Source organism: Magnolia sinica, chromosome 15, assembly GCF_029962835.1.
Source record: "Magnolia sinica isolate HGM2019 chromosome 15, MsV1, whole genome shotgun sequence".
NCBI classification, from domain to species: Eukaryota; Viridiplantae; Streptophyta; class Magnoliopsida; order Magnoliales; family Magnoliaceae; genus Magnolia; species Magnolia sinica.
This window is the reverse complement of record NC_080587.1, coordinates 75,974,516-76,046,604: the sequence shown is the minus strand read 5'-3', so window position 1 is coordinate 76,046,604 and position 72,089 is coordinate 75,974,516. Positions and strand designations below refer to the sequence as shown.

The window sequence follows — 72,089 nt, the reverse complement described above, 5'->3', positions numbered from 1 at the left end:
TGTACACATGATTCGTGTCACAGAAAGCTCATCGTTACTACTCATTTATTCATGCAATATCCACTGATGTGGAAATCATAATTACATCAAAAGATTCAGGCACCATTCTCAAAAGTTCTACTTTGATATCATTCTCATTGCCTTCATTATCTTGATTGTTGATTGCCAGATTGAGCTTGCAAAAATGTTGTTGGCGGAGGGACAAGGTCATCTTTTTGCACATTGGCCTGAACAAGGTGTTGATGACGAAGAAAAGAAAAATTTCTTTGATCAGGTTCATTTTCATGGCAGTTTTTATTTATTTATTATTTTGGTTCTTATGAGTACAAGAACCTTGTATTCCATGCTTTCTCAGTATATTTTTACAACTCAGCTGCTGTATCTTGGGAAAATTATATGGTCTCTGTCGATTTCCAAGTCCAAGCAGCAAAAGTTTAACATCAGTTTCAACTTTTAACTTCCCATTTTCCTCACCCAAACAGTTATTATTATTATTGAAATTTATCTTTGGAAGCCTTGCTGACCACAAAGTTCTGGTAGATGGCCAAACTGATGTTGATGGGTTTCCGGAAACCTCCATAGCTTTGTACCTGTCAGCAAGATTGTTAATACTCTTCACATATCTGCTTGTTGATGTCTAGTAGCTCTTTTCTCTAGGTAACTCGGCTTAATTCAAGCTATCCAGGTGGTTTGGCATTATATATTCGAAATGCTAGGAATCTATTAGCAGATTCAAAAGCAGGGAAAAATCCATTCGACGGCTTTACTCCTTCAGTAAGTGAATCCATTATTTTTGTTTTGAAATCTGTGTTTATTGTACATTTCTGCCAGATTTTTTTTTTTCTTCAATTTCACTTTGTTACTCTGAAGCTTTCTTCCTGCATCTGAATATATATTAATTCCACCAGACAATACCAAATGCTGTGGTTATACTCGTGATTATGTGTTGTTGTACAATGATTTCATCTGAATGTAGGGTGCACCATTTTTGCACTGCACTAAATTTTCCTACAATGCTTTGGAGATAATAGAACTGCTATTTGGGGATCATCGGTTTTCTGTTGATGATTATGCAGCCATGTGATGGAAACAAAAAAAAAAAATGACCTTCTATTTTCACAACATGCATGCAAGTGCCAGCAACATTAGACACATACACACAGACCTACATCACATGCATCCATCAGATACTGTGGTCATTGACTCCCCCCCCCCAAACCAAAAAAAAAAAAAAAAAAGAAAAAGAAAAAAAAAGAAAAAGAAGAAAAAAAAAAGGAGACTGCAATTCATGTATTTCACCAAGTTCATGGGATTTGTGTTGGTAAAGACAGTGACTTCAGCTCAAACTGTTCCACCTCTTAAAAAGTTAGAAAGAAAAAAGAAACAAAAGTGTAGAATTGAGAATGTTGTTTGTTTTTTCTGCCTGAATTTTCACTGAGAACATGAGTAAATTGCTCTTTGTATGGGTAAGAACTCAACGCGTTTCATTGAGAAATTTTTTTTTTTTTCCCCTGGGGTTTTTAAGGTCTGAGTAGTACTGAAAACTTGACCTGAAACTGGGTCCAGTCTGGTGGCCAAGCCTTTGACCGCTTGATTGGTCCTCTCCTCCTGTAAAGTCAGGTACAAAGTCCAAACTAAAACACTCATCCATCTTCTCCCTTTGCTCATGAACCATGTCACAGCAGTTGAATACAATCATTTGCTACTTTTCATGGATATATGTAATACCCAATATTCAAATTCAGGTAAAGGCATGCTTAAATCTTAACATATTCATGTTTATTTTGGGAGGCAATGATGCATGAACTTGGATTTTGTGATGCAGAAATATTTATCTTGCAGGTCCCATCAGGAGAGGTTCTGACCTTCGGTGATGATAACTTCATTAAGTTTGAAGAGGCTGGCATTAGAGAAGCACGGAATGCTGCATTTGTTCTTGTTGCAGGTGGGCTTGGTGAACGTCTTGGGTACAATGGAATTAAGGTAGAACCTAACAGCATAGATGTGTATTTACCTGCCTGATTCTTATATGGGTCACATTTTCAGGCATTGGAGTTTTTTCCTTTTCTTTTTTTTGAACCGTCTTTTTTATGAGTCCAATTGATTAATTGCACACCTACCCATGTGCATGAATGCGTACATGCATAAAACATCAAAAAATGTGAACATGCACAAGGCTTATGGATTAGAGCAATTGTGACATCTGTAACTGTGCTTGTTGTGTGTTGCAGTTGGCTCTTCCTAAAGAAACAACTACTGGAACAGGTTTCTTACAACACTATATAGAGGCCATTCTAGCTCTACAAGATGCCAGCTGTAAATTAGTACAAGGTTGGTTAATAAAATTGATTTGTCTGTAGTTTATACTGGAAGAAGTTGTTTACCTGTGGGAATGTGCGAATTTATGCCATTCATCAGCATCTCTATGAAGGATGCTTATTGTGAGCCATTCACTTTGAGAGGCATCTTCATTGTCAAATAAATATAGAAGCATTTCTTTGCTCCACCTTTGTCAATTGATGATGCTTCCCTTCAATTTGTAGGCCCATGTGAGGCACAGATTCCTTTGGTGATAATGACATCTGATGACACACATGCACGTACTTTAGAGCTTCTAGAGTCGAATTCATATTTTGGAATGAAGCCAACACAAGTGAAACTTCTTAAGCAGGTATTGATATGACAAATATGATTTCCAATCTATGAATTTCATCTTGAAATTGTAATTGATGGTTGATGCAATTGACTTTGTTTGCTAACACCCATTTCAGGAAAAGGTAGCATGCTTAGATGATAATGATGCTAGGCTTGCAATTGAACCTCAAAACAAATATAAAATTCAGGTCTAGCTCTTATATTGTTGTCTTTCTGGGTTTTGGTTTTGGCTTTGTAGCAAGGCCTCTAAATGTGGGTGATATATATATATATATATATATATATATATATATATATATATATATATATATATATATATATATATATATATCTATCTTTTTCTTTCTTTCTCATATTTACTTATGTATTGAATAGACCAAACCTCATGGCCATGGAGATGTGCACTCACTACTCTATTCTAGTGGCCTCCTAAACTCATGGTATGCTTTTGTACTTCAGTATGTTAAATGCAATCAATTTCTTAGTTCAATTTCTTCGTAAGATGTTATGGCTACCAGTCATGACATTCTGGTGATCTCTTGCTGTATGATTTGCAGTAATCATTTCCTTGAATTTTCTCTCTTAGATATGAATGTTGGTTTCAAACATGCTTTTGATGTCTTGATTTTTTACATTTTTCATGCTCCTCTCAGGCACGATGCAGGTGTGAGATGGGTCTTATTTTTCCAAGATACTAACGGATTACTCTTTAAGGTCTAATAATGTACACATTGTGTGTCTTTTTATTCATATTGGTGGAGGCTGTCGTTGCTTTTGATGTCAAAATTCTGATAAAGTTATTTGCTTCTCTCTCATTTTTTTTTCTTTGTGGGTTTAGGCAATTCCCGCTTCACTGGGTGTTAGCTCCGCCAAAAGCTACCATGTAAATTCTCTTGCTGTTCCTCGCAAAGCAAAAGAAGCTATTGGGGGAATAACCAAGCTTACACATTCAGATGGTAAGTGGTCTAGCAACATTCTTCTTTCTTTGAAGATAGATCCTTGGTTTAAGGATGTGTGCTGTCCTCATGCCTTTTAGTCCAAGTGCCACCCGTAGTTCGATAATCCAGATTCCAGACCCTTGATGTGATGTGCCCCCCAAAAATCTCCCTTTTGGGATAATTCTAACTTCCTGTATTTGGCTGGAAAATGGACTCTTAAGAGAACAAAATATGCAGCAGAACATTCGCATTTTGGTCTAAAAGACCAAAGACCGGAGGCTGGGATCGTCCAACCTGGAAGATTTTGAAGCATTGTCCTTTGACAGTGGAGGATGTCCATCTTAGAACACCGATCATATAAATTCATTGCTTTCGTCATTTTAATACTTTGCTATCTGTGTCAACTTTCTGATAATGTAAACCCTGTTAGATTTAGGGAAAATAATTATTGATGGACTTTGGTTCTGTTTTCTAGTCAGTTCTATTTTACTCCTCTATGCCTCTACAGACTAGTCAATGGTTGAAAATATAGCATGCTTGTCAGCATTTATTAAATAAGGCTAAACATTCTTAGTGGAAGATCAAATGGTCAACGATATTATGGTCTGGAAGATTGATAAAAACTTTGAAGGTTGAACCTTTTTAGATCTATCAAGTGACACTATGCCTAGTTATCTGCAAAGGGACTTGATTTGCTAAGATTATTATTCCATGGGTTCTTGAGCACTTCTAGGGTTGTTCAGGGGATCCATCCGTTGCTGATGCGAATCTTGATACACTATAGTCCAGACTAGAGATATTTTCTTATATTTTATATTGACCAATTTTAGTAATTTTTAGCTGGCCCCAATTAGTTCGGGTTAGGCATAGATGATAATGAGTTTCAGCGATTTCTTGTTAATACAGGCAACTAAGTAGCATGAACTGAAGCATGTGCAATTTTTGTTACTTCCAATTGCATATAGACTAGGCTTTAAAGAGATTGCTTTTAGGTATCTGATGCCCTGAGTTGTATCATTGTAGCCAGTCATCTTGTTTACAAGTCTGGCAACATGAATTGCTTCTTATCTCATAGGATTCTTGCTACCAGTCCCAGATTACATGTATAATACATGAGAGTTGTTTCATTCGAAAACAGAGAGGCTTTAAAACAGTCAGTTGCTTCTTTCTCACGTGCCATTTAAGCAATTTGGTTTGTACCTTTTTCATATTACTGCATACAAATGTTGGCTTCAGGGAGGACGATGGTGATTAATGTAGAGTACAACCAGCTTGATCCTCTACTTAGAGCAACTGGACATCCTGATGGAGATGTGAATTGTGAAACTGGCTATTCTCCTTACCCTGGAAATATAAACCAGGTAAGTTTCTAAACTGGTTCGTGCTTCCTTTGAAATGAAAAAGTAAGTAAGAGTGAAAATTTGGTTCAATTGGGAGAATTCTTGGTTTCAACTTTGCGAAACACGATTCACAAACCCGACCTCAAATTTCTGGGAGAAGGCTATGGTAATGATGAATTCATTCTTAAATCTTAACTAACAAGTTATCTGCTTCCAAAGTATTGAAAACCATATTAACAGTGACTCTGCTTATTTTAACAATGACATTGTCTTTGTGAGGGAGGATAGCCTTTATCATAGCCATAGGCCTTGGTCTTCGACCTCATATAATGATATTTCCTTAAGGAGACCCTTCAATAAGTATTTTCATGTTTCACTTTTCTTTTACATAATATTCATCGTGACCTTGAAATAGGGCTGGCAATGGGCCGGGCCTGGGGTTGCCTTGGCCCGGATTTTGAACTGTTTCGGGCCGGGCCTATTCAAAATTCTGATTTTGCAGGCCCGAACCTGTCCCATTGACATCCCTACCTTGAAACCATTGTTTCTGAAAAAAAAATAATAATAAATAAAAAATTGTGACCTTGAAACAGGTGGAACTTACTTGTAATGTTTACATTTTTTTGCGCAGTTGATTTTGGAACTCGACTCATACATCAAAGAGCTCACAAAAACACATGGTGCCATTACAGAGTTTGTTAATCCTAAGTATGGCCTCCTATCTATATGGTTTGGTCATTATGCATTAGATTCATTTCCCTTTCGATCATAAATATGGTCATGAAGTGTACTGAGGCATGCTCCTATTTTATAATCTAATTTCTTAATCATGCTTACTGTTGGCAAATATTTTGTCATAGTATATCTTTTCATACTCATAGTTCAAACGATGATATCATGTTAACATATGGAAAAAAAAAAAAAAGAAAAAAAGAAAAGAAAAGAAAAGAGAGCAATTGCCGAAATGGTTATAAACTATGAGTTTAGGTAGAGTTTTGATGCTTAGTTGCAAGAACCTTTTGCCTAGGTGCCAACTAGTTCGTGCTTGTGATCCCGCAACCACTCTTGCATTGTAGTTGTTTATACTTGATAACAATTTGAAACAGATGCTTCCTTGTGCCCACTTTTGAATTTGTTGCCGCTTCTCACTCCTTTGGGCTTTTGGATTTGGGCAACCATAGTTTGTCAACTCCTTATGCATGAGAGCCAATGCACTTTTGAACAAGTAGTCATATGGATATATGACCGTTAGACCATGGATTGATGTCTTTAGTAGAGAGGTGGAAATTCTTGTCAATGACACTTTACAGTCTTGGTGCATATGAGGTTTATATTTATCCTTGCACATGTGTGACATTTTTCAATGTGCCACGTGTGCAACTGTCCAAGTTCAAGCATCCCACTTGCATATGTGCCACCATCAATCTTCAAGTACAAGGCTCCTGGAAGGGGAGAAAGGTGAACATATTTCAATAGCTAGGGGCATGAAGTGGATTAAAGACATGAAGGGACACGTTGGAATGATGATTGGGGTGGCGTTTGGGGATGCGGCGAGGACTGCTATGCACTATTCAAGCTTATGGAAGAAAGTGCTGCTTGGAAGAAATTAGCCAAGCTTCAGAAGAAGGCTCTTCGAACCCTTGAAGGGCGTAGAGAGCTAGCAAGACTTGAATGTTTGATTAATTACGAGGTTGGGGTCTACTCATGCAACAACAAGAAGGGCAAAAAGCGGAGGTTGGTGTCCCAATGAAGATCCTCAGTTGGAATGTTAGAGAGCTGGGTTGCGGGGAGAAGTGTAGGAAGTGAAGGATGTATGTTTCAAATTGAAGGCTCAAATCGTCACCCTCCAGGAAACTAAGCTCCAGGTATTTGACTAGCTGGTGTTGGATTCAGTGTAGGGAGTCGGTAGTAAAGATTGGGTTACGTTAGACGCGCCGAGGGAACTACTAGCTTGCCCCTAGGGGCTAATATTTTATTTGTGACATGCTTTTCTTATTGTTAGGGTGGTTATTGGATGCCTCTATGTCTTGGTACTTTTTCACTTGGTAATAGGGAGAGGATCCGTTGTTGGGAGGATGTGTGGATCTAAGAAAGCTCGCTTAGGTCAGAATTCCCCAATCTAGTTAGCTTGTCCCTAGAGGGTAATATTTTGTTTGTGAGATGTTTCTCTTATTGTGTGGGGTGGTTATTTGGATGCCTCTATGTTGGAGGAATTTGCGGGACAAGGAAGTGGAGGAGTCAGCGAGGCTTCCAAGAATCGCTTCAAGGCTGTCTTCTAGTCTCAAGGGAAAAGGATTTGGCGCGAAAAAAATGACGGGTTAGGAAGGTTTTCAATGCTTCTACATCATGATTCAAAAGTGTCCTAGGGATGACTAGAAAGTTCTCACGACCAAGGTGTAGCCCTATGTGGCCCCTCCTAGAGTGGCGACATTTGTGAGGCTTGTGGTGACGAAAAGGTTCCCACCGTTGATAGTTTGCAAAAGTGGTCAATGGTGCTTCCTATAATATGCGTTATGTGTATGGGGAACGAAGAATCAATTAACCATTGTTCATTCATTTCCCCTTTGCTTGGAAGGCCTGGGAGGGTTTCCTTGGTTTCTTTAAAATGGAGTTGGTTTTCTCTAGGTCCATTGAAGACTACCTTCCGGCTTGGCATGCCGAAGGTGTAGGAAAGGTTGAGAGAGTGGTTTGGCGGATGGTTTGCTTGGCTGTCCTTCGGGGCTTATGGAGGGAAAGAAATAGCCAATGTTTTCAACACAAAAGTGGGTCAATAGGGGATGTGTTTAAGAGGGAGAAGATTGAAGTGTTGGGAAGGGCATTATGTATGAAATTTTGTGATCATATTTCTTTGAATAGGATGTTTTGCTGCATAGCTTTTTGTCGTTTTGGCTTTTCAATAAAATTTAGTTATCTTTCCAAAAATTTTAAAAAAACTGGCACGTGTCAATTTGCATGTGTTAGATGTGCAAATTTCCCCGCGTGTACCACAATCTATTCTGTCCATGATCTAGGATGTTTGACAAACAAGAGATGATCAACTAGTCAGCGACAACATATCCATGACCAGCTAGCGTTGACAGCATGCCATGGATTGCTAGTCGTGCCACAACTTTGCCCAAATCCAAACAGGCCCTTTGTGCATCTAAGTTCACATATGTATCACCAAATGGCGTTGGGTGTGACTGCCGTACCTGTAACGTGTGATTTGCATTTCAGGCTTTGCAGGTATGGGATTAAGTTGCTTTTTTCTGCCACAAGTATATATTTTTGGCAATTTTTAGTCCTAGCCTATAATTACAGGATTGTGCACTAGGAGCTTCCAAACGCACTCTTGAATATTAGATCAACATAGATTGCCCAAACGCATTAATTCAAGCAGGATGGCAATAGGAGCTATGTCAACTTTGATCATTATTGACATTGTACTGACTAGTGTGTTCCCCCCCCTCTCCCTCGCTGCAGGTACAAAGATTCTACAAAGACATCCTTTAAGTCCTCAACCCGATTGGAATGTATGATGCAAGATTATCCAAAAACACTGCCTCCATCGGCTAGAGTTGGATTTACAGTAAGAAAAATCTGCTCAATATTGTCTTCTGTCATTTGCACTAATCCCTTCTCTCTCTTATCAACTGAAATGATAACTTTGATGTCTTATAGGGTTGCCGTTTGGGTCAGAGTGGCAAATGGAACCAACATTCAGCGTGCTTCCATTTTCCCACGTTTTCCATCCCAAATTGCAAGTGATGTATGTAGAGTCCCGAACATATTTCAGTTGCAATTTGGCACCAGTTGCATGTTGGTGTTGGGAAATAAGAACTTCCAAGCATAGCCTAAAGTTAATTTGCAATTTTTCTTGCACACAAATTTTCTCCCTTAGGTGATGGATACTTGGCTTGCATATGCCCCTGTGAAGAACAACCCTGAAGATGCTGCTAAGGTACATATTTCTCCTTTAAAATTTACAAGTTTCAATTAGTTTCAAGACATGAATGGAATAGGTCTATTGTCAAAGTTCAAAATTTCTCAGAGTGCTACATAAGTGTGGATTTAGTAGCTAGTTTAGATGTTGCTTTTTTCAAGTTCCTAGGGAAGCTAGTGTGATCACCTATTCGCTAGCCAAAGTCGTGATCTTTTCTTTGTAATAGATCTGTATGTCCGCTATCTTGATGGATTGTTGATGATTCCTGGTTCTTTGTATCCTTTCTGTCCATTTGATAAAATGTTCTGTTCGGCATCCCCTCTCCAACCAGTGTTATCAGAATCGTATGATTCACGATACGATTCTTATTGTATTGTATGGGTGTACAATTTGAATCATACACCCAAATTGTAAATACTAAATAATCATATTGAATCGTATGAATCATACGATAATCGTAGATTGCATAAATGGGCCCGAAAATTACTTAAAAAATCAAAATTTTCTTCTTTCTTTGTAACCTTTTACTCATAAAACATGAAAAAAGCACTCCCCTATTAAATATATCCTTTTTTTTCTTTTCTTTTTTCTTTTTGAGAGGATTTGGGGATTTTGACAATCAAATACCCAAAACAAAGAAGTCAAGATACTAGTCATGATGGACTCAAATGCCATCTTTTCTAACATTTATTTTTAATTTTTAATTTTATTTTTAACACATGCACACCCCCCCGCGCCCCCCCCCCCCCCCCCCAACACACACACACGCTAGTGGGATTTCACCACCTATGGGTACTCGAACCCTTGACCAGGTGTTGAAACTCTTGAGAGTCTACCACCGGAGCAAGAGTAAGGACCCATCCATTTTTTCTAACATGATTATGCACTCAAGAAAGGTACAAAAGAAAAAAAATAAAAATTAATGGACTAGTATGTTTTTTAAGGTAAATTTTTTGAAAGACAACAAAAAAAAAAACAAAACAAAGGAAAAAGATGTGCATACTATATACATTGTCTTAATTGATAATATCATGATATGTATTGCTTCTTTGGTACATGATGATGGGAAATGGATGGTTAATGATTTTTTAATCTTTTCTAATTTACTTATATTTTTTCATAAACGATTTGTGATTCGATACAATTCAAACCCTTTTACGATTTGCGATAAGATAACGATTTTGACAACATTGTCTCCAACTAATTAATCTCGAAACTTTTTATTTCTCTTTTCTCATTCAGCTTAAGGTTTGTGTAGTCAGTTCAATGGCCATCATGGGTCCAACCATTTGCTTTCATTCAATTGCAGGTACCAAAGGGGAATCCATACCATAGCGCAACTTCTGGAGAAATGGCTATCTACAGGGCAAACAGCCTCATTCTTAGAAAGGTATTTCTTTTAGTCTTATTAGAAAGTATGGAATGAAAGTCTTATATGATGCTTTTTTGTAGTCTCGAAGTAGAGGATATTCGTTCAACTAAAGTTTTAGGGTAAAATAAATCCCTAATAAATAGTAAAGGATTTTTGGATTGTGAAATCAACATCGTCCTATGCCTTTGTTAATCATTTTTCATTATATTACTCTTGTTGTTTAGTTGCATGTCTCTTATTTGTAGAAAGAGGTATAATAACCTACAACTACGTGTAGGTTATCGTCACCTATAATGCAGTTCTACAAGCATTTTCCTGTTGAAATATATGACATGTTGAAGGACAAATTGGAAATAAAAAAAATCCGAAAGGCTTGAAAAACAGATGTTGTAGTCACAACAGGCTGTAGGTAATCAGTTCTCTTGTAAAAATTGCCTGTAACACTTATAAAAAGGTGATGTTCTTTACTTTAAGATATCATTCAGTCAAGCTATCACGTCTTCTACACTCAAGATTTTCTAATGCAGTGTGGTGCCCAAGCTCTTTTAACGATACATTTTTCATGTCTTCTTGTCTCTAGTTTGTTTTAAGAGAGGAAGTATTCAACCATCTTCATCTGAATTATTACATGGCTTCAGCTGCTCACATCTGATATGAATTGAAAAGCTCTCTAATGCCTAGTTTTCTTGTGCTTTCTTCTACTGTTTGTGTTGGTGGAATCCTTTTTTCTACCCTAGAAATGGAATTGTTTTCCTTAGATGTGATGTTCTGCACCGTTTGTGAAAACAATGTCAGCTTTGGAAGTCAATTTCAATTTCCACGGTTTTCCTCGGAAAAGGGCATATCCATTTCCTTAGAAAAAAAAAAAAAAAAAAACTAGGAAATGGAGATTCCACGTTTTCTGAGAGAACTCTCACTTTTGAACAATAACCTTTCCACATTTGCAGGGAGATCATGTGTGCCAAGACAAACCGGATTAGTTGGATTCTTTTCCACAGATTTCTATTTCCACATATTTCCTTGGATATGTCATTTTCCTTCCAAATCTAATGCATATTTGGATTGAGGGTAAACTGGGGGACTCATTCAGTTCATGTCGACATGACATTTGCACTTACTTGGGAAGTGGAGGATGCCGGAACAAACTGTTTGCCTTTGTCTTTGCCACCTCAACAATGGTGTAAAACCGTTTCTCGAATAAGTCAAACTTTTCTTCCGTTGTGATGTTTAGATGGTAAATTTAGAGGGAAAAGAGGTTTCCCTTTGTGGGATTGCGATCCAAACAATGGAAAATGTAAAGGGAAATTATCCTAAACTTTTCTTTAGCAAAACAAACAAGTGCAAATGGTTTCCTTCCTCAAGTGCTAAAGTCAGTTCACAATCTGCTTGAGTCACAATTTGCTTTCCCTTGCCTTCCCCTAGTTTATCCCCAATCTGAACCTGTATTGTTTGGATCCCACCATTGAAACAGGAATATAAGGCATGTTTTGACGTATTTATCTTTCTTAGATGTCTTTAAGCATTTCGTTTTAAAAAAAATCATTAATAGCCATGCTCCGCTTGGATTTTGAATACTTATTTTAATGAAGAAGAATGATAGAAAATAACATTGTTTCCTCGCATTCAGAATTAGGAAATAGCCCCTGAATTGCACCCACACTTCTTTTCAAGTCCAGCTTGAAAGTAAATTAACTGCAATTTGGAGCCCGGGCTCTCAATATGCATACTATGACACTTGCGATTGGTTGCTTTCCACTTCAGTATAATTGTATTTGCAATTCAATTTGACGGTGCTACAAAAATGCACCAACCCTGTAGTATGAATTATAAATATTTAACGAGGTCCTTTGCTTCCGCATATGGATGATATGGGAGACTTCTTTACCAAATCCTGTTTATGAAGAAATGATTTAGTAAAGCTCTTAAGGTTCTGCAATGGAGACTCAATCCTGACTCCTGACTCCTTTGGGTTTCGTATCCAAAAAAGAAATGAAGTCCTGAGAAGGTGGGCATGTTGTTTCAAACAAAGCATTCCTGATCAAGATTTAAAGTATCGTCCAAAACCAGTAGATATTGCCCGATACATACCGATATTGCCCATGAATGATACAGCTGTATTTGGTCCATATCAGCTCGAAACAGCTCAATACAGGGGTGATGCAGGGCAATACAGGGCCGTGTCCGTGGTGAACGATATGATACCCAATACACTGATTTAAAACTTTGTCCTTGTTGGAAGCCGAAATGCCTTGAAAGGCTGACTTTTCTTATAGGCTCCATTTCATAAAACTGTCAACAGGCAGAACCTGGGGTTGGTTTCAGCCTGGATTTTGAAACTGGCCCTATTCAAAATTATTGATTATGCTTGGCCCAGATCCGTTCCATTGATATCCCTGTTTCCGTCTCCCAGAGGAAATGAAATGGTTAGGGATATCCTATCCAGTTTCGGTGCCGCCCAACATCCAAACAGGCCCTAAACTATACGGGGACTGGAATGTTCTATCTTCCCACTTTAATCCGCCGCTTCTCCATTTGCTTTCAAGAGAAGCTTAGAATGTCTAACTCATTCTCCATGTTTCTTTACCAGTCTGGGGTCAACGTGGCCGATCCAGTGCTCCAGGTGTTCAATGGACAAGAAGTGGAAGTGTGGCCTCGTATCGCGTGGAAGCCAAAATGGGGATTGACGTTCACAGACGTGAGGAAAAAAGTAAGTGGTGGCTGCTCTATCTCCCAGAGGTCTACCATGGTCATCAAGGGCCAAAATGTGTTTCTCGAGGATCTCGCATTGGATGGCGCGCTTGTAATCAATGCGGCTGAAGCATCGGAGGTATTCATCATGACTAACACTCCAAAAATCATTTCTGATTATAAAATGGCATCGGATTGTAAGTGCTATGGCTCTGTTTGGTTGACACTTAAAAATGGGTTCGTCTCATTTTTCTTAACAGTCTTAATGTATTAGAGATTTTGGTAAGGATTAACAATAATCTTGGTAACCCATAATTTATATTGTTAACTAGAATGAGATGAAATCATTTTTTAAGTGGCAACCAAACAGGGCCTAAAGTTTTTCTTTCTTTTTCATCTAAGAAAATGTGAATATAAAAGTTCTGGAATATATACACACACACACACAGAGGAAATGGAGGAATAAGATTTACTGAAGAGTAAAAGCTTACTTGCAAGACATTCATCTAGTGGGGCCCCTCAATATATGCACCATGATCTAAAATCAGGGTAGTCCGGCCATCAATGCAGCCACACATGTACGTTGTTTGCAGAACATTGGTCAATTTTTCTAGACGTCAATTTCTTCATGAACGTGTCGCTCTCCTGATTTCTGGTCCAGTCTAATTTTCGATCCACAGCACATTCTTGTGCATGTATTCCACATTGAGTAGTCATCCCATTTCAGATTGCCAGTTGAACCATATTCTGACATCCCACTAATAAGGCTTGGTCATTTAAAGCTTTTTTTTTTCTTATCATCGTCCTTCAAGCCATAAGATCAGCCCTAACTTTAAAAATATCGACTAAATCATTGGATTGTTGTCCATCCTGCAATTTTCTTTTTACAGGTGAAAGTTGGTGGTTCAGTTCAAAATAAGGGGTGGATCATTGAGCCTGTCAATTACAAAGACACCTCTTTGCCAGATGAAATCCGGACGAGGGGTTTCAGAATCGAAAAGGTGGACCAGTTGGAGATGAACTATACTGAACCAGGTAAGTTCTGCTTCAAGTCCTGAACTTGAGTGTTTTCTAAGAGAGGCCGTTTTGATCAGTCCCATGTCTCCGGCGTTTCAATTTGATTCAATGTTGATAGGTTAGTTTCTCCAGCGAGCGGTCTATTCATCACTAGAAAATAAAAATGTTGTCTACTTGACTATAGTGTCTAATAAAAGGTCTCTCTCTCTCTCTCTCTCTCTCTCTCTCTAATAAAAGGTCTCTCTCTCTCTCTCTCTCTCTCTACCACTACTTTGAGGGATTTTTTCCTTGAATCAGCACAACGAACCCACCTTTGGTGATCCAATTGTTCATATGGTGGGTCCCATGGTGGATGGACCATATCCCCCATCAGATTATCCTAACCATCCCACTTGTACCTATTCAGTGTAGGTAGATATGATTGTCAATTTCCTTCTGATGATGGCTAGGTCACCTGATAATGGAGATGTGAAGGATGTCCCACCCCATGATGGGGGCCCCATGGGGCCGACAAGATTATTTGTTAGATCATGAAGGGGTGGATCTTACCTGCACTAGGGGTAATGTTCCTAATCCATCCATTGACCAGGTGACTGCACATTCAGGAAGAAATAGACATGGTGAAGAATCAAAACGCATGGTCGATATACAAGATGCATATGTTGCCTAACCGATGATTGAAATAACATAATTGTAGAATGTAGGGGCCAAGCTAGGCCGAGCTCAGTCGAACGAAAATGGACTGAGCTCTAGATGGGCCCAAAAGTTGATTGGGCCTGACATGCACGCCCAAGATAGCCCATGGGATTGAAATCTTGAATTTGTTATCCTTGATTTAGTTCTGTTTGGCAGCATCGATTTTCAAAATTCTGGATTTCAGATGGTGTTTGGGAGCTTGGATTTTGACTTTGGGATTTCTGATATTATTTTATAATATATTGATATGATAATGTGATGGATTAATTGCTTTCAAATAATTTAAAAATGATATATGTGTGCAGTGTATGACGTCCATTGCATTCTGCCCATTGTAAGATAGCCTTGGCTAAAAAATAAGTTAATTCAAAGCTTTTTGTGGCCGACAAAAGTGGGCACATTGATTTCATAAATGAAATAAAATTTTGTTTCTTTTGGGTGGTGGTTAATTTTTTCCATGGTGTGACCTAGATAATAATTACATAGGTTTGATTTTTGTCGCATTCCATGATCATCAATGAATGAATTGGAATATTTTAAAGGAAGAGGAGATGGTAGTAATGACAATTGGAGATGATCCCAAAATCCTTTACCATGCAAGCTAAGGGCCGCCACTGGAACTGAAAAAAGGGTAAAAATCTGAATTTCGAACCACCCTAAAATTGAAAATTGCAAAAATTACTGTAATTTAAAATTTTTTGAATTTCAATTCTTCCCCAAAATCCTGGATTTATGGGTGCCAAACAGCCTCCATTTATGTTGACTGAGCGAATGACACCACTGGCTTCTAGAAATAGTAGGTGCTTCCATTGGCTACTGAATACTCTACAAGCTATGGGGCCCATCAGTTGTACATTTAAAATCCACTCCATTCATCAGGTCTTATCCACAGTTCTAGTTCCTTGGAATAAAAATCAGCGAGATGGCAACTCAAGTGGGCCACACCAAGGAGAACAAAGGGGTTAGGTTACCAGCTGTTGGTTGGGTGAGCTGAACATGGTGTATATCTTTCATCAAAACCCTTAATGAGGTGTAACTCTCCGAGATGAACCAACTGAAGATACAAAAATCAGCCTCATTCAACGCTTAAGCTAGCCACACGTGTGAAGTTAAATGTTTTGTGAGCAAGTTTACATTGTTTCGATTGGTGTGTCCCACTGGAATTATTTTAATCAGGTTGATTTAATGCATGTTCGGTTCAAATAATGATTCCCACAAGATTGATGGAGTGGATTTATACACAGAACATGACAGCACCAGATTTATGCAGACCCTGAGGCCCTGTGAGGAGGGAACTACACTACTAAAAAACAGAAGCTATGTTGGACCTAACTTGTAATGTTTTGCGTGATCTAATCCAGAATAAGGCTGGTGGTTTTTTTTTTTTTTTTTTTAAATTTTTTTAAATTTTTTAAATTTTTTTAAAGGGGAAAAGGATTGGCTACTCCCCCTGCAACTAGCCAATGGCTAGTGGTCGGTGCTATGTGCACCCAACATGATATATTTGTCTCATCCATGCCGTCCATTCATATTTTTATATAATTTGATGATATGAAACCAAAAATGAGATAGATTAAAATGTTAAGTGGGCCACACTGTGGATTGAACTCTCACCATTAAAACCTTCTTGAGGCTACGAAAGTTTTGGATCATGCTGATATTTGTTTTTTGCCTTCATCCAGTCTTTTATGACCTAATCTACAGGTTGGATGTCAAATAAACATTACAGTGGGCCATAGGAGGTTTTTAACCGTAGAAGTTCAATCACTACTGTTTTCCCATAGTGTGGTCGCCTGAGATTTTGATCTTCCTCATTTACTGTATAAATGATTAACTTGATGTATAAAAATGGATGGACGGTGTGGATAAAAACATAAATCATGGTGGGGCCCACTTAGCACTGACCACTAGCCAAACCGAGTCCTTTTTTAGGGTGGGCAACCGTGTACTCTATTTCCAACTGTATGGTCTAACTAAATTAACGGATGAGGTTTTTTTTTTTTTTCAAACCCATGTCTAAAATTAGGTGATGCAACTAGTGATCGGGTTGGATTTTAAAAACACATGGTGGGTCCCACCACATGCGACTGGCCTCTTCGCTGTGATGGACCTTTGGGATGGGAGCGGATTCGGTCAGGCCTGGTGTTGCTGTGTTCGGTCAGACGTTGACGTGGTCCCACCTTGATGTATGTATCGTATATACATTCCATCCATGGGTTTTTCCATCTCATTTTAGGGCATGATCTAAAAACTGAAGCAGCCATGATCCCAAAAATGAAGCAGATCCAAATTTCCACATGGTGATTGAACGCTGGCCATTAAAAAATTTCATAAATATAAATTTGATCCAAAACTATTGTAGCCCACAAGAAGCTTTTAAAGGTAGATCACAACTACTATGGTATGGTCCACGTAATATTTGAATATATTTCATTTTTAGGCTCCTAACCTAAAATGAGCTTGAAAACGGACAGACTGTTGATATATAACACATAAATCAAGGTGGGCCCCACAGGTAAAATGCAATGCTAAGATATTTAAAAAAATATGAATTTTAAAATATTCATTTATTCCCTCCAACACCTTTAATCTTGCCGTTTAATCTTGAGAAATATTTACATGGGATTATTTATTTATTTTAACCCCAGCAAAGTGCTTTTATACCAGTTGCGTGCTATGGGCCAGTAAATAGCCGATGAAACACACTGTTCAGAACATACAGTGATAGCTTTCGTTCAGGCGATCCTAGCCCTTCAACAGGTGGAATACAAATAGACATAGAAAATGAAAAATAATGGTTATATTCGGTTTTGATCGTTAGGTGAGGCCCACTTAATGAAAGTTTGGATCACCATACACATGAACTATCAATGCTCGAGATGGGCTTTGGGTCTCTTCTCCATGAAAGGCCTCCCACTATCCGAATATTGCAGTTGTACGTGAATTTCACATACGCTCATTTATTGGAGTGAAGAAAGGTGGGCCACACCATGATGATCATCTAGTGTGAAAGTCAGGCTGATCAGCTCATCAAATGGGACACTATCAAAATTCATGGACATGAAGTGGTATGGCCCACCTAATGAGTGGATGAGAACTCTTTTCATAACAAACGATGATCATCGTGGTGTGGCTAATCTTCCGTGCGGATCGGATATCCAAAGTGTATCACATGTTGGCATGAATTGGTAATAGATTTATGTGCAAGGATAGATGATCACATGAAACGTTTCATTTTCCACTTGTGTCTGCACAGTGGAACATCCACACCGTAAAAAAGGTGGACCATACCACCAAGATCTCATGGGCCTGAAATTGGAACCATCCACCCATCCAATGAGTCACACACACATCGTGAGTTAAGAACATTACATTGGTTTCACCGGTGTAGCCTCACCAATGAATACTATATGACAGCAATATCTTAATGAAAATATTTATGGCAGTTAAAATGATAAAATTAATTGTTAAAATGACCAATGACCAATGGTCACAATGGCTGACAATGCCTATAACGTTGATTTTCGGCCGATAACACCTATAATGCCCGATTATATAATGCCCTACAATAGTCCATTAGCCGTGGTATGGGACGTGTAATGCAACTGAAGCTGATTGACAATAATCATCATATATGCATGGTGAAATATGAGAGGTCATGACTGCTTAGTGGCTTATACAGCTATGTGATTATGACGCTATACCAAAATTTACATGGCTATGCTTCTATGTTGCCACATCAAATTCTGTGCTACTACGTTGCCATGTTGTTAAGTCGTTATGATGTTGCGCTGCTACGTGGAGTCGGCATGCTTCAAAGTTGGGTTGCCATCATATGCCAGACGAATCACCATCTTTTTATGGAGATGACCATCATCTTCTGCGGAATGACTATCTTGCTATGAAGTTTAGTCTCCACCAAGAGACAAACGGATTACCGTTCTTAGTAGCTAATTGTAAGTATGATTATTATATATCATTAATAAAATTATTTTTAGCTTTAGGCCAATTATCTTTTCTTTCTTTGTTGTTTTATTGCTGAACTATGGTTTAAATCATGTGAATATTGAAGTCTTTTTCAGTTGAAAGGCAAAAAGAACCCATTAGAAGTACGAATTCTCTTTTTTGCAAATCACCTAATTTTCATTAGGCGTGTTTGATTTTCCAAGCATCTGGTAAATACATTGCAAGTGAGTAATAGTTATTTCACTGGGTAATTACAACAACATTGTTATCAATGCTTGATTTGACACTTACTTTTTTGACCTCTAAACCGGAGGAGACCGTGAAATATATGTGGGGCCCACCATGATGTTTGTGTCTTATCCACACCGTCCATCTATTATGCAAGTTGAATTTAGGTTTTGACCAAAAAAATGAGGTTGATACAAAGCTAAAGTGGGCCACACCATAAGATTTAGGGAATCAAATATCTACCGTTAAAAACATATCAGTGCAACTATTTCCTTTAGAGTGGGCCACCTGAGTGTTGGATCAAGCTCATGTGTTGGCTCATGCCTTAAAATGTTACGCTAAAACTGATGGACGGCTCAGATATATCATATATATCATGGTGGGGCCTAGAAATTTAGACCAGTCTTTTTTACTCGATTTTAGAGACAAAAATGCAAGTGCATTTTTCAAACACGTGAAGTAGTAATAATTACTATTTCCCATTGCATTTACATGCTATTTGGAAAATCAAAGATGCCCTAAGGGTGCCCGAATAGATGACTAATCTGCAAGGTTTGTCTCTCGATGTATCTCGGCGCTTGGGGTCAAAGGCGTTGATTTAAATTGAGTCACAACTAGCTCTAACACACCCGCACATCAACAATCAAATTTTGAGCCAAACATCATTTTGGCATGTCTAATGGGATATATATATATATATATATATATATATATATATATATATATATATATATATATATATATATATATATATATATATATATATATATATATATGTATATATGTGACTTTTAGTTCAACCATAAAACAATATGGTTTGCAAACCTAAAATGGCCAAAATTTGCCACTTCATATCAACAGAAGGTTAAATGGTTGAGATGGCTGACTTTATTATCAATATTTGACCCTGTTATTAGTATAATTATTGGGTCCGTCGTTTTGGGGCCGTGGGGGGTGGCAACTAACTTGGGGCAATCTCTTGTGCCTTCGGTTCCTCCATTAGTGAGCTCCACGACTCAAGAACCGCAAGTCAAGCAATCGTGTAGAGTTTTCATGTAGAATCCTTAACATGATTTCCTATAAAATATATCGTCTCTTCACATTCTCTGGATGCAAATAGACGTGGAGGCATTGTTGATGCCTAATCTGACTTTATCACATCAAACGGCTCAAAAAACACTATGTGGCAACAATATCTTAATAAAAATCTATGTAGCCGTCAAAATGATAAATTGGCCATTAAAACGGTTGATGGCCAACTAATGACCAATGGTTGAATTTTGGCTGACAACGTATATAACGGTTATTACAGTCAATAGCGATCAACGATGGTTGATTAGCCATGTTCACGGGAAACGCGTCACATGGCTGAAGCCAATCAATAATAACTACGATGTACATGTGATGTAATATGAAAGGCCATAATCATTTAGTAGTCTAACCATTCCAATAATCACCCATAACTAAGAATATGGTAGATAGGTTACATAATCACCCGTAAGTGAGAATGTAATGGAGTAGTTACATAACCAGCAATAACCAAGAAAGGTGGGTGAGTGATTACATAATTGTTTCATATTGTTTATAAATGAAGCAATATGAAACAGTTATGTAATCACTCAGTCAGTTGATGAATGGATTATTGTTCATAACAACTGATTGTAAGTTATTATTGTAAATTATCAATAAAATTACTTACACTTCTTAGCCAATTATCTCAGTTTTTAAAATTATTGAACTACAGTGTAACACCCAATACTTTTAGTCATCGGGTGTAACTAACAATCAATGTTCGGATTGGGATCAATTTGACCGTTGGATTGATCAAAATCCGCAAATAAGACAATATTCACTTAGTATGGCCCACATAAGCATCAGATCTGCTTGAATATTAGACTGATGTCCCTTTAGGAGCAATAGAGCAGGATGGTCAGTGCGAATCTCGCATGATATCATGGTGGACCCCACTTTCGTTACTATGTGTACATCAGTAGTCGTGCACCTGTTGTGCAAGAAATTTTTTTTCTTTCTTTCAGTTTTTCCGCTTGCAAGTGTTTGAACAGACAATTTCCATTTGGGTTGGATGTGGCCCACCATAATGGCCCACTACAATGATCCAAACCATCCAAAATGTACGATAGGAAAATTTGACCATAGCCCTTAGGCTATCATACATTGGAGCATGTGTGTGTGGCGAAATTGGGCTCGAAAACATCCTACTGCGCGAGTTTTTCCAATAACAGAAACTGTTTAACTGCCATAGTGGCAATCCAAGTGAGGGTTGCCTCATTAAATCCCAGTCATTCCAAAGAGAAAATCTCCACCATTCGATACACATAAGATGGATTAAGGTTTTCGTAAAAAACTGATGCCACATATAAATAGGAAGTTAAGATTTATTCTCTCTTCTTGGATGTTAAAATAGAAATCATGTAATTCATCCAAACCATTCAGATTTAATCAAGACAATGATAGGTTGTCAAAAACAGTGTCCGATTTCATCTCTTTCTTGGCTACCTGCGATAGCTTAGGAAAATTGTCTGGATTGAAGAAACAGCGGACCCACCAACTAAAACTTCACCGAGCTTCGATTTGTTATGCCATGAAGCTTCCTAAGGTTGATTACGGTTGTCCAAAACTAACGGATTGAAGAAGGAAGATATCAAGCAGATCCACCATTAAATGTCAACTCATCTTCTCCGATCACAATTATCATTTGGTTTTGATAAAGCTCATATTTAAGATCCAAGTTAGTCGTTCGGTGGGCCTTAGAATATAGAATCATTTAACAGAGACTAAACCGGAGTTGTTTCTGTGGACAGATTCCAAATCACAGTCTAGATCGGCCTTGAAAGATAATGGTGAAAATCATTATGCGTTTAATCAAGTGCTGTTGAGTCGAATCGAGTCAACTCAACAACCTACCAAGTTGTTCTGATGAGTCAGGTAGTTTTCCAAACATGCCGAAATTAAAAAGAAAGAAATGAAGAAAAAGAAAGAGAAAGTAGAACAATCGAAGGTAGAATCATTTATTGCGTTGCAGTCGGGCCTACAGGCGAGTTGACTAAGTTAGTGTCGCTTAGTGTCGGTTCTGTTAAGTCTTTCGAGAAATTTTGGAGGTGAGTTCAATCGTGTTAGTCTGAATCTTGTTCAGCCACTTGAGAAGAACAAGTTAGATTAACTTGAGATCCAGTGAGCCAGGGGGTTCTTTGGCTGAACCAAATCATTTTCTTTGTTTTTCTGAGTTGCTGCATTAATTCAGTGAGTTTCACCTGAAGTAAGTTTGATTCTAAACAGGCCTGGATCCTTTTCCTATTCAACAACACTTGGAGATTTTGGGGAGTAAATGAGTTCGAGTTTTCCCTAGAGGGTTGTTCTGAGTTGACGCTATGAGTTCGAGATCGAAATCAAGTTAGTTCGATTTGCTCCATTTCACTACAGGGTCGGCTTAGTTCATGTCCTTGAGTTTAGTGGGATTATCATTCATTGATGTGCTAGCTGGTGAGATTTTCCAGATCGTCTTGTCATTATTTAAATAGTAACATCTTCAGTTATTCGGTGTGCAACTGGGTTTATACAAATCAAGTCAAGTCTAACATATTATCAACTCCTTATAGGTGCCAGCTCAATTTGTTTCATTAAGTGCGTTAGCAAGTTAGATCTCATTTTGGGTTAGGTGTTGATCTAACTGCTGCAATTAGATATTCAAATCTTAAATAAATAAATAAATAAATAAACTCAAAACCTTCTACCGAGTTACTTCCAAGTTGGACTCAGTCATTGAGTAGGGTTGGATTTGATTTAAAGCAAGTTCACACCTTCAAAACCATAGTTGAGAGGAATTCAACGTAAAGGTGAGGATTCACCCTTCAAACTTTCCTCCATTATAATAGTTAGAATATTAGTTTACTTTTATTTGTCTTTTGAGCTTGTAACTTTGTATATGTTTTAGGATGTGACTTGAATTATTGTATATATACATTGTAGAATTGATATGCTTTACATTGGAAAATTATTTATCTACTCTAATTAAGTAAAATATCTTATTTGCATCTTGTTGATACAGTTATAAGTTAATGGAAGTTATGTTTATTTATAGTTTGAAGGTTGAATTGATTGTGGTTTAGTTTTTCACTTATTTGTGCTAATGAGTTGTATTGGAAATCTAATGTTATATGTTGATAGGTATGTACATCGGAGATTCCTCTAAAAAGTGGTCGCTTTGTGAATGGATTAAATATTATTTGGTCATATACTTACCATTTAGTGGGTTATTATGCCCTTACGGCTTGTGGCTTGTTGGGAGGATACTTTTTTTGATGGTGTTCTTGGATGGACTTGGTGCCAATGTGGCTTATTGAGAGGATACTTTTTTATTGAAAATATACGCGAAATTGTGATGATAATGTCTACTTGTTGAATCATGAGTGGTCACTAATTACAGAGGTTTGTGCAAATGGAATATCATGAATATATTGTATTACAACCACTACTTATAATTTTTTGAGTGTATCTTAACTCTATGCATTAATGTCTCATGAGATCGGGATGATGATATGGGACACGATGCCTGAGCTGTCGGTCTATATTGGGTGATGACTCTCACGGTGACATTTGAGCTTGTATGATGTACTGATTTTAAATTGGACTAATAAATAATGGTTTGATCATGCATACATGACACGTGAGCATTAATGGGTGTTTGGTTTACTATTTGAGAGATCAGTGTAGTATTTGAATAACTCTTATTGCATTTTGAATGAGTCTGACTATTTGAAAAACACATTCTCTTACATGAATGTGCCAACTGTTTAAAAGGTCCATTCATTTGTTCAGTTGAATGTGCATCCCTAGGCTGATTGTATTTCATGCATCATGCATTAATAAAGACTAAATTGACAAATGAATGTTGTAGTCATTTGTGAGATATGGAATGTGTTTCCTTATGTTATACTTTGAATTGTGGTTTAGATGTATAATTGGTATTGAACTTGTGAGTTGTAAAGAGTAATTTAGATATTATAGTTTCTTAAATTGTATATGTAAAATGTGGATCGTGACTTCTTGTGATTCGTAGATGATATCCTCTTATATTTTACTTATGAAGTGTAAATTGTACATTCTTTTATTTTATTTGTATATTATACATTGAATATTGTACTTTTATGAGTTTATTTAAATTTTATTTTTAACCATTGTAATGCCTTGAAAATCTTAGGGATATACCTCACTGAATAGCCATTGATGCTATCAAAACATATTCAATTGGTGTAGGATATGTATATTGGTACTCACAGGAAGCACAAGGAGAGTGGTCTGATCTTGTGACTTAAATTTATTATGTTTTAATATTTCTTTCGCAATTACTTTAGTATATTTTTATGAATTTGTATATTTGAATCCTTGGTTTGTATAAACCTTTTTGGACAACCATTTGTATACCTCATGTATTGAATGTATATTTAGATTTTCACTTTATTTGTGATATTCTTTCTTATGTTGTGGTGCTCATTAAAAAGAAAAAAGAAAAAATGTGGTCTATATTTTTTATAAATTAATATTCAAAATTTCATAAAATGAGTAATAAAATTGCACTACGATATGTGATATTACGTAACATCATATCTAAGAATATTGAAATATCTTTTACGTAAAATAAAAAACACTTAATAGGAGAGCGGGCATCTGTGAAAAATAAAAACGTTACGCGAAAGTTCGCATACGGCGGGGAAGTGAGTTGGTGAGTGTACCTCACACCAGCTATATAGCTGCTATATTGATATCAGCAAGCTCAATGGGTCGGATAATGAGGTATGTGTTATATCCAAACCGTTCATCCATTTGGTGAGCTTGTCTTAAGGGTTGAAAAGAAAAATAAGACAGACTAACTATTAGTGGAGCACACTGAAAAAAGCAGTGGGGGATTGAACGTCTACCATTGAAACCTTTTTTGGGGTCATTGAAGTTTTAGATCAATATGAAATTTGCTTTTCCTTTTAATTCAGGTCTTTGTGACCTTATGGCTAGATTAGATGCAAAATAAATGTTATGGTGGGCCCTACGAATTTTTTAATGGTGAAAATCATTATCTCTACTGCTATTTGTGGTGTGGTCCAGGGGTGACCTTTGGATATGATTCATTTTTTGGATAATGCACTAAAATGATCTCTAAAAATAGATAAACTGTATAGATATAATAAATACATCACTGTGGGGCCCATGTAACTTTGATCTCCTTTGAACCGATCCTACAACTCGGAGCTCGAGGAGAGTCAGTGCTCGTCTTCGCCCGACACGTACCTACAGCAGCTATATAGCTGGTGTGTGGTACACCAGCCAATCCGCTTCCATACAGCGGATGTATGTGGGGAAGCGGATTGTGTAAACTCTGTGGGCCCCGCCGTCATTTATGCATTGTATCAATTCTGTCCATCCGTTTTATCATGTAATTTTAGGCCTTTAAACCAAAAAAATAATCATATAAAAAGCTCAAGTGTACAACACCACCTGAAACAGTGTGAATTAAAGTCTACCGTTGAAAAGTTCTTGGGGCCCACACAAGTTTTAGATCAAGATGATATTTGTGTTTTCCCTTCATCCATGTCCGTGTGATCTTATGAACAGTTTGGATGACAAATAAACATCACTGTGGGCCTTAGAAAGGTTTCAACGGTGGAAATCAATACTTCCAATGTTTCCTTTGGTATGGTGTACTTGTGCTTTTGATATACTTAAGTTTTGGGATCAACCCCTAAAATGATCTGTGAAAACGGATGGACGGCGTCGATAAACTACATGAATTTATAGTGGGCCCAACAGAGTTTACTCAGTGTGATCCGATTTCTATACGGGGTCCTTCCTCTCATCCGAAATGTTCAATACTGCGCTTCGCTATAATGCGCCGGTACGTAGGAGTACTCCACAATGATCCAGGTGGGCCGCATATTTCGCATCCTATAACATAAGATGGTCTTTTTCGAGGAAAGAGGATTCTCTCCGCCTGTTGGAACCAACCAGCCTGAGCCTGACACGTGTCCATGCAGAACCCGCCTTCACCCACCTAACGATTTCATAAATGGCTGAAAATCAAGCTCCTCTCTCCGCATCCCAGACCAGGCCCACCAGCCCCACCCAGCATCCTTGCGCCCGCGCCCACCTAATCTGACATCTGCATGCGTACGATATCCAATATTCCGGCAGAATACTAATCAATTCTTCAATGATTGTTACGCATTTTATACCGCATCTTCCCATCTCGATTCCCGGCATCTTCCAATCAGATCCTCTCGCGCCGAAATATTCGGCGGCCCAGATGATCCCACTCCCTCCATAAATAAACTTCCGATTTTCCCATAATCACTGCCAAATCTCTCTCAGAAAACCATGGATGTGTTGGGATTCCCGCTCGAAGCGCTCCTCCTCGGCCACTACTACCTAACCACGGCTAGGAGCTTCTGGACTTGGATCGCTGTACTGACCGCCGCATTCAGCTTCTGGCGAATCACAGCCGTCAGTTCTCGAAGCCGGCAAAATTCCGACAATCCTCGGTCATTTCAAGATCCGACACCGCCAGCCGCAGCATCCAGCGAACCTGAAGAACCCCAAAAGACGCCGTTAGATTTGACGCCGTCCGTGCCCCTGAAACCCGACGCGGAGTATCCTGCCGTTTGCTCCGTCAGCGATAACGTCGTACGGAAGGCCGGGAAGTTCGCGGCGTATTACTGCGAGGAGGATGACGGCGCGTCAGATGAAGAGGAAGGCGAATACGAACGGTGTGACGGCGTTTCTGGCGAAGATGAGGGCGTCGACGAACGGTATGACGGCGTTTCTGGTGAAGAGGTGGGCGTTGTTGGAGAATGTAACGGCGTTAGCGGAGTATTTGACGGCGTTTGGCCTTTTGGGGTTAGAGCTGGATTGCCCGTTGTGAGAACAGGGGATTTTGGGTGGTACCAGTGCCAAGATTTAACGGCGATTAACGGCAGCGTGGTGAGGCTATGGGCCGGAGGGAGACGGAGGAGGTCGTCGTTAAGACGGGCTTCTCTGGGGGCATGATGGGAATTTTTGTAATTGTAAGTGTATATAATCGTCCGGCGTCTGGTCAGGATTTTCAAATATAATATTCCAGGAATATTCTCTCTCTATGATACCACGGCTGTACCAGAAGTTCTCATACAGCCACTTTTTTCTACCAACATATCATATGCATAAAAAATCTAATCCATCTAAAAGGTGGATCACACTATGATGATCGATTGAAATGAAAATCAGTGAGATCCACATATTGGGTGGGCCTTACCAATACACTACTCATACCATTGGCTGTTCATTGATTTTGATGTTGTGTCCCGTTCGGTGAGCCAATCTGCCAAATTTTCGTACCAGGTAATCATGATGGTAGGCCCAGCTTACATTGATGGTGGGCGTTCAATGCCCACTCTTTTTCATGTGATGGCCTAAAATAGGCTGGCAAAACGGATGGACGGCGTGGATTTACACATATACATCACGGTGGGCCCTCACAGGGATCCACCAACCTCAGTGGTCTCAGATCCACTGAATCTGCGGCCTATATATATAAGCTACGTATAAAGCACTCAATCCAGTGACAGGTGGTATGCATGTATAAATCTGGAGCGTTCATCTGCTGGGGTCTACTGGAATAGGCTATCACATTGGTCAAATAATCCTAGACAGCCGTTGATAGAACTTTCCCCTTGAATCTGGCCGTTGGCTCGACTTTCGCCTAAAAACTCAATTGTAATCTTTGAAAGTTTTGACAAGCAGTGGCTAGGATTCACCGATTAATGTGGTCCATCCATCCATGTTATGGATCCCAAATGAACGGTCTGTGTCTCTTCAGGCTGGTCCATTCTCTAAGTTTGCTGCCACGTAGTATTACTAAACTACAGCCATTTTTAGCACTCGAGCACTTAATTCTGTAAACATGGCCCAGATGGGCCCTGCCTGATGAATGGCCCAGATCTTGCATGTGTAAACTGCTGCGTTTTGAACGTGGATTCTTGGAAGCTCCTCAAATGAACGGTTGATAATAATCATCTCTTAGTCTCACTCACAGAATTGCATGTTGGCCCATAGTTCAGTGATCCAAACCGTTGATTAGATGGACCACGCCATGGATAAGAAGGATAACTGAGAAAATTCCCAGATAGGAAGAGCTAGGCCCTCAATATTCTATCTTCTAAGGGCTGGGATCTCCCGATCTAGAAGATTTGGAAAGCATCACCTATCCATGATGGGCGCACCAGATCAACTATTTGATCCTTTACCAGTGGGCCCATATGTATCAGAACACGTAAGAAGAGCGTCCGTACACCTGCCACCATATACCTGAAAATATCGTTCTGCGTCTGTCGCGATCCATAATCCGGTGTATCGACACCACTGCGGCCCACGTGATGAAATGGTCGGACGATTTGAACCGTCCATACTATCATTAATATTTTTTATTATGTGATGATCATGTTAAATCGATGATCGTAACCGTTGATTTTTAGAGTTGAGTGATATCCATTGGTTGGTTATATAATCATCAATGGATCTAAATACCTGGTGGTGGTTTGTTGTCACTTGCATGGGTATGTACTAGCGCCACACGCACCACACGTGCCAAGATGGCAAAAACGTGTGGACATCAGAGGAGTGAATAAGATGGCCCCCATCACGAGGATGTCAATATACAAAAGTTAAACCGCCACCCTTCTCATCAGGTGGCGTACAGGTGTTTGTTGAATCTGGGCCGTTGGAAAGATTTTTTAAACCATCTGTTTATTTTATTTTATTTTATTGCTTTACAGGGGCAGTCCCTGTGATGGCATCTTCCGCACGCTCGCCAACCTGCCGGGCGTTTAAAGGTATGTGTGGAGAGTGGGTGCGGGCTTTACCAGAAAACATCATCTCACGTCACAACATAAAAATAAAAAATAAAAATATTATTATTATTTTTAGGATATACCCTGAGTCCACTATAGTATATAGTGCTCCTAGTTGGATTGGTTTACTTTGATAGTCCAATCGTCAATCTGAACCGTCCATTGAGTTCACAACACAATTTTTGGGGGACCACACAAAAATAAAACCAATCGAATTATCCAATCCATCTGAAATTTTGCCTTCTTTTTCCGTAGTTATTATTTTTCCAAGCCATGGATGGAATAGTTACAATTACCTAACCAAAGTGTTTCTTTGGAATCATAACCAATCTATGATGAGTCATAAAAAAATAAAAAATAGATGGATCGAAATTTTGATGAACCTAACTTTGGGTAAATGATCTTCACCGTCCACATTAAATTCCATTGATCAAATTGCTAATACTTATCTGATCGGTGTGATGTTTGTAAACTAGCTCATGAAATTCTCTTTCGACTTAATGAACAGTCTAGATCAATGCATTGGACCATCTAAGTGTCCTAATGCGCCTCAGAGTACTATAACTTACACTAATCCCGGAGCACACAGGGAAGCTCCCTGTTGTACACCTAGATTTTACATGTGGAGTCCACTGTTGGCTAATCCAAGCCATTGATCTGATGGCTCCGATCATGAATGGAACACCCCCAAAAAATATACCAAAAATTTCAACTCCAACCTTTCCATTGTTTGTATTCAACAGTTAGGATCTACCAATTTTGGGGATTTTTTAAAGTACAATCAGTACCATCTAATCAATGTCGTCAATAAAACAAACATGGTCCCCAAATATATAAAACATATATAAACTGATGCAGAATAGGGAAGTTCCCTGCCTTTATTTTATATTATTTGAAATATAATAATCTCTGTTATACATGAGTATAGAACAAGGACGTATTTTCCAATGCAATTAGTTTAAGGAGAATCATGGTTGTTTAGATTTCATGGAATATTAAATGAAATTTTCAATATAGATTAATGATTTCTCAGAAAATTTAAAAATTTACATGTTTATAAATATGAATGGCTTTGGTTTTAGCTATGTCTCAGAATCTTATTATTATTATTATTAATTTTCTATATTCGTCTAATTCACTTTTGTCTCTTTTCTTTTCTTTGTGTGTGGCCCTAACATACGCGAGTCAATCGAAAAACAGCCACGTTGGAACGCTATGATGACCGTGTAATGCCAATCAATGCATCTATTGGGTTGTTGGGCCACAAAACATGTGGATGGATCATATGCTACTAAAGACAATCTCTTTATCTTTGTGCATGTATCTGTACTCTTTTACTCATCACATGAACTATATGTGCCAACTCTCCTTTTAGAAAACTAAAAAATAATTTTCTATTAAAAAGAAGGAATTAAAATCCAGAAGATTCCTAATTCCAAACATGTGTAGCCATGCCATCCATAGGCAGACATATTTAAGATCCACCATTAAAGGCCAGTTCATCTTCTCCGATCGCAATTATCATTTGATTTTGATAAAATTTATATTTAAGATCCAAGTTAGTCGTTCAGTAGGCCTTAGAATATAGAATCGTTTAACAAAGACTAGACCAAATTTGTTTGTGTGGACAAATTCCAAATCACAGTTCAGATCGACATCGAAAGATAATGGTGAAAATCATTATGCCTTTGATCGAGTGTTGTTGAGTTGAATTGAGTCAACTCAACAACCTGCTAAGTTGTTATGATGAGTCGGATAGTTTTTCCAAACATGCCGAAATGAAAAAAGAAAGAAATGAAGAAAAAGAAAGAGAAAGTAGAAGAATCGAAGGTAGAATTATTTATTGTGTTGCAGTCGGGTCTACAAGCGAGTCGACTAAGTTAGCGTCGCTTAGTGTCGGTTCTGTTAAGTCTTATGGGCGATTTTGGAGGTGAGTTCAATCATGTTAGTCTGAATCTTGTTCAGCCACTTGAGAAGAACAAGTTAGATTAACTTGAGATCCAGCGAGCCAGGGGGTTCTTTGGCTGAACCAAATCATTTTCTTTGTTTTTCTGAGTTGCTGCATTAACTCAGTGAGTTTCACCTGATGTAGGTTTGATTCTAATCAGGCCTGGATCCTTTTCCTATTCAACAACACTTGAAGATTTTAGGGAGTAAATGAGTTCGAGTTTTCCCTAGAGGATTGTTCTGAGTTGACGCTGTGAGTTTCGAGATCGAAATCAATTTTGTTCGATTTGCTCCATTTCACTATAGGGTCGGCTTAGTTCATGTCTTTGAGCTTAGTCGGATTATCATTCATTGATGTGCTAGCTGGTGAGATTTTTCAAATCGTCTTGTCATTATTTAAACAGTAATATCTTTAATTATTCGGTGTGCAACTGGGTTTATACAAATCAAGTCAAGTCTAACATATTATCAACTCGGTATAGGTGCCAGCTCAATTCGTTTCATTAAGTGCGTTAGCAAGTTAGATCTCATTTTGGGTTAGGGGTTGATCTAACATCAGCAATTAGATCAAATCTTTTTTTAAAAAAAATAATAACAAATAAATAAAAATCTCAAAGCCTTCTACCGAGTTACTTCCAAGTTGGACTTAGTCATTAAGTAGGGTTGGATTTGATTTAAAGCAAGTTCACACCTTCAAAACCCTAGTTGAGAGGAATTCGACCTAAAGGTGAGGATTAACCCTTCAAACTTTTCTCCATTACAATAATTAGATTAGTTTATTTTTATTTGTCTTTCGTACTTGACTTATTGCTCAGTCTAGTTTATATGAATGATTTAGTTTCATTTAACTTTATATATGTTTTAGGATGTGACTTGAATTATTGTGTACATTGTAGAATTGATATGCTTTATATTGTAAAATTATTTATCTACTCTAATTAAGTAAAACATCTTATTTGAATCTTGTTGATACACTTATAAGTTAATGAAAGTTATGTTTATTTATGATTGGAGGGTTGAATTAATTGTGGTTTAGTTTTTCACTTATTTGTGCTAATGAGTTGTATTAGAAATCTAATGCTATATGTTGATGGGTATGTACATCGGAGATTCCTCTAACTAGTGGTCGATTTGTAAAAGAATTAAATGTTATTTGGTCATATACTTACCATTTAGTGGGTTATTATGCCCTTACGGCTTGTGGATTGTATTATTTGATGGTGTCCTTGGATGGACTCGGTATCAATGTGGCTTGTTAAGAGGATACTTTTTTATTGAAAATATACCCAGAATTGTGATGGTAATGTCTACTTGTTGAATCATGAGTGGTCACTATTTGCAGAGGTTTATGCAAATGGAATATCATGAATATATTGTATTACAATCACTACTTATAATTTTTTGAGTGTATTTTAATTCTGTGTTAATGTCTCATGAGATCGGTATGGTGATATGGGAAACGATGCCTAAGCTGTCGATCTATGCTGGGTGATGACCCCCATGGTGAGATTTGAGCTTGTATGATGTGCTGATTGTAAATTGGACTAATAAATAATGGGTTGATCATGCATACATGGCACGTGAGCATTAACGGGTGTCTGGTTTACTATTTGAAAGATTAGTGTACTATTTGAACGACTTTTATTGCATTTTGAATGAGTCTGATTATTTGAAAAACACATTCTCTTACATGAATGAGCCAACTGTTTAAAAGGTTCATTCATTTGTTCAACTGAATGTGCATCCCTAGGCTGATTGTATTTCATGCATCATACATTAATAAAGATTAAATTGACAAATGAATGTTGTAGTCATTTGTAAGATATGGAATGTATTTCCTTATGTTATAATTTGAATTGTTGTTTGGATGTATAATTGGTATTGTACTTTGTGAGTTGTAAAGTGTAATTTAGATATTATAGTTTCTTAAATTGTATATGTAAAATGTGGATTGTGACTTCTTATGATTCGCAGATAATATCCTCTTATATTTTACTTATGAAGTGTAAATTGTACATTATTTTATTTTATTTGTATATTATCACTACAAGGAAAGATACTTTTACCGACAGTCAAAACCGTTGGCAAAAGGTTTTAAAACCACCAGCATTAATTTTAGCGGCGCTAGACAAGCGCTGGTAAAGGAGTTTGTCGGGAAAACTTTTCCGGCGCTTGTCTGAGCGCCGGTAATGGTGCAGTCTTTTTCGGCGCCCGTTGGTTTCTGAACACTTTTACTCATGGAAAAGCGCTACCAAAGGTCTATACAAGCGTCGGTAAAAGTCTTTGTATAGATTTGAGAGGGCCCAGTGCAGGCCAGTAATTTATTATTATTATATATAATTCAATTGAAACATGTAGTTTTTTAATATTTGAAACATAAAAAATGATGCAATACAATTAAAACTAATATTAAACAAAATTTATATTACTACATAATAAAAATATATAATATTTGTTACAATAAATTGAAAATGGTCTTGAATAAAAATAAATAAAAAAACAAATCCTCTATATGGTCTACTCCTAGCACTAGTGGTGTCAAAAGGCTGAAGTGCTTGTAGGCCTAAATTTAGGCACAATTGATTAAAATCCTGCATACAATGAAAAAAAAGAAGTCAAAAAGTAGAATTCAACAAATTGATGCATGGAAAATTCTGTGGGTATATATGTGGTTGTGATGATCGACGATTCACCTTTGTATACTAACTCTAGGGGTGCACACGGGTCGGTTCGGTCCAGTTCTGGGGTGAAACTGGAACCGAACTGTTCCTAACGGTTCTACCATTTTTGGAACCAGAACTAAACCGTTGGTACCCTGGAACCGAACTGGAACTGGACCATGAAAAACAGTTCGGTTCCGGATCGGTTTCACAGTTCTAGCCTAAAAATCAAGTTGTTTCAAGTTTGAACTTGCCAACATCAATGCATAAGCTACAAATTTTCCATGAAATGTTGTTATATATTTAATTAAAAAGAGTAATTGTGATGGATTGTTTCAATTCAAATTGAAAACATCATATTGCCAACCAAAAACTAGATTGAATATTTGAAACTGAAATTGTTCAGTGTTACAAAAGGTCAAGAGATGCTCAAAATATAAATGAGATACAGTCAGGGGTTTGGGCAGGGGCCTGGGCGCCACAGAGATATAGGCAGGGGTTTACAGGTGCCGCAACAACACCCAGATACGGCGAGAGAGAGAGAGAGAGAGAGAGAGAGAGAGAGAGAGAGAGAGAGAGGAGAGAGAGAGAGAGAGAGAGAGAGAGAGAGAGAGAGAGAGTGTGTGTGTGTGTGTGTATGATATAAGCAAATAGAGACGGAGAGAGAGAGAGAGAGAGAGAGAGAGAGAGAGAGAGAGAGAGAGAGAGAGAGAAAGAGGCGGAAGTCGGCGAGAGAGAGGGCAAGGGTAGGGCAGGGGCAGTAGTCGAGCGAGAGAGATTAGATTAGGGTTTTTTTTTTTAAAGTCATATCTTGATCAAAGGTTCGGATCCAATGTTTGGATCGACAGTTCAGATCAAGGGTTCGGTTCGGTTCTACAGGGCCCTAAACCGAAACCGATCCGTATCCAACGGTTCTTGAAATTTTGGAACCGGAACCGGTGCTGTCTAGAACCGGACCAAACTGGACCGATCCAACGGTTCCGATCCAGTTCCACGGTTCTACCGGTTGGATGTGCACCCCTAACTAACTCATGTCACTTCCAACCATGGTGACCTAACTCCAATGCAGCTCAGTGATGTAAATTGGCTCCATGGGATTAAAATCAGATCTAATTCAAGTTTGAATATATTGTAGATTTTTAGAATAAATTCAGTTCATGTGACTCAATTTTGAATTATTTGGCAACTTAAGATCAATTTGGGTGCCAGTATCTACCTATAAAACCATGCATGTGCTGAATAATACTGATTTATGTAGTTAATAACATAGATAATAATTTAAAACATAATAAGTTATAAAGACAATTTCCCCCAAGCATATTTACTTGCAGCAGATGCCAACCTGGCACATACTTGGGACATCCAAGTGGTACATACGGTAAAGCCCACTACAAAGATGGCCCAGAATAGAAATCAAGCCAGTCAACTCATCAGGTAGGCTGCCCCTTGCCCAGCGTCTACATTAATGTACACATGTGGCACACATCATGAGTGGAACAGCTTGACTTTTTATGCCGGGTCATCGGCACAATTCACGTCACCTAATGCATGAATCAAATGTCCCCTAACTGCTACATTAGCATGTATGCTGAATGTAGGCTAGCGAACCTCATTAAGACATTATACTTTTGTATCACCGAGCTGGGTTGCAAATTGCATAGACTAATTAATCCATGAATGAATGTCAATGACTTAACAAACTTACAACCAGCAGATTAAGCCTACCCAGAAAATCAAATCGATATAGAAGTAAACTGCGTATCAGGGAACTCTGCTTTTGATCAATGCATGCTTAATATTTTCAGGATTTTACTAATCTTCTAAAATTATTCAATACAAGTCTAATCTATAAGTAAGAGCAAGTTCATTAAATGAGAAAGCAAACAAGCAATAGTGCTGCAATCAAACACAAAAAGGAAAGGGTCTGAGTTAGTTACTTACTGGCCTCAGAGTTGGATATAGATATAGATAGCTTGATCCAACGCAAGTATCTGTTGAGTCCTAATTGAGTTTGATATAGATAGCTTGATCCAACACAAGTATCTGAGTATTGTAGTTTCTATACATGGATTCATTAGAAGCTGCTGTGGTCAGGAAATGAAAAAAGAAGAAGAAAAAGAAAAGAATATTTTTATTTTTTAAAAAGCCCAAGCTTCTTATTAGGGCCATGCTAGTCTACACGGTCAGTTACATTGAGGAGGCATCATCACGAATGAATGGTCTTCATTTGGTACATTTAACATGCATAAGATGCCACGAAAGCAATCAAACCACGATTAGAATACATGGCCTTATTTAAGTGAAGAATAAAGAGGATGAAAAGAACATGCCTGGACTGCACTGAGTGCAGCAGTATTTGGCATCCCGGAACTATCATCAGAGAAAACATTCCTACAATGGCATCATTAAAGATTGTTAAAGCATGCAGACATCAATGTAACTTTTTCTTTTAAGAGTCAACATAGCAATTCATATGAAAAGCCCACATTTGAATGGGGGAAAAAAGAAGAAGAAAAGAAAAGAGCATTGATTTATATTAACTCTCCAGTGTCCTGACAGAAAGGATTGCCAACAAGGTAGAGATTGTGAATCCAATAACACAACTAAAAACAACAAAATGAGATGAGAGAGAAATAAGCTATTAGAAAATCAATCATGTGATAGCATTATCTTTCAAAAAACGATCATGCAAAAGCATTGCTACCTATGTAACAAGATCAGTTCACTCTTAATTAACTACTAAAATAAGGTGAAAAATGCAATTCCAGAATTCTACAATAAATTCCATCAGTGATCCAGTCCAAACTCTAAAATGAAAGATTTATGTTGTTCAAGTACTTGACCTGGCTTTGATGGAAACCTTACCTCCAAATCACATTTGAAAGCTCGTCCTTTTTAACTTCAGGAAGCATTGCGGCATCATATATGCAACAATGTTTCCATAGAATATCTTCTCGGGATCCTTCATCCATTTACTCAATAGCAAGTTCACCTGTCACCCAACACCAAAAAATGACAAAACATTGAATAAATTTACAGATCGGAACGAATTTCTCAACAAGTCCACAAGTCATTGGGCACCTTAAGGTTGCGCTTGGATGCACCATCCGATGCAATTTTTATTAGTGGAAATAAGCGAATTGTAATTTCCTTGGCATTCATATTGAGGCTGTGCTCTCTAAATTGCAATTACATACTTTCAAGTGGGACTAGAAAGAAATGTAGCTGCAATTTGACATCCTAAACAGTCCATCCCCACAAACGTGCCCAAAGTGCCGAGGCAATTATCGCATTATAATCTTGCAGAAATGACACTCCACCCTATCCGAATTTGTGGGGGATCCAAACAAGCACAAAAATATCCAATCTATATTGGTAGAGAATAATCACAGATTTCCACTCATGCAATGCCAGAAAACACAACTATAGCACAAAACGTTGACTACAAATCTGCATTGTTAAACTCAATAATGGTGAATATATTGTTCAGAAAGAAAATGCAACGTCAGAACCCAAATACTTGAAGCACTTAAAGAAACCAGAGATAGATGCAATCAGAAAGCATACTTTGTCCTTGATCAAGCTGCTGGATCTAAAAAGGCCAGCATCCTTCAAAGACAAACAAAGTGAAGTTAACAATACATACATACATACATACAAAAGACAAACAGTTTGCAGTCGGAAATTGAAAATGAAGTTTCCTTACACAACACCATCAACAGTCAAAGAAGTTTCAGCAATATTTGTGACAGCAATAAACCACCTACAATTTGAAGGAGCTGGACTGAATACACGTACCTGTTAGGCAGGACAAAACATGAGGCATCAACCATAAAAAATCCACCAACCAGAATATTGTCTTTGAAGGAGCAACTAGTATGATGAATAAGTTATCAGAACTCAAAAACTGTCAATTCAAAACACAAAGCTACTCAGTAACTAGACCAAGCCTTATTGACTTTAGTCTGGTTGAACATGGATGAAATCAAAAAATATGAGGAAAAATTCACAGAATGCAAAGACACTGAAAAGCTTATCCAAATTGATGTGACAAGGTATGCTAATGATAATGCCATATAATCTTATTACAGCTGTGACGATAATGGATTGTTTTTGGCAGTGACATCATGAAGAAGAACCTACAAAGAGCAGAGCAGTTGGGCCCCACCTTCACTTCGAAGATAAATGCTGATGGCTACTCGTGTTTGGATTTCTATTCGCACACACAAGTTTTAGATTGTTACTTTGACACGTGTACATAAGGCCCGTGATCCGACCAGAATGAAGGATATGCTTGCAATCCGGGAGCCGATCAGGTGTTTACATGAGAACACTGCACTGGATGTTTCCCTGAGCGTAGGGAGCACATTGATGCATATGTTGTGTATCTATGCCGTCCATCAGATTTTCAGCACATTTTAGGCGTGATGTAATTCATATGTATATGCATATGATGCATATGATGCCCAACAAGGAAGTAGATTCAAATCTCAGTTGGACCACTCCATAGGAAACAATAGGAAACATTGGTCATTTTATTTCCACTGTTAAAAAACTTCAAAAGGCCACGTAATGTTTATTTGCCATTCAAATAAAGCCAGAAGACACGGACGAAGTGATCTTATGTGAATTAAATGTTTATTGTTGAAAGGTTCTTGCGGCCACAGGAGTTACGGATATTTATGTTTTTCCTTCATTTATGTTTGTGTGACCTTATGAGCAGTAGAAAGGTTTCAGTAGTAGACATCATTATTCCCACTATTTCTTATGATGTGGTCCACTAGAGCTTTGAATATGGTATAGTTTTAGAATCATTCTCTAAAACGATATTAACAAATAGACAGACAATGTAGATAAGATACATATATCTATAGTGGGCCCCATAATTTAAGCGATCCTTTCAGATTATTCCAGCTTGGAACTAGGCTCTTGAGGGATAAAAGTGCACCCAAATAGGGCAGAATGTTTTCATTGGAGTTAAAGCTCAGGTCAAGGTGCTCTAGCCTACTCAATTTGAGCCATCTTTTGAAACCTGCATAAGAGTGACAACCTATGTTTAAGGCCTACAACAATTAAAATTGAAAAAAAAAAAGAAAAAAAGAATCATGTGTCAAGTACAAGACGAAAGGATTTAAAGTTCTAGCCATAGGTCTCTGAAAAGGCAGAACTAGAAATGACTTCTCAATTTGTTATTTTTACCTCTTTTCCCTATGTCGGAAGAAGTGACATAAATATAAGAAGGAAAAGAGGAAATGGCATGTGGTTATTCCTAGCTTAGAAACAATGTCATAGATCATGCAACTAGACAATAAGCAATAAGAATGTGCACACATAAAGGCTGGTGGAACGAAACCACCAGCTGTTCTGTTCAACACGTTTTCAAAATGGAAATGCATGCGCAATGGATGCTAGGATTCCACTTCCTTTGTTTTCATCACCATTACATCCATTCACTGTAGCATTAGTTGTCAAGCTAGCATCTAAGCCATTCTCATCCAAGCAATGAGTTGGCACACATGGCTCCATGTGTACATGATCATCCATAATATCTGACTTAGAAACCTTGTACAGACCATCTTTATCTTAAATACACAAATGCCAAATGTTATAGCACATAAATAATCAAAATGGTAGTTAATTTATAAAGAAGATAAATATCAGATGGAGAACAGGGGTTCAGATGTTTCCAGTTGCTTTGCTATGCTTGGAAGAAGTTACTCATTCAGTATACTCTCAAAAAGCAAGGAAAAAAAAAAAAAATTAGAGAAAGGAACCTAATTCAAACTTCAGCGAGTAGCATACTTGTAGAATGGAGTTAACCTGCATTACGAAGGAAGATGGGAGTAAGAGAATGTTTCTTTCGTGTCTTTCATTCCAAAGCTCTATATGAGTTGCAGATAGAAGATAATGTCATCCGCTAATCATTTTGTTAAAAACAAGAACGATTACATAAAATCTAACCATTCCCTATGAAATACTATGCCAACTCTAACATCACCCGAAAAACATAAAGACCAAGGAATGAACTCCCCATCAACCATACAAGCCTTAAAAATCAAATCATCTCAAAGAACCTCAACTTCCAAGTATTTTTCCCTTCAAATCTGTAAGATTTTAAATCTATTTTTAAACATGGGATTGGACAATGGAAATACCATGGTATTTCTAGACATGTAATCATTGTGCAATAAAGGTGTTAATTCCATCTAATGCAATTCCAGACCATTTAATCCTGCTATTGTTACCTGATTTCGAATTGTTGTGAGGCATGCTAGTAAATGGCTTTTACTAGTAATATGGTACAATTTTCAATTACTCATTCAAGTTCTCAATACCAGTAATCAAAAACTGAAATTCCAAACTTCTTTATTTGATAAAAATATTCAGATTTCACCCCCAATTGTTCTTGGACGTTCTAAGAATAACATACTTCATTGCAAGGATCCCACAATCATTTTAATCTCTGACCTGGAAATAGACAGGTTAAGAAGAGAAATACAGCCACAATCCACATTCACCTGAAAATTTTCCTAAGAGAGGTGGTTAGGATCTTCCAAACTAATATATTAGAAAAGATCAACAATCCAAGATACAAGATCTAATACTGGAGTTTTACTAATGAAATTGAATCAGTCCTCTTTTGTTTTAGTCATCAATTTTCAGAGCACCAGTAGGGTCTTTGGATGGTTAGGATTGTGCAATCAGTGAAAACCTTGGGTCATCTCCTGTACATTTGTAGGCCACTAGATGGACAGTCTACATCATCACACATTCCACAGTGAATGTTTTCTATCCATGCAGATAGGAAACAAACCCTTTTCAAAAGGGTGGAATTATATGATTTTTTGGGCCCACAGATTGTGTGTAGGGCTATCAAGAACATACATGCAGCGCATGCACATGGTCATCTTGACAGTTCATCTGAGGATCCCACCTGTAAACTGGATGTAGGATCTAATCATCCAAGAGGTTGACTTTAAAGTTCGGTGATTGCTCATTTAGCTTAAACCATCTGTCATTCGCCAACCATTCCCAGTAGGTAGAGCAGTAGGTAGCAATTTATGATGTTGATTCTTACCAGTAGCTTTACGAGTTCAAGAAGAGGCTGAAGAGCAAAACAAATAGAGAAAAATTTGCATGAACAACATAACAAGACCTCTGCTTTCCTTTCAATCAGCAAGTCCAACAGAAATCAATCCTTTATGGTCAGAAACTTCACGGGTACAAGAAGAGACCAAAACTTAAAAAAAAAAAAAAAAATTTACATAAGCCCATTAGAAATCAATATCATAAATTGCCACCTACTTCCCCTCGTCATAAAAAATGGATTAAAAAAAAAAAAAGAAAGAAAGAAAAAAAGAAGAAAAAAAAGAAAAAGAAAATCAAAGATCGTAAGGGGTCATTTGGCTCCTTGGAAAAGTACCCACCTCGAAATAGAATCTAAGTAGGGGTAAATTCCTGTGATTGGGATTGGGAAAGCCTAGAAACGATTTCCAGTTAGAAATTCCAGCATTTTGCATTGTTTTTTAATTCCTAGCCACAAGTTCGATTGGAAATTCCAAGCAAATGGATTCCTTCCCAACTGTCACTTCTTTGATTTATTTTTTAAAAAAATAGGTACCTGCACCATAGAATTCCTTTCAATTCTTTCCCAGTATCCAAACAAATTTTATGGATTCAACATAATCACATTTCCCATGCCCAAATGTGACAAATAGAATCTTTCTCCAAGGATTTGGCTTCCTACAAAATCAAGTCTTTATGCCCTTTGAAATAAAAAGGTTTGCATCCATACAAAAATGCCACTGAATAGTATATACAATATCAAATTTCAAGATTTATATTTTCAGTAAGCAAGTGATATTGAGAAGAAATCTTTACCTGAGAATGCATATAGCTCATTCCTTGAGTAAAAGAACGCTGATGAGCAATCTAGCAAATTCATTTACCACATAAACAATTAGAAGACATCATGATAAGCTCATGCAAATAACACTCAAATCTACTATAACCACATGATGTGAACATCATAATAAATAAATAATAATAATAATAATAAATCATAAGGGTCTATTAAATTCCACCTGGTTGTTAGGGCCAGCCTGCACTGCGTCCACATCCTTTTTGCCAAATCTATCGCCAGCCTTGGCAAGTCCTTTAGTATCACCCTATCAAAAGTTATATATATATATATATATATATATATATATCATAACCTAAAGCATATACCCAAACCTGTGGTTATATGTCCAACTGCAATGGCAAAACCATCCCCAAAAATCAATACAAAAGAAAACAAAAGGGTGTCAGTTTAAACTCCTAAAACCTCAAAATGCATGTAACTTTTACCAATTAAAAAAAATGAAGACCAATATTACTGCTCTTCTCCATTAAAAAATAACATCAGACTTCTTCCCATTGCACACAGGACCATTGGCTATATATTACTTGCAATTGATCATCAATAGGACAATCAACAAAAAGAAAAAAAATAATATAGAGACTAAATGTAAAAGAGTCATTGATCAAAGGGTTATGATATTGCTATATAAGAGTATCTATGTTTTGTTTGTGGCCCATCCAACCATACAAATAGCATGGCTTCATCCAAAAAGGGTCTGGTTTGAAGCATTTCTTCAAATGATTAGAGTACAAATTTATTCTAGTACATAGATAGATAATGAGTCCCACAATAAAATAAAACTCCTGCTAGTTGTTTCACAAACTAGAAAGCCAGTACAACAATTGGCTCTGTGAATTTGAAAACCACCGAATTCTATAATTAATAGGAAATGCAAAAAGATAAATGAAGAATCCTTGAAATCCAAGATAAGAGGCTCAAATTTCAATCTGAGAAATCGAGCATTATCAAGAGGAGGATGAAAGGATGGAGAGGAGAGGAAGTACACTGGATCTGAGCAAATTATCAATGGAATCGAAATCCATGGCTGCCTGAAGCGAAAGTCCCTCAACAGCTAGGGTTAGAAGAAGCGGGAAGAAATTGCGACCAAAGGGATTGTTTTCAAGATTGTTGCCTTCATCTACCGCCATTATTCGTGGCGATTTTCAAAAATTACACCTTGTCGGCTATGGCTGCGTACCTCTCGGGCTCGAACGCTCTTCTCTTTTGTTTCACTGGTTTGTGCTCTGGGTCCACATTCAACTTGTGGACCATGATCTCTGGAGAGATGCCCGGCATGTCTTGGTGCGACCATGCGAAGACGTCCTTGTGCTATCAAAGGAAGGTCAGCATCTGGACTTGCTGCTTGGAATTCAGCAACGACCTGATCTGAATTGTTTTACTCGGATCGGCATCCTCGAGTGGGACAGTCACAAGTTCTTCAGTGAGGGAGTCTTCTATAGGATTGTCTTCTCTGGGGTCGAGTACACTTATTATGAGGGCCTGCTTTGCGAAGCCCTTTCTCATTGCTACCGAATAGCATCTTTGTGCCTCACGCCGGTCTCCTAGGACATATCCGACCCCTCCCTCGGCAGGGAACTTCATCATCAGATGATACATGGACACGATCACCCTCATGGCGTTAAGTGATGGCCACCCCATGATGGCATTGTGCGCTAATAGTACATTTACCACTAGGAAGTCTACCAACAGAGTCACCTAGTTCTGCCCTTCTTCCGCTGTAACTGGGAGGGAAATAGTGCCCTCAGAGATCACCTTATCTCCGGCGAATCCGTGCAGCGGAGTCTTCACAGGTCAGAGGTGCGACCTATCTATCCCTATCTTGTCAAATGCCTCCGAGTACAGTATATTGGCTGAGCTTCCAGTGTCGACCAGGATACGGTAGACCTTGTGGTTGGCTATCGTCATCGCAATCACCAAGGCATCATCATGGGGATGCTGGATTCCTCGTGCATCATCCTCTATAAACATAAGGCTACAAGGGCTTACTCGGAGCTCTTTCCCTGGCCTTTCGGCCAAGTAGACGTAGTGCTTGGGGTCGGTGCTCCTAGAGTGGGCTTTGCGAGCCCGATTCGAATCTCCACCACTAGATGGGCCACCATAGATCGTTCGGATCTCCATGGCCTCATCCGCAGCTTTGCCACGTACTGGCGTAGATGACCTTTGCGAATGAGGGTTTTGATCTCTTCCTTTATGTCGATGCAGTTGCTAGTGTTGTGGCCGTGGTCGCGACGGAAGCGGCAATACTTGGGCTTGTCCCGCTGGCCTGCCTCTATCTTCATGCGACTCGGCCAATGCAATAGCCTTTGATCTCAGATGTCCAGCAAGATCTACTCTGGAGACGTGTTGAGAGGAGTGTACGAGATGAACTTGCTCTTGGGCCTCCTGCTCGGCCTCCTATCCTGGGAGGCATTGTTGTCCAACCTCCTTTTATCCATGTGTTGTGACACTTCGTCCCTCCACCTTTTCCCTTTAGATGAGGGCTCGGAGGTCTAGTTGCTCTTGCGTGAGCTGAAGAATTCCTCAGAATTTGTATACTTTTGTGCAAGGCTGATAAGTTCACCAAGAGTTGAAGGTGGGTTCTTCCCTATCGAAAACAGGAATCTCCCTTCCTTAAGTCCGCTGATCATTGCAGATAGTGCCATCTTGTCAGAGTAGTCATCTACTTGTAGGGCCTCCTCATTGAAACGGGAGATGTAGTCTTTCAATAACTCCTTGCTCTTTTGCTTGAGGGTAGCAAGTGGGTCAATGGCTTCTGACTCTTCTTGTCGACAATGAATTGAATCAGGAACGACCTACTGTGCTCGGCGAAGGTGTTGATTGACCTCGGCTTGAGCCGTCGATACCAATTCCTTGCGGCCCCAATAAGAGTTATCAAGAATGCTCGACACATCATCGCCTCAGAGGCAGATTGAATTTGCATCCATGAGCGATAGGATTCCACGTGCTGTGGGGTCATCGGACCCCGAATACTGAGCAGTGGGAGGCATCATGAACGTCGGAGGCATTTCTACGCTCATAACGTCTCTGGTGAAGGGAGGTTCAGTTTCTTCCATCATCACTTCCATCGCAGTCGAAGCCGAGGTCTGCAGTTCCGCTGCAGGGTTTTGATCTGATTCGGAAGCTCATCAAGCTAAGCTTCCCATGGGTTCCGATTTTCTGCCACGGTCTCCTAAGGAACTTCAACCTCAGGCGTTCTGCTCCTCCTCTCCAGCTAGTGGCAGAGGTCAATTAAGGCTATCGCTGAGGTCGTAGATATGTAGGTCAGCTCTATATGCTGTGTAGGATTCGGGGCTTGAGCAGATAAGTTCTAGGATGCTCTGGCATGGGAACTCACATGTGGCGGCTCTTCCTCAGCCACAGGGCCCATCTCTTCTGGATTGAGAGGCGGTTGTTTTCCCTGCTGTTCTTTCATCTGGTTGATCTCATCCCTTAACATTTGTACCTCACCATGCAAGACCCTGTATTTACCTCATCGGCTTCGGGTCCACTGAGACGGCCCTGTACGGAGCTGACTCGGTATGCAATAGCGAAGACGAGTGAGGTTTCTCGCTCAGCTCAGGTTCCATAGTCATTACGGGGAGCGCTTTCTTCTTTCCTCTCGCCATTTCTGGTAAAGCTCTCTTGTCATTTTATTTGATGTCCCATAGACGGCGCCAAAATGTTAATGCTAAAATCTGGATCACCCTCCATCGAGCTCCGTGTGCTCGAAGTGAACCCTAGTCCTGCACAAATGGAAGACAAAGGAGACCCTGGCTAGAGTAGGGGACCCTCTGATGCCAAAGTCAGGCTAGGAAACCAGGTCTAAGTAGTGTATAGTAGGGTGAGAGTACTAGATATTGCGTACTTGTTCTTGTAGAAATGATTCATATTTATAGCTTACGGTCAAGCTGAACGTGTCTGATAATCTCGGCATGGTCATCGCCACTACGCGAGAGCCACGCGTGTACAGTCATCGGCTATTACCCAGAGATCATGTGTTAGGAATTACTCCTGTTGTGCATTACTAGATTTTGTTCATTAATGTCATTGCTAACTGAGCTATCATCGAAGCCAACCTCACGGCTCAAATTTTGTTCGGCGATCTGAGCCCATGGATGATCTGATTATTGACGCGCTAAGTAAAGAGGATTAGGTCGGAGGAACGTTGGACGGGTGTGTGACGGTCTCTTCTATGTGCCGAGTTGACATGAGAACTCTCGCAAAAGGACTCGGAATGGTAGCAATACATCCAAGCCAACCTGCCTCCGTACCTACGTATTTCGACACTTGCATTCATCTAAATAGAATGTTTCGCTGGTTTCTACCTTCTTGGTTTTTTACTTTCATCTTCTCACAGGCCACGTTAAACGACTTCACACATATTTACGAAGGGGAGAAAGGCGTCCGTATCCTACATCGTCTGTACATTTTTAAAGTAATGTCTCTCCCTCCATCATCATCGATTTCTTTTTTAATTGCTATAGAAATGAATTTGGTTCGTGAAGCTCCACTAAAATATTAATCGGAACGTTGATTTATTAGGCCCTTCTTGAAATCAAGATCGATGTCATGGAATATCGCATTTCTTTATTAGGACATCTTTTTAGCGATAATGACTTTTAATTGATGGAACATATGTCAACAACATGACAAAACGCTTTGGTTTTGGGTTTTGATTATTTATGTTTCTTTTTCTTTTTCTTTTTATTATTTTAATATTATTATTTTAAGTAACTGTGTAGGTTTATTATTATTATTATTATTATTATTATTTTTACTAATGCAAGATGCTCCGACATCGAAGAACACGCGACGATTAAGGTTTGGGGTAGGATGCGTATTGCGCAAAGATGGATAGATGTAAAACCCCATACTTTTTAATACTCGGGTGTTACCGTGTACTCTAAATTAATATAAATTACAAAATCTATAATACCTAAAAATAAAATATGCTAGAAAGGGTTACAATGAATAATATATTCCAAACAATTTAACAACTTATATGAAATTAAAACATAACACATGTAACCTTACAAATAAATGTACAAATGATATATATACATTAATCTTTGCTTGCTAACATTCATACAATGTACATGATAAAAACCTATGATATTATAAAATATATAAGTGATAATAATAATAATAGTAGTAGTAGTAGTAGTAGTAATGATAATAAATAGCATTATTAAGAGTAGTGTGACGTGATATTTACTATTATTAAAACATAAAAGGTCATATATCCCTGATATAACAAGTGATTTCTAGCTTGGGTTGTCCCTTGGACCCCTTTAACCGTTGAAGTTCAATTTCAGGAGGATCCGTGTAAGCCCCGTATCCTAGACCGTACCGTTCCATAGGCTTCCGCGGTCTTCCCGGTCGAATTCCGGCAACCTTCGACCCTTAATCGGTAATTACGCGCGACCTGGATTCTCATGCCGTCAACCCGAGTCGACTCAACCCAGGACTCGTACCTTAGCGACCGCGTCGTCGCCGCGGTTCCGATGCCGCGACTCGCGCGCTGATGCGATGCTCTGGTTGGGAGATGTGGGCCAGCGTTCGGTGCGAGGAAACGCCGCGCGTGCGAATTCCGAGGGAATCTCTACTAAGTGTCACATCAATCAATCAATCCCATCAATCCCATCATGTCAAGTACACATCAACTTTCACCCTTTCCCAAGCAACCCCCAAAGTCAAAAAGCTCTTACACAAACCCATACCTCTCTTACACCTTTTGCCAAAAAAGTCAAAAAAGGCTTCTTACACCCATCCCTCTCTCCCATCCATCACTCCATCACCCATCACTCTCTCTCTCTCTCTCCCTTACAAGTCTCTCTCTCATTTCAACTCTCCCTTAAGCAATTCCATACGTATGAGCCCTCTCCCATTTCTCCCAAGTTTCATGTGTGGCCACCTTCCCATCCTTAAATCTCTCATCTCAACCATCCATTTTTCATCTTCCTCCATCAAAGAGGAGCACAAGGAGCTAAGGAAGCCAAGGGAGCAAGAAGATCAAGTGGTGGGTGTCTTGATAGGGTAGATTTTGATATTTTTTTTAAGATGGGTCAAGTGAGGCCAACCGATCAATGGTTTGGATCTCGCTTTGGACCCTAAGATGTGGCCGATGGCCCACTTGGATCATCATGATCATTCCATGATGGGGCCATCCTCCATGGACCCCATCATGATGTTTATCTTCTTGCATATTTAGGGTCATCTAGACCGTTTAATTTGGTGGAGAAGGGATCTCCACCGTTGGATTTAATTTTAATGGGCCACATAAAATGGGACCCACTTGATGTATGATTTAGTGCAAGGGAGGGCCCATAGTGCCGGGGTCCCTCCATCACGCGGGCCTCACTCTCTATCTCTCTCCCTTTTTCTTTTATTTATTTTTTTCTATTATTTATTTCTATTTTCTATGTGGTTATGATGATGAAGCTGTGTGGCCCATCAGGTTGGACCCCACCATGAAGTAGGTATTTTATCCGGCCCGTTTATAAGTGGGGCCCACCTTATATGTGTAGTACTCGTGCCATCCATCAACATCACTTGGTGGCCCACCTAAGCAGGGCCCACCTCTAATGTATTTACAAAGTCCAGCGTCCACTGACGCTGGACGTTTCTGTTGGAAAGTGCAAAATGGTTACCTTGGTTTCAAGCCAATGAGGTGGTCCACTTGTGTAGACTCCATCTTGATGCATGTATTCAATCCACGCCGTCCATTCCTTTCTTGACCCCATTTCAGGCGTTGAACCAAGATATGGTGCCAACTTGCGGTCCTGGTGGGCCATACCGTAGCAAATGGTGGTTTGCACCATTGAAATCGTCCCTAAATCTTTTATACGTTGAAACATGCCCAATATTGGGCTTGGTTTGCTTGTCTTGAGCCATAGAGGGCTACTGGACGGAGTGGATTCACTGGATGTGGACCCCACCTGTAAAATCCTTAGAAAATCAAAAATCAAAAAATAAAAAATAAAAACAAGCATTACACAGCCGCTGCTGCTGTGTCAGAAGCGCAGCAGCGCTGCCAGCGCCCGGGCTGGGCGGACGTACAGCCCAGCACGGCTGTAGCGTGGGCCCCACCTTGATGTTTATGTGTCATCCAATCCATTCATATGGTGGACCCTGGGGTCAGTGGACCACCCCTCAAATTTGAGGTCCATCCAAGACTCGGGTGGCCCACATCAAAGGAAACAGTGTGAATTGGACTCCACCCTTGAAACCTTTTCTGGGCCCACAGAAGTTTGGGATCAAGGTGAAATTTGTTGTCACCCTTCATCTAGGTCTGCTTGACCTTATCAATGGTTTGGATGGAATATAAACATTATGGTGGGCCCCACATGGAGCCCACATTGATGTATGTGTTTCATTCCCACCGTCCGCCTGGACGGTGGACGTGGAGCCACTGTGATGATTGTGTGGGCCCACTGTGATGATTGCGTGGAGCCCACTGTGATGTGTGCGTGTGTGTGTGTGTGTGTGTATATATATATATATATATATATATATAATATTATATTTCATATAATATTATATGTATTATGTATATATATATTATATACTATATTATATGTATATATTTTTACTAATGTTGAGGCCCGTGATTGAGGCCCACCTTGATATATAGGTAAGGCCCACCTTGATATATAGGTAAGGCCCACCTCAGTTTGCTTGTGGCCCATGATTGAGGCCCACTTTGATGTCTATGTAAGGTCCATGGGTCGAGGCCCATTTAATGTATTAGGGGCCCATGGGTCGAGGCCCATTAAGATGTAATGGGGCTAATGGGTTGAGGCCCATTTGATGTACATATGGGGGCCCAATTGGCGAGGCCCATTTGATACGCATACGGCCCATAAGATTAGGCCCATTAGATGCATTCTAAGGCCCACGGGTTATAGCCCATTGCAATGTACATAAGGCCCATTGGTGCGGCCCATTGATGTGGCCCACTTAATGAATATAGGCCCATATGATACGGCCCATTTGATGTATTGAAGGCCCAATGGGATATACCAAAGGTCCATTGCAATGTGCAATCCCAACATGATTTATGACAGTCGTGCCTTGGGAGCAATGTTGGTTTGACGTCCACATTGCAAGTATAATGTTGGTTAAATGTCCGCATTATACCTTTCCCTAGGGCCCATTGTTGGGCCCATGCGTCTAATGTGTAGGCCGCCTAGGCCCATCTTTGTTATAATTATCATCTATCTTATATAGCATGTTTAGTTCCATGATTCATGACCATATGCATCATACGTATGCTTGATATGAGAAGTGACTGATCATCGCATATGCCTTCGGGCAGACAGTTTAGGGGCTCCCGTACAGGGGGTGTTGCCCTACATGAGCGCACGATACGCGCAGGATTGTTGCATGACTGAATAGTGTGATTCATGCATTCGCATTGTGTGATATGGTTACTGTACGCCCTAGCGACATCAGGGCCGTAGCCTCCACAGACGTATCGTGGTTGGCAGGATTGGATACCGAAAATATTATTCTACATGGGGTGCGATAGATATCCCTGGGTGAAAGTCCCTAAACCCTTATGGTACCAGGAGGTTGCTCCAATGTCTAGACCGAGTGGATGCATGAGCGCTGAGTGCCGATTACCAGACGGTTGCGCTTTCCACTGTGTCGTGGTCGGTTGGAAGGGGGTGCGGCCTTACCCGCCCGAGAGTAGGGGGCAATGCTAGGCTGAGTCTGACCAGCTCGAGGAATGGGTCCGCTATTGACGAGCCGAGCCCGATATTGGCAGGCGGATAGTGAGGTCTTTTCCACTCACCTTATTGCGCGCGATGGGGCGGCAATCTGGCTTGGAGTGTACTAGACCCCGGTGATATTCCAGATTTGAGCCGTATTGACATGTGGACTTAGATGAGGATTTGTATGCTTGAGTTGCATTTCTCATTGCATGGCCTTGGTATGGCCGACATCATTCTGTGCACTACTTGGCCTTGGTACGGCTAATGGAATTCTTGGCATTCATCAGCATGTTCCGCATTACTCTGATACTGCATAGCTGCATTACCACCTTGAGCATACACTTTCACCACCCTCTAAGCTTTCCATAAGCTTATGCACGACCGTTGCGTGCAGGTGACGTAGGATCGCAGCAGCACTTTTGGGCGCGTAGCTGATCTTTTTGGAGCTTTTGGTCTATCATCATTGTATTTCCCTTATGCTCATTGTACTTGTAAAGTTTTTTATTATAGTTGAAATGTGATGGAGTTTTTGGTTGTTGTTTGTGGGTTATGCCTTTGGTTATGCTTATTACGAATCAAACTGATGTTGAAAATCCTCCTTGTAGCATCCCAGGATCGGAACCTGGCGAATGGGCGCTGGGAGCCGAGAATGGGGTTCTACGGAAGCTGTCGGCGCCGGATTCGGCGATCAGGAATTTTGTGAGCCCGGTTTCCGAGTTTGGGGCGTGACAATCCGATCCTCAGATCGACTAGAATCCTCAAGTAGGACCCCAAATCTAAGAGTATGGCCCACCTAACCTTTGGATCTGCCCCATTTTGGGCAGAATATCCTAATAAGACCCATATGGCTAGATTAACGGGATAGATCCACCAAAGCCACTACGGTGGACCCCACAGTGAGTGAGTGTGTATAAAGGACAAGAGTACCCGCGCTGCACCACACTCATAGAACGGTCAGACGAGCGCTGACCCGCGCTCGTCCGTAAATAGGAAGAATTCCTCTCCTTTCCCTCTCTGTTTTAATACAAACGGACCAGCGTCCGTGATTTTAATCAGTGGCCCACCATGAGGATTCCGTGGACAATCTAAACCGTCCATCTGACAGAGAACACACGAAAAACCAAAACTCCACTGTTGCATCTAGTTTTCCGGCGCCTGTGTACACATGAGGACTGACACAAACTGTCCCAAAAACACAAAGTTCCCAGAAATAGAAACCTGTTGTGTTGCAGGCAGGACGATCCGTGTAACGTCCCAAATTTGCATCTCCACCGTTCAAGACAAGGAAATCTCAGCCGTCCATTCTAATGGCTGTTTAGGGCTTTCACTTGAGGCAAAACCAAACTGCTCGGTTTCATAAAAACGGGCTGAACTTAGAGCTGTTACAAACTGCTTCATCCGAGCCTATTATTCTCCATCCGACGGTTTAGGCAGGATTAGGGCGAGCATAAAAGGTGGGAGGATCAAGCTACAACAGACCGCATCCCTGTTTTTGCGGCTGCACTCAAGGAACCGGCCGAGAACTTCTACCACCGAACCCACAGGGAAAGCTACGTTGGAGCTCCACTCCGGCTATCCTCTAAGCTCCAGGTGGTCCATTCAGACTTTCTACAAGTGGCAGATTGAAGGAAAATCGCCCGGTTGAGAATCCACCATTTACAGCTATGTCGTCTTCTCCAAACCACCAACTTGTTCAGACTCAGTTTATCTGGGTCTTGAGCTCGTCAGTCAGGGCAGAAGGGAGAGATAGAGAGGAAGATGGAAGATTGAGGAGCATGAGAAAGGAAGAAAGAAAAAGGAAGAGAGAAAGGAGGATGGGAGATAGATAGGGAGGGAGTGCGTGCGGCTGCCGCACTTGCCGCCGAGTCTGGTACAAACCGGGTCGGGTGGTGTGAGTCGGGCCAAACTCAACACCCACGCTAGATGTTTCCAGCAGTCCGAGAGAGAGGAGAGAAGAAAAGAAAGGAGAAGAAATAAGAGAGAAGAAGAGAGGGAGAGAGGGAAGAGAGCTTGGGCGTGAGTCAGGGGTTGACTCAACAACTCATTGATTTGACTGGGTTTTGGCCCACTGCTGAGTCAGGCCGGGTTGGGCGGCCACGGCTGGATATTTCCAGCAGCAATAAAAGAGAAACCAGGGGGAGAGAGTGAAGAGGAAAGGAGAAAAGAGAAGGAAGAAGGAAGAAGGAAGAAGAAGGAGAGAGAGAGAGAGAGAGAGAGAGAGAGAAAGTTGGGTGAGCTGTGCCGAGTCGACTCGGCTGGGACCGAGTCAGGGCCGGTGTGGGCCAACTATGTAGCAGTCCAGACCTTCTCATTGGGCTGAGTCCGTCAAATTGGTCAGCGAAGGTATGCCAACTTCCCATCTTCATGCATTAGAATTGCTAAAAATCAAATTACCAAATTACCAATACTTTACTATTCTTTTGGAACTATTAGTGGACGTTGAAAATTCTAATACTCGGTTGTTAATACTACATATTAACATTTATTGTTATTATTATTATTCTTACGATGTCACTAGTAGATTAATTATTGTAAGATTAGTGTTGATAGTATTACTTCATTTATAATATTATCATAAATTTATTTTTGTGAACTAGATCTCTAACCCTAAACCAAAGCCCAACTCATTGTCAAGTCGACTAGGTAAGTTAGCCTCTCTCCCAAAGCAAATTGGCTGGCTTATTGGCATCATCGGGGTTACTATAGTTATCGCACTTATAGAATGTGATTGCCATTAGCAGGTTAATCCTACTAATATTAGTTATTATAGAAAACACTACAATAGTTAAATATTAGATATTAGTGTTTAATTATCATGTGCAAATATTATCATTGATAATAGGCCATACTACGTATTACCATCATGATGATCATTATTATCATGATAGCTAATATTAATTACATCGTTGACATTAATGACAGTTTCGTGATTTAGAATATGATCAAGCATACGTCAATTAACATTCAAATCCTAAAATTTATCCTAGACTTAAACTTGAGGATAAAACCCTAAAATCTAAGTAATCCAAATCCTAGGTTAAGACCTTAACCCTAAACATAGATAGCGTGTTAAGTTGGATCTAATGGTACAATTTCATAACTTATGATAGGATTCAATTCTAAGGGTGCAAGCACTTAGTGACACTAGAAGGCGATTCAAGTATAAGGTGATGATTCTTTCCCTTAAGCTTTCCATCTTCTCATTAGCTTAAGTTATAGTTTTTATTTAAATTCATAATTGATATCTTCCTTTATAATCACATGTGTTAGCTGGTGGAAATTGAATTGATGTATTACATGCTTTATGATTATCCTGTATAATTGTTCATGCTTGTGGATTTCTTTTTGTGGATTGCTTATGGAATTTAAACTGGTACATTGGTGGAAATTTCCCACATATGAATGTACACCCATACTTGGGATGTAACTTGACTAGTTGTGATCGTAATGGACCCTTGACTTGGTGGTTATTGAGTGGTGGTCTAGATGGATCATTGATGTGGGCCTACCATCCAGGGTTGTTGTGCCCAATAATTTTTAAAGATGGTCTTTATCGTATGGTTTTGATATCGGCCCTATGTGGCATATTTTGATACTCGCCCTACGTGGTTTTGTTCTGGTATTTACCTTAGATAGGTTCGATATTTTATATTGTCCAACCATGCGATGGTAAGCCCCATGTATTGTAATATGATTGGCCACTAGTCGACGGGGTACTATTAAACATCCTAAGGTAGTAGTCTCATGAGCCGGGGATGGTAGTCATGGGATACTATGCTCGAGCTGTCAGCCTACGCTAGGCCATGTGCTCCCCGTAGTGACTGTGAGCTTACTTAAATTGGCTGGTTGCAAATGGACTAATAATAGGCTGACAAGTCGTGCATACATGGCATATTTCGATGACTTGGATCACTCTGGCCTGCGATTACGCTGCGTGTTGCACTTATGACCAGTCATTTGATTGTGATATTGACTCGGATTATCATGCCCTGCGATTACGCTGCGTGTTGCGTTGATAACCAGTCTTATCCCTGGGTGACGACCCCATTGCCCGTCCGGATGTTTACCCGGGGCACAGACCGTCTGGATGTTTTACCCGGGTCGATCATTACATTCATGCATCCATGTATCTAACAAGACTGCATTTACTCTGTTTTGGTTGTCTGTATGTTTTATACTATTTCTTACCTAATGCGACGGTATGTAATCTTGAGAGAAATTCACACTGAGTTGGCCACTCATCCATCAAATATAAAACCGTACAGGTAGTACAGGTGGCTTAAGTGATATGCATGTTCAGACTTGATAAGGAGCAGGGTACGATCACCAGGAATGCTTGACTATATGCTTGGAGGAGCTGTGTGATCTTGCGGCTTATGTTTATATGCTTTCTATTATTTCTCATGTATTAGATCATGTAATTCTTGTGTTTGTTAATTTTGGAGACATTGGTTTGTATAAGTCATTATAGGCATATTTGAATGATAATGAAATTTTTCTTTATGTCGATTTGTCCACACTACGCTCATTTGCTTACTCTGATGAAAGAAAAAAATATATATACTCAAATTTGACCATCCTTTAAGGTTAACACTCAGGTTTTTTAGAAACGGGTCGTGTACTCAGGTCCTGAAAAGTCGGGGCGTTAGAATAGATCATCACGAATTATCATGTCGTTGATGGCACATTGGATATCGAGTTGGTGTTTTTTTCTTTTACTTTAAATTTATATAAAATAATATGTTCTTTTTAATGTTCTTACAAAGAATCATAATTTTTCCTTACAATATGTCCTTTTTAAAAAAAAAATTTATGAAGAGTCTAATACAATGAAACAATAATTGTTTTTGTAAAGTCTATGAAACAATAGATATAAATTTAAAGTAAAAAAAAAAACAACTCGATATCCAATGTGTCGTCAATGACATGATAATTCGTGATGATCTGTCCATCTTTGCGCAATACGCATCCTGCCCCAAACTTGATCGTCGTGTGTTCTTCGATGTCGAAGCATCTTGCCTTAGTAAAAGAATAAAAAAATAAATAATAAAAAACCTACACAGTTACCAAAGCATTATAATCGATCAATCAGTGGTCATGGTCATTACAAAGTAAAGGTGTACCCGAGTCGAACCGAGTCGAGCTTAGCACAGCTTGGCTCGACCACTTGCTGACCGCAGCTCGAACTTGACTTGGCTCGGTCCTCAAGCCTGATTGGCTAGCTCGACTCGGTTTGGTCAGCATCTCGTTGCAGCTTTGGTGAGTTTAATGTCGAAGATTCTTGACTTAAAATAATAATAAAAAAAAAAAAAAAAATAATCAAAACCAAAGCGTTTTGTCATGTTGTTGACATATGTTCCATCAATCAAAAGTCATTATCGCTAAAAAGATGTCCTAATAAAGAAATGTTATATTCCAGGACATTGATCTTGATTTCAAGAAGGGCCTAATAAATTGACGTTCCGATTGATGTTTTAGTGGAGCTTCACGAACCAAATTCATTTCTATAGCAATTAAAAAAGAAATCGATGATGATGGAGGGAGAGACATTACTTAAAAAATGTACAGACGATGTAGGATATGGACGCCTTTCTCTCTTCGTAGATATGTGTGAAGTCATTTAACGCGGCCTGTGAGAGGATGAAAGTAAAAAACCAAGAAGGTAGAAACCAGCGAAACATTCTATTTAGATGAATGCAGGTGTCGAAATACGTAGGTACGGGGGATAAAATTCGCTTTCGACGGGAATACGTGCGGTACGGCGAATGAATGCAGGTGTCTTCTGAGTGCAATACGGACCATCCAATCCTCAACTCCCCTTCCAACTGGAATACGTAAGGTTCGGGGAATGAATGTGAGTGTTTAATCCGCTTTCGACTCGAATACGTAAAGTTCGGAGAATGAATGTGGGTGTCTTCAGAGCAGAAAACGTACCATCTAATCCTCTTTTGACGAGGGTTCAAAAGAAGAAAGGTACTGGAATACGATAGAGGAAGAGGAATAACAGCAATGCAGAAAGACGTAGGGTACCGGAATCCTATTTATAGGAGACTTAGTTGCGACCAGCGAACCGGCGTTGTGTTTGAAACCTTGACTGTGGCCACGGTTCGACAAATGTAACTTGTTCTGTACAAGTAAGATGGACTCAGCGCTAAGGTGGGCCGACATCAATCTAGAATGTTTGTTCCTTCACTCCACTTTGGTCGCTATGTCAAAATAGAGCAACTAAATGATCCTAACTGTTGGATCACTGTTGATTTTCATTACAACTATTCATTTTCATGGTCTTAACTTTCGTGTCTAGTTGTGAACAATTAATCCAGTGATGATTGTGAGTGTTTGTGATGATAAACTAATCGATATCTTTTTTTCCTACACACCCCCACACACTCACGCCGCAATGGGATTTCACCACCTATGGATACTCAAACCTGTGACTGAGAAAGACGTAAGGTTGAACTCTATCTCCCGCCAGCAGGTCAGAACATCCACCGACCTGCCCAATGACGAAAAGGGCTCAAATGCTCACCAAGATAGTCAGGTTGGCATATTTCTAGGTCGGTACAACTCCAGGTCGGCACGACTCACCTTATGTCAATTCTGACCTACCATGACTACCTTGATCTGATATCATAGCCAAAGATCTCGAAGGATATCCGCAACACGCTTGTGATCCTAAATATCTTGGGAGATTCTCTCACGTGTTCGAGATCTGAATCCCTGTATAGTACGTCGCTACTAAATAGGGAGATCTCATCTACGCTACCACATCTCCTCAACTATAAATAAGAGCATCTCTAATGCTGAAAGGTACACAGAATCTCTCACCCAAATCTCCTCGATACTACCAGACCCAGATTCCTAGCTTGACTTGGGCTTTGGAGGGTCCCCTGCTCTATCTGGGGTCTTGCTTATTTTCTTCCTGTGCAGGTATTCGAAGGTCTAAAAAGGGTGGACCAGATTTGTGCATCAACAGTTTCACACCGTTTGTGGGAACAACATCGAAAGCTGTTCTCATCCCACCATAGTTCAACAATGATGACCTCGAGAAAATGTTCCTCATCCTTCAGAAATATCAGATGAAACTAAATCCATGCAAATGTGTGTTCGGCGTAAGCATGGGTAAGTTCCTCAGTTTTTTAGTCAGTCAGCAAAGGATCGAGGTAAATCCCAAGAAAATCCAAGTTTTACTCGACATGGACTCACCAAACACGATCAAAGATATCCAAAGGCTGACCAGAAGAGTTGCCACGCTCAATCGCTTTGTGTCTCGAGCCACGGATAAATGCCTTCCCTTTTTCAAGGGATTAAAGGCTCGGTAAATGGTGAACTAGACCGAGGAATGCGAGGCAGCTTTCCATCAGCTCAAGATTTACTTAGGAACGCCACCCTTGCTCTCCAAACCCGAACCGGGAGAAACATTGCTGCTCTACTTATCAGTATCTGACGCAACAATAAGCTCGGCTTTGATTCAGGAACATAAGGGAAAGCAGTTTCTGGTCTACTACGCCAGCAAAGTACTCGTCCTGGCGGAAACGAGATATCCAACCTTAGAAAAAGTGGCCCTGGCGTTGGTCATCTCTGCCCGACACTTGCGGCCATACTTCTAAGCCCATTCGATCATCGTTTTGACCGGTCAGCCATTACAACAAGTACTATAAAAGCCGGAAGCATCAAGTCGTCTTACCAAATGGGCAATCGAACTAAGCGAGTTCAACATCTAGTAAAGCCGAGGGTCGCAATTAAAGGCCAAGTCGTGACTGACTTCATCGTCAAAGCACACAACAATGTGAGCCAACACCAGCTGACAGACAACCTCCTCCCAACCAAACCGACTCATCTGAAGGGTCGACGAATAAGCAAAACTAGGTACAATCCGACCCCGATTCTCTTCCCCATGGGGAAAGGTCAGACTAAGTTCGCTGTCGTCACTGTGGATTATTTCACAAAGTGGGCAGAGGCCGAACCATTGGTTAAGATAACCGAGTAAAAAATCACAAATTTTTTTGGAGGATTATTATATGCCGTTTCGGAGTACCTCGGACTATTGTCTCTAATAACGGGAAGCAGTTCGACAACAAGCAGTATCAAGAGATGTGCAAGAACCTCGGAATCAAAAACGTATACTCGTCTCTGCGCCATCCGCAGGCAAACAGGCAAGTCGAGGTTATCAACAAGATTATCAAGCAACATCTTCGAACCAAACTTGACAAAGCTAAGGGAGCTTGGGCCGAGGAACTTCCTAAGGTCATGTGGGCCTATCGGACCATGGCCCAGATTTCCACAGGGGAAACTTCATTTTCCCTAGCATATGGGTAGGAAGCAATCCCCCTGTAGAAATCGGACTGCCGACTGCCCGCATAAGCTCGTGTGATGAATGACACAATGAGGAGCTTATGGCACTCGACCTTGACCTTCTGGAAGAACGAAGAGAACAAGCTCGGCTTCGGACCGTCGTCCGTCAACAGCAAGTGTCTCGGTTCTATAACACTCGGGTCAAGGTCAAACGATTCCAATCGGGAAACTCCTCTTCCTCTATTATATTCCCGTACCTTTCTTCTTTCGAACCCTAGTCGGAAGAGGATTAGATGGTACATATTCCGCTTCGAAGACACCTGCATTCATTCCCCGAGCTTTACGTATTTGAGTCGGAAGTGGATTAGACACCTGCATTCATTCCCCGAACCTTACGTATTCCAGTCGGAAGGGGAGTTGAGGATTGGATGGTCGGTATTCTGCTCGGAAGACACCTGTATTCATTCGCCGAACCTTACGTATTTCGTTCGGAAGAGGATTTTATCCTCTGTACCTATGTATTTCGATACCTGCATTCATCTGAATAAAATATTTCATTGCTTTCAACCTTCTTGGTTTTTACTTTCATCCTCTCACAGGCCGCGTTAAACGACTTCACGCATATCTACGAAGAGAGAAAGGCGTCCGTAGCCTACATCGTCTATACATTTTTAAAGTAATGTCTCTCCCACCATCATCATAGATTTCTTTTTTAATTGCTATAGAAATGAATTTGGATCGTGAAGCTCCACCAAAACATCAATCGGAACGTCGATTTATTAGGCCCTTCTTGAAATCAAGATCGATGTCCTGGAATATAACATTTCTTTATTAGGACATTTTTTTATTGATAATGACTTTTGATTGATGGAACATATGTCAACAACATGACAAAATGCTTTGGTTTTGGATTTTGATTATTTATGTTTCTTATTATTATTATTATTATTATTTTAAGTCAAGAATCTTTGACATTGAACGCACCGAAGGTGCAGCGAGATGCTGATCGAACCGAGACGAGCTTGTCAGTCCTGCTCGAGGACCAAGCCAAGCCAAGTTCAAGCTGGGGTCAGCAAGTGGCCGAGCCGAGTTGTGCCAAGCTCGACTCGGTTCAACTCGTGTACACCTCTACTTCGTAGTTACCATGACCACTGATTGATCGATCATAATGCTTTAGTAACTGTGTAGGTTTATTATTATTATATTTTTTTTACTAAGGGAAGATGCTTCGACATCGAAAAACATACGGCAATCAAGGTTTGTGGTAGGATGCGTATTGCGCAAAAATGGACAGATCATCACGAATTATCATGTCATTGACGGCACATTGAATATCGAGGTGGTATTTTTTTCTTTTACTTTAAATTTATATTTAATGTTTCATAGACTTTTAAAAAAATTTATTGTTTCATTATATTAGACTCTTTATAAAAAAAATTAAAAAAGGATACATTGTCAAGAAAAATTATAATTTTTTTCAAGAACATTAGGATTTATTACTCTAGTGCTTGATTTTTATATTTTGATTCATTTCATATGCCTTATTGTTTTCATATTGGGCTACGTTAATGTAATATTTTTCTGTCATACATCATTATGGTCTTGAGGAGTCCTTAAAATGCTATGGTTTTGATTTTACAATCAGACTCTTATCATTTAGTTACGTACAATATATCTTTTCCCGACATAAAACGCTATAAGGCAGAGGTTGTTGGATATGAGAAAGAGATAGATGTTATTGTTTTATAAGTTGTTGACCTAAAAGATGAATTAATACTCATACCTCTCGGTGTCTCCGAAGGCCTGAAAGCTGGTTAAAAAGTATGCACCATTAGATATCCTATAAGATTCTTTTCCTTTTGAGATAATGTTATACATTGTCTCAGAAGGAAACGAAACTCACAAGATGTCCAATGGTGCATACTTTCTGACCAACTTTCACGCCTTCGGATACAACAAGAGGTATGAGTATCAGTTTATCTTTTAGGTCAACAACTTGTAAAACAGCAACATTTATCTCTTTCTCATAGCCAACAACATCTGCCTTGCGGCGTTTTATGCTGAGAAAATATATAAAGTACGTAACCAAACAGTAAGAATCTGATTGCAAAATTAAAAGCATAGCATTTTAGGGACTCCTCAAGACCATAATGTTGTATCATAGGAAATTATTACATTAACCTGACCTAATATGAAAAAATAAGGCATATGAAATGAATTAAATTGTGAAAATCAAGCACTAAAGAAATAAAACTTAATGTTCTTTAAAAAAAATCATAATTTTTCCTGACAATGTGTCCTTTAAAAAATTTTTATGAAGGATCTAATATAATGAAACAGTAAATTTTTTTTTTTGTAAAGTCTATGAAACATTAGATATAAATTTAAAGTAAAAGAAAAAAATCACCAACTTGATATCCAATGTGCCGTAAATGACATGATAATTTGTGATGATTTATCCATCTTTGCGCAATATGCATCCTACCCCAAACCTTGATCGTTGTGTGTTCTTCGATGTCGAAGCATCTTTCCTTAATAAAAAATAAAAGAACAAATAATCAAAAATGTACACAATTACCAAAGCATTATGATCGATCAATCAGTGGTCATGATCACTACAAAGTAGAGGTGTACACGAGTTGAAACGAGTTGAGCTTGGCACAGGTCGGCTCGGCCAGTTGTTGACCCCAGCTCGAACTTAGCTCCGCTCGGTCCTCGAGCATGACTAGCCAGCTCGGCTCGGTTCGATCAGCATCTCACTGCACCTTCGGTGTGTTCAATGTCGAAGATTCTTGACTTAAAATAATAATAATTATTATTATTATTATTATAAGAAAAAGAAACATAAATAATCAAAATCCAAAACCAAAGCATTTTGTCATATTGTTGACATATGTTCCATCAATCAAAAGTCATTATTGATAAAAAGATGTCCTAATAAAGAAATGTTATATTCCAAGACATCGATCTTAATTTCAAGAAGGGCCTAATAAATCGACGTTCCGATTGATGTTTTGGTGGAGCTTCACGAACCAAATTTATTTCTATAGCAATTAAAAAAGAAATCGATGATGATGGTGGGAGAGACATTACTTTAAAAATGTACAAACGATGTAGGCTACAGACTCTTACTGTTTGGTTATGTACAGTATATCTTTTCCCGACATAAAATACTACAAGGCAGAGGTTGTTGGATATGAGAAAGAGATAGATGTTCCTATTTTATAAGTTGTTGACCTAAAATTTTAATTGATACGCATACCTCTCAATATCTCCGAAGGCTTGAAAGCTGGTAAAAAAGTATGCACCATTAGACATCCTGTAAGATTCTTTTCCTTCTGAGATAATGTTGTACATTGTCTAAGAAGGAAACGAAACTCACAGGACGTCCAATGGTGCATACTTTCTGACCAACTTTCACGCCTTCGGATACAACAAGAGGTATGAGTATCAGTTCATCTTTTAGGTCAACAACTTGTAAAACAGCAACATCTATCTCTTTCTCATATCTAACAACATCTGCCTTATGGCGTTTTATGCTGGAAAAAGATATAAAGTACGTAACCAAACAGTAAGAGTCTAATTGTAAAATTAAAAGCATAGCATTTTAGGGACTCCTCAAGACCATAATGTTGTATCACAGGAAAATATTGCATTAACCTGGCACAATATGAAAACAATAAGGCATATGAAATGAATTAAACTATAAAAATCAAGCACTAAAGAAAAAAAACTTAATGTTCTTTTTAAAAAATCATATTTTTTCCTGACAATGTGTCCTTTAAAATTTTTTTTTATGAAGTGTCTAATATAATAAAACAATAATTTTTTTTTTTATAAAGTCTATGAAATAATAGATATAAATTTAAAGTAAAAGAAAAAAATCACCAACTTGATATTCAATGCGCCGTAAATGACATGATAATTCGTGATGATCTGTCTATCTTTGCGCAATACACATCCTACCCCAAACCTTGATCGTTGTGTGTTCTTCGATGTCAAAGCATCTTCCCTTAAAAAAATATCTAAAAAATAATAATAAAAAATGTACACAGTTACCAAAGCATTATGATCGATCAATCAGTGGTCATGATCACTACAAAGTAGAGGTGTACACGAGTTGAACCGAGTCGAGCATGACACAACTCGGCTCGGCCACTTGTTGACCCCAGCTCGAACTTGGCTCCGCTCGGTCCTCGAGCATGACTGGCCAGCTCGGCTCGGTTCGATTAGCATCTCGCTTCACCTTTGGTGTGTTCAATGTCGAAGATTCTTGACTTAAAATAATAATAATAAAAAGAAAAAGAAACATAAATAATCAAAATTCAAAACCAAAGTGTTTTGTCATGTTGTTGACATATGTTCCATCATTTAAAAGTCATTATCGATAAAAAGATGTCCAAATAAAGAAATGTTATATTCCAGGACATTGATCTTGATTTCAAGAAGGACCTAATAAATTGACGCTCCCATTGTTATTTTGGTAGAGCTTCACGAACCAAATTCATTTCTATAACAATTAAAAAAGAAATCGATGATGGTGGTGGGAGAGACATTACTTTAAAAATTTACAGACAATGTAGGATACAGACTTTTACTGTTTGGACATGTACATTATATCTTTTCCCGAAATAAAATGCTACAAGGCAGAGGTTGTTGGATATGATAAAGAGATAGATATTGCTATTTTATAAGTTATTGACCTAAAAGAGTAATTGATACTCATACCTCTCGGTGTCTCCGAAGGCCTGAAAGCTGGTTAAAAAGTATGCACCATTAGACATCCTGTAAGATTCTTTTCCTTCTGAGATAATGTTGTACATTGTCTTAGAAGGAAACGAAACTCACAGAATGTCTAATGGTGCATACTTTCTAACCAGCTTTCACGCCTTCGGATACATCGAGAGGTATGGATATCAGTTCATCTTTTAAGTCAACAACTTGTAAAACAACAACAGATATCTCTTTCTCATATCCAACAACATCTTCCTTGTGGCGTTTTATGCTGGAAAAAGATATAAAGTACAAAACCAAATAATAAGAGTCTGATTGCAAAATTAAAAGCATAGCATTTTAGGGACTCCTCAAGACCATAATGTTGTATGACAGCAAAATATTACATTAACCTGGCCCAACATGAAAACAATAAGGCACATGAAATGAATTAAACTGTAAAAATCAAGCACTAAAGAAATAGAACTTAATGTTCTTTAAAAAAAATCATAATTTTTCTTAACAATGTGTCCTTTAAAAAAATTTATGAAGAGTCTAATACAATGAAACAATAATTTTTTTTTTTTATATAAAGTCTATGAAACATTAGATATAAATTTAAAGTAAAAGAAAAAAAATCACCAACTTGATATCCAATGCGCCGTAAATGACATGATAATTTGTGATGATCTGTCCATCTTTGCGCAATACGCATCCTACACTAAATCTTGATCGTCGTGTGTTCTTCGATGTCGAAGCATCTTGCCTTAATAAAAAATAAAAGAACAAATAATAAAAAAATGTACACAGTTACCAAATCATTATGATCGATCAATCAGTGGGCATGATCACTACAAAATAGAGGTGTACACAAGTTGAACCGAGTCGAGCTTGGCACAACTCGGCTCAGCCACTTGTTGACCCTAGCTTGAACTTGGCTCAGCTTGGTCCTCGAGCATGACTGGTCGGCTCGGCTCGGCTCAGTTCGATCAGCATCTCGCTGCACCTTCGGTGCATTCAATGTCAAGATTCTTGACTTAAAATAATAATAATAAAAAAAAAAAAAAAAAGAAACATAAATAATCAAAATCTAAAACCAAAGCGTTTTGTCATGTTGTTGACATATGTTCCATCAATCAAAAGTCATTATCAATAAAAAGATGTCCTAATAAAGAAATGTTATATTCCAAGACATCGATCTTGATTTCAAGAAGGGCCTAATAAATCGACGTTTCGATTGATGTTTTGGTGGAACTTCACAAAACAAATTCATTTATATAGCAATTAAAAAAGAAATCGATGATGATGGTGGGAGAGACATTACTTTAAAAATGTACAGACGATGTAGGCTACAGACTCTTACTGTTTGGTTTTGTACAGTATATCTTTTCTTGACATAAAACGCTACAAGGCAGAGGTTGTTGGATATGAGAAAGAGATAGATGTTCTTGTTTTATAAGTTGTTAACCTAAAAGATGAGTTGATACTCATACCTCTCGGTGTCTTCGAAGGCTTGAAAGCTGGTCAAAAAGTATGCACCATTAAACATCCTGTAAGATTCTTTTCCTTCAGTCGGGCGCATCACATCGGATGTTCGCATACCCAATTGGGTCAATATGACGTCTGCCCTCAGAATTATAAGGGACTCGGATCTTCCCATAACAACCCTTATTGTGGGGCTCACCTGGATTGTAACGCCCTGGAAATCGGGGGTCGTGCATATACTCGACTCTCGAGTTCCCGAGTATCACTTATAACCGATTTTCATTATTATGCGTTTAATTAGGTTAAATGCGCATCCTGAAATTTTTTGGAACATGAAGCACAACCATAGAAGTCTACTGAAATGAAGAGATTTAGCATATATACAGGTCCAAAAAATATAAATGGGTCGCACAAGGCGTTGCCCAACAAAAACCATAAAAAGAATGATATGTCCAAAAGAATAGAGCTGAGCCCACTGCTCAATGATCCAAATCCTGCCTATTAAGCCGATGGAAAGCCGCCCATCAGCTAGAAGTAAGACAGCTCATCATCCTCGTCAAGACGCACGCCGTCAGGCTCCTCGTACTCTGTGCCACCTGTACCTACGAGAGAGTCTGGTTGGTGTTTTAAAACACCCTCCCAGAGTGTGAGTGAGTGATCAACTCAGTGGGTGTTATTAGTCTTAAGTTAGAACAGGCATCAATTAAATTATGGATTTAATGAAAGGTAATACATTCATAAGCACCTAACAAATCTTATTAATGCGTATGCATGATAGATGATATGATGCATGCCCTCGCCACGACACTCCCTCGAGCGACTTCATCTAACGATCACGTATGACTAACACTCTCTCAGAGCGACTTCAACTGCCGAGTCGCCAACCTAGCTAGTGCGATGCGATGATAATGTTAGTCAAGTTCTTAGTTAATTCCATTCGTCCAGCAGGTTGGGGAAACTAATACACCCCATGTATCAAATGCCCTGAACTGGTTGCGAGGCCAAGGCCCCCCAACATGTGAGGCCAAGACCCCGCGATCCTTGATCCCGTCGGGTTCCCCATCCCCGACTTCAAGCACATGGGGAGTGCTAAGAAAAGGGATCGCTCGCGGTCACTATGGGGAGGCGCGTCACCCCAGCGTAGGCTGACAGCTCGGACACAGTGTCCCATTCTACTATGCCCGGCTCTCAAGTCAGTGGATCGATTTCAATTTGGTTATCGATGGGCTACAATGGTTGTAGGGTGTTTCAAGTTCCATACAGGTGTGGGCAAACATGGTTAACAAACAGGGTTGGTCAGTAAGTAGGCTAGACCGCACGAGTTTAGGCGAGTATGGGACAGACGACATCGGGTATGAGCGGCCCGTGTAGCCTAACTACTGTCGCCCACATGTACCCGCCCAAATCCATGAGTTTAATCTCAGGGCAGTCCTACTAACGGGACCACCTTCACTCTCCTCATATTCCTGACTAACTCATGGATTTGATGATAATCTATAGCATGCCAACTAGCAGGGTTATCATGTAGCATAAAACAATATCATGTTTCATATTTTCTCAACATACAATTTAGATTTTCCTATCAAGCAAGCTACCATTATCATGAATCAAGAGTGCATGTATTTTGCGTGGGTTAATGAGGAAGCTAAGAACTTCCTATACCTAATAGAACCAAATTACACAAGAGTTAATGGATCATACATGCTATGAGGCAACATCATATGAGAACCAAACAAGACAAGTACATGCAATCATCCATTCAAACCAAATCATACGAAAGGCAACAACATTCCATAACTATTCCATGTGAATCGATAGGATCAAGGGTAGGGTCTTCCCTAGGTTTGTTTAGTTCTCCAAATGCATCATCCAAGCAAGCAAAATCATTAAACTCATACTAAAATTAGTGCTAGGCCACCTAAGACAATAGTCTATACCTATGGATTGTTGAAGTCTCGAAAAATAACATAGAAACGCAGAACTCGGTGCCGATCGGCCGAAATCTTAAGACATTGCACTTGCATGTTAGAATCTCATGTAAAACCTCCCTCAACATGAGGGGTTTCCAAAAAGATGAGAGATTTACCTACCCAATCGGCGAAGAGGGATTCTCCCGGTTGTGGATAATGGATTTCCTTGAGGGAGAGGTAGGATTTTGCAAGATGGGACTCCCTTGGGCCCCACTTTGATCTATGGCCTACCTTCACTCTCCTTCATTCTCCCTTCCTCTCTTCTTCCTTTCTTCTTTCTCCCTTTTCTCTCTTCTCTCTTTCCTTCCTTAGGGCAAATTCGTATAGGGAGAGGGGTGCCCCAAATGAGGCTCTTTTATAATGCCAGATTTGGTGTCAATGGCCCCAAGTGTTGAATTTTTACTATATTAACCCTATGGGAGGGTTTTTCGAGCCTCTAGGGCCCACTATAGGGTGTACAAGTCGTCAATATATACTATAAGATAGTTAGCCCTAATGATGATCTATGTATGGATATGATCGTCCCGCCATTTGGATGCGCCGATCGACAGATATGATGAGAAGTTTGTTCAACGGTCGCCGATGGTCGATCGAGGTCGGGGCTATACGGATATGAGTAGGGAAATATCCTCACTCTACATGTGAAGTTTAGTCGTAAACCGACGGTCCAAAATCCTCAACTTTACATAAGAACGAATGACTCAATTCACTTAAGTTCCATCTCTTTTCTTTAGGGTAGTTGCACTTCTCATGCACTCGTCCTTTGGCTCAAGTTGAGCGGTTCTAGGCAGTACTCAGGTCTGACTCCCGCGATGGACGTCAAGCCCAGTAAGACGGATATTACTCTATAATTTTGGAATTAGTGGCCCACTAACAAGCGGTCTAGAGCTTGTTTGGAAAATCGGGGCATTTCTGGAATGAATTTGGTAGTGAGATTTCTCATGGGCAATGATTAGGGTTTGGATTAACTATGTTCATGGTGTGGCCTATTTATAATTGGTGAAAGTGAAGATTTGGTCATGATTACTCTAAGCCATTGGTTTAGGTAGAGGTGGGCATCGAGCCGAGTCGAGTCAAGGTGGGCTAAGCTTGGCTTGGCTTGTCCATGATGTACTCGAGTTCGAGCTCGACCTCGAGCTTGGCCTCGAGCTCAACATTGAAGCTTAGCTTGTTTGCCAAAGCTGTCGAGTCGAGTTTACCTCAAGTCGAGCTCGAGCTTGTTGGGTGAGAGAGTAATGGATTCTGTTCTTGATCCTCCTCCATTGATGAAAAATTCAAAAGTCTTAAGAGATTCAAAGAAAAATCCGATGAAAAAACCAAACAAAGCTTCGAATCGGATGAGGAAACTTGTAAGAACCGATTTATTCTTGATCTTCTTCCACTAGCAGAAATCCAAGTACTAGAAAAAAACAGAGCAGAACACAAATGAAACAGAGCAGAACACAGATTAGAAATCTAAGTAAAGAGCTCTAGCCAATCAGATCATTGGATTTCCTTGAAGCTCTAACAAATCTAAGAAGAACCCATCTCGAATTTTTTGGGTTTCTCGCCTAAGAAGTAGATATCAAGAGATTGAAATCATACTATTGTGGAGCTGAAATGAAAATTGGTGGTGGTGGTCGGGGCGGGCGTGCGGCTAGCAGTGGGCAGAGAAAGAGAAGAAAGGGAAAGGGAAGGGGGTGCGTGCGATCGGGTAGAGACTCTAGGGTTTGTTTTTTATTTTTTTTATTTTTAAGTTTAAACTTAAAACTTATATTAATATTATATATATATATATATATATATATATAATATTTAATATATTTATTAATCGAGCCAAGTCGAGTTCGAGTTCGAGCTTCGAGTCGAGTCGAGTTGAAATGCCCCCTAGTCGAACTTGGCTTGAACTCAACTCGAGCTTCAAATAATTAGCTTGGCTCGGCTCGAATCGACCATTCAAGCCGAGTCAATCCGAGCTGACTCGAGCCGAGTCGAGTGAGCTTTTCGAGCTAGCTTGACTCGTGAACAGCCCTAGTTTTAGGCTAAAAGAGTAACGGTGTTCATTTAGTCTATTAGCCAAGATCTGGGCCTTGTCTGACTCGGTTTCGGTTGGATCTTTAATTTAGTTATGATTGTCTTGATTTATTAGCAATGGGTTAGTTAGATTTGGGCCCTATGTGAGTAAATCATGGGGCTAAACTTGTTGTTCAACTAATCGGGCAGATTCTTTGGCTTCCTACGGTTGATTAAACGGACTTGTGCGGTTCTTTACTGGTATCACCCCTTTATAAACTAACATTGAGTGCTAATGGTCATTAAGTGATATTATAAGTTAATTAATAAAAATAAAATTCAAGGATTTTTGGAAATCCAAAACAGTAAAAATCCAGGATGTTACATGGATGTATATATTTTATGTTCGTGCTTCCGGTCTGTTTTGTTCTCAGGTGGATCTATATTTATTTTCCCTTCATCATGCGACCTTATCAAGGGCTTGGATGACAAATAAACATTACCAAAACATTACAGTGGGCCTATGAATTTTTTAATGGTAGGGATTCAATCGCCATTGTTTCTTATGTTATGGTACACCTGAGAATTGTATCTTCTTCATTTTTGGGCTCATGCCCAAAAAATATCTGGAGAAACGGATGGTCGACGTGGATATAAAATATATACAGTGAGGTGGGCCACACGGAAAGGGCCGCACCTAATTAGCATGAAGTTCATGTACAACGATGCTGGGTGGGGCCACTAAGGGCGTGTTTGGGAGTGGGATTAGAAGGGATTAGGTGGGATGGGATTCATCTGGTCCCGTGCCAATTTTACTCCATGTTTGGGAAGAATGGAAAAGCTTGGAATTAGAATAGATGGAATTGCATTGGGTCCCATGCCAATTTCACTCAATTTTAGCAAGTTGTGTAGGTCCCACCATGATGTGTGGGCTATATCCACACCGTCCACCCATTTTTCGAGATTATTTTAGAGCATGGGCCAAAAAATCAGGTAAATCTAAAGCTCAAGTGGACCTCACCATAGAAAGCAATGGGGATTGAATACTTACTGTTGAAAACTTCTTTGAGACCACATAAGTTTTGAATCCGCCTCATTTTTAGGCTCATGCCATAAAATGAGGTTACAAAACAAATGAATGATTTAGTTATAACACATGTTATTTTGAGTGATTCCAAATGATAGGTGGGTATATCCATTCAATGTACCACTGTCCAACAAAGCATGGAATTAATCTTATCCCATGGGAACAGGGGATAATCCCTCCCATGGGTAATAATTATTTTTTTTGAATCCTATCCCACCTAATCCCTTCTAATCCCACCGCCCAAACACGCTCTAAGATGTTTTTGAGAAGAGTCGGGATCCTCTGTTATCAGGTCAACAGAGAATTCCTGTTACCCTAATGGTTTGGCGTCCGAAGCTGTTTTTTATTTTTTTTTATTTTTTTAGTGAGTGGTGACGTGGACCAATGGGAATTAGGGTATCAGGAATTCTCTGTTGACCTGATAACAGAGGATCCGGACTCTTTTGAGAAATCCACCTTGTCTATCCATTTTTCGAGATTGAGGTGGATACAAAACTCAAGTGGGCCACATGAGAGGAAACTATGAGAATTAACTGAGCACCGTTGAGGTATTCTTATGGCCGTGAAAGTTTTGCATCATGTTATATTTATGGTGTTTTCACTTCATTCCAATGGGAATGACCTTATAAAAGTTTTGGATAGCATATACACATCAAGGTGGAGTTCAGGAAGGTTTCAACGGTAGGAATTTCTTTTCCCAATTTCCCCTCTCGTGTGATCGACTTGAGTTTTGTATCCACCTCATTTTTAGTCGAACGTCCTAAAATGAGCTCCCAAAACGGATGGACGGAATGGATTTATCACATACAATGCATTGGGTCCCACCCAGCATCCTTGCGCAGGAACTTATGCGTAAGGCTTCCGTGCATGCGTACGATATCCCATACTCGTGCAGAATACTAATCAATTCTTCAATGATTGTTACGGATTTTATACCGCATCTTTCCGTCTCGATTCCCGGCATCTTCCAATCAGATCCTCTCGCGCCGAAATATTCTACGGCCCAGATGATCCCACTCCCTCCATAAGTAAACTTCCGATTTTCCCAGAATCCCTGCCAAATCTCTCCCAGAAAACCATGGATGTGTTAGGATTCCCGCTCGAAGCGCTCCTCCTCGGCCACTACTACCTAACCACGGCTAGGAGCTTCTGGACTTGGATCGCTGTACTGACCGCCGCATTCGGCTTCTGGCGAATCACAGCCGTCAGTTCTCGAAGCCGGCAAAAATCCGACAATCCTCGGTCATTTCAAGATCCGACACCGCTAACCGCAGCATCCAGAGAACCTGAAGAACCCCAAAAGACGCCGTTAGCTTTGACGCCGTCCTTGCCCCTGAAACCCGACGCGGAGTCTCCCGCCGTTTGCTCCGTCAGCGACAACGTCGTACGGAAGGGCGGGAAGTTCGCGGCGTATTACTGCGAGGAGGATGACGGCGCGTCAGATGAAGAGGACGGCGTCTACGAACGGTATGACGGAGTTTCTGGCGAAGATGAGGGCGTCGACGAACGGTATGACGGCGTTTCTGGTGAAGAGGTGGGCGTTGTTGGAGAATATAACGGCGTTATCGGAGTATTTGACGGCGTTTGGCCTTATGGGGTTAGAACTGGATTGCCTGTTGTGAGAACAGGGGATTTTGGGTGGTACCAGTGCCAAGATTTAACGGCTATTAACGGCAGCGTAGTGAGGTCATGGGACGGAGGGAGACGGAGGAGGTCGTCGTCAAGACGAGCTTCTCTGGGGGCATGATGGGAATTTCTATATAATCGGGAAGCGGATTGCGTACTGAGTAAACCCTGTGGGGCCTACTGTCACTCATACATTTCATCCGTTCCGTCCATCCATTTTACCAGATAATTTTACCAAAAAATGGATGATATCAAAAACTCAAGCGGAACACACCACATGAAACAGTGTGAATTGAACATCTACCGTTGCAAAGTTCTTGGGGGCCGCGGAAGTTTTAAATCAAGCTTGATTTGTTTTTTCCCTTCATCCATGTCTCTATGATCTTATTAACTGGTTGGATGACAAATAAACACCGCTGTAGGCCTTAGAAATGTTTCAATGGTGGAAATCAATATTTCCACTTTTTCATGTGGTATGATCCACTTGAGCTTTTAATATATTTAAATTTTGGTCTCAACTCCTAAAATGATCTGAAAAAACGGATGGACGGCGTGGATAAACTACATTCATTCACGGTGGGCGCACCAAAGTTTACTCGGTACGACAAGAGCGTACCGAGTAACTCAGTACGCAATCCGATTCCATATAATCGTCCGACGCCTGGTCGGGATTTTCAAATATAATATTCCAGGAATATTCTCTCTCTATGATACCACGGCTGTACTAGAAGTTCTCATACAGCCACTTTTTTCTGCCAACATATTATATGCATAAAAAATCTAATCCGTTTAAAAGGTGGGCCACACTATGATGATCGATTAAAATGAAAATCAGTGAGATCCAAATATTGGATGGACCCTAAAAATACACTACTCATACCATTGGCTGTTGATTGATTTTGATGTTGTGTTTCGCTCGGTGAGCGAATCTGCCTAATTTTCGTACCAGGTAATCATGATGGTAGGCCCACCTTACATAGAT

At 39.5% G+C, this 72,089-nt stretch overlaps 3 protein-coding genes and 1 long non-coding RNA gene across 4 annotated transcripts in view; 3 read left to right on the top strand and 1 right to left on the bottom strand.

Annotated features, from left to right (window-relative positions):
- The window catches only part of LOC131226735 (UDP-sugar pyrophosphorylase-like), a 15,217-nt gene extending 1,069 nt beyond the window's left edge, over nt 1-14,148 (top strand). Inside the window, exons 2-17 of the mRNA XM_058222419.1 lie at nt 170-274; nt 658-774; nt 1,843-1,983; nt 2,232-2,331; nt 2,544-2,671; nt 2,772-2,843; nt 3,031-3,095; nt 3,309-3,369; nt 3,494-3,611; nt 4,830-4,954; nt 5,565-5,641; nt 8,396-8,501; nt 8,814-8,873; nt 10,165-10,245; nt 12,815-13,054; nt 13,806-14,148. Coding sequence (XP_058078402.1) covers nt 170-274; nt 658-774; nt 1,843-1,983; nt 2,232-2,331; nt 2,544-2,671; nt 2,772-2,843; nt 3,031-3,095; nt 3,309-3,369; nt 3,494-3,611; nt 4,830-4,954; nt 5,565-5,641; nt 8,396-8,501; nt 8,814-8,873; nt 10,165-10,245; nt 12,815-13,054; nt 13,806-13,973 — 1,764 coding nt within the window. The 3' untranslated portion in view covers nt 13,974-14,148. The remainder of the gene's footprint in view (nt 1-169; nt 275-657; nt 775-1,842; nt 1,984-2,231; nt 2,332-2,543; nt 2,672-2,771; nt 2,844-3,030; nt 3,096-3,308; nt 3,370-3,493; nt 3,612-4,829; nt 4,955-5,564; nt 5,642-8,395; nt 8,502-8,813; nt 8,874-10,164; nt 10,246-12,814; nt 13,055-13,805) is intronic.
- An 11,979-nt stretch (nt 14,149-26,127) lies between these two features.
- LOC131227025 (uncharacterized) lies at nt 26,128-26,963 on the top strand. Its single transcript, XM_058222710.1, has one exon. The coding sequence runs from the start codon at nt 26,206-26,208 to the stop codon at nt 26,872-26,874; it is 669 nt and encodes a 222-aa protein (XP_058078693.1). The 5' UTR covers nt 26,128-26,205; the 3' UTR covers nt 26,875-26,963.
- A 6,004-nt stretch (nt 26,964-32,967) lies between these two features.
- Nucleotides 32,968-36,597, bottom strand: LOC131227906 (uncharacterized). Its single transcript, XR_009162589.1, has 3 exons — nt 36,185-36,597; nt 35,261-35,710; nt 32,968-33,250 (listed from the first exon to the last, which is right to left on the bottom strand). It is a non-coding gene; the product is annotated as an uncharacterized LOC131227906 (long non-coding RNA).
- Nucleotides 36,598-70,559: 33,962 nt separating this feature from the next.
- Nucleotides 70,560-71,228, top strand: LOC131227000 (uncharacterized). The gene has a single exon (XM_058222688.1). It carries the CDS (start codon nt 70,560-70,562, stop codon nt 71,226-71,228), a length of 669 nt encoding a protein of 222 aa, XP_058078671.1.
- Nucleotides 71,229-72,089: the final 861 nt, after the last annotated feature.

Bases quoted from the DNA above. Each gene is read 5' to 3' on its own strand.
- LOC131227025 (XM_058222710.1), top strand. From the start codon at position 26,206: ATGGATGTGTTGGGATTCCCGCTCGAAGCGCTCCTCCTCGGCCACTAC.
- LOC131227000 (XM_058222688.1), top strand. From the start codon at position 70,560: ATGGATGTGTTAGGATTCCCGCTCGAAGCGCTCCTCCTCGGCCACTAC.